This window comes from Akebia trifoliata, chromosome 12 (genome assembly GCF_017979445.1).
Source record: "Akebia trifoliata isolate Shusen 1 chromosome 12, ASM1797944v1, whole genome shotgun sequence".
Classification (NCBI taxonomy): Eukaryota; Viridiplantae; Streptophyta; class Magnoliopsida; order Ranunculales; family Lardizabalaceae; genus Akebia; species Akebia trifoliata.
The window spans coordinates 34782523-34844399 of NC_141386.1; the positions used below are offsets into that span (position 1 = coordinate 34782523).

A 61877-nucleotide genomic window follows, 5' to 3' on the forward strand; every position below is an offset into this window, starting at 1 on the left:
TCAAAGACGAAACCCCGTGGATTTCTTCCGGGTTCTGTTCTTGCAGGATTTGCTTTTATATGTTTGGTGATACTTGTTACCCTACTGGTGTTAAAATTCAGGAAGAACAAATCCAAACCGAGACCTTCGGAAAGTGTAGCTTGGTCACCCTCGGCTGTACATGGAAGTAGCTCAAATAGTAGAGTATCTGAAGGAACCATCACTAATGTAAACCTTGGCTTGAAGATTCCCTTTGTCGAAATTCAGCATGCAACCAACAACTTCGACAAGAATTTTATTATTGGTTCGGGTGGATTTGGTGTGGTCTACAAAGGGGTGCTTAGAGACAATACTAAAGTTGCCGTGAAACGAGGTGTACCTGGATCTCGACAGGGCCTCCCAGAATTTCAGACAGAGATCACAGTCTTATCCAAGATTCGCCATTGCCATCTTGTTTCCCTCGTTGGATATTGTGAGGAGCAATCAGAGATGATACTTGTGTACGAGTTTGTGGAGAAAGGGCCATTGAAGAAACATTTATACGGTTCGGGGTTGCCACCTTTGTCTTGGAAACAAAGGCTTGAGATATGCATTGGTTCCGCAAGGGGACTTCATTACCTTCACACTGGTTCAGCACAAGGAATCATCCATCGTGATGTTAAATCGACCAACATTTTGGTTGATGAGAACTATGTGGCTAAGGTTTCTGATTTTGGTCTTTCTAGGTCGGGTCCTTGTCTTGATGAGACCCATGTGAGTACTGGTGTAAAAGGAAGTTTTGGGTATCTCGATCCTGAGTATTTCAAACGGCAACAGCTGACTGATAAGTCGGATGTGTACTCATTTGGGGTCGTGCTTCTTGAAGTACTCTGTGCAAGACCCGCTGTTGATCCTTCACTTTCGAGGGAGCAAGTGAACTTAGCTGAATGGGCAATGCAATGGCTAAAGAAGGGATTGCTAAAGGAGATCATCGATCCTCAACTCATGGGTAAGATCAAGCCTAGTTCTTTGAGAAAATTTGGAGACACAGCGGAGAAATGTTTGGCTGAATATGGTGTCGATAGACCTACAATGGGTGATGTGCTTTGGAACTTGGAGTATGCATTACAGCTCCAGGAGACCGGGACTTCTAAAGAACCACACGAGGACAGCACCACCCGTGCATTGGAGATCCATGAGCCTAGTGTTGTTCCTCGTGTTCCATCTACTAACACAAGAGTCATTGGAGGGAGTTCGGACATATCGGCAAGCCAAGTCTTTTCCCAATTGATGACTAATGAAGGCAGATAGTTTCTAAAGCTACAACTTCTACAGATAATCAAATTTTAACTATTGGAGTTTAACCCTCTTTACAAAATCCCCATCAAAGCTGTTTCTTCTTTGTTGTAATTGTTTTTTTCTAAATTTTATGGTGTTATTTACTGTGAACCTGCAAGTATGTTGTAGCTTCTACTTCGTTCAATTCTTGTAGCAATTGTGGTACAATACTCTTTCAAGCTTCGCAAAGGACATCTAACACGACTGAAAGAATGGCACCCTTTTCATAATGTATGAAGCCTTCTTACCCTCTATGGAGTGAAGCACTTGAGATCTACAACCAACAACTAAAATCATGGACCATGCCTATCATCCGATACTAGGAACATGGGCGATTGGCTTCCCCTCTAAAAGGAAAAATAATTCCTATATCTTTGGTGTTAGAAACAACAACATCCAACTTCATTGGAACTTAGAAGAACCCAATTCTTTGTAGGCGGATTTTCTTGTGGGTCTCAGTGTATAGAGGAGGCTAACAAACTTTCAGTTACACACACATCAAAGCTTGGCTTTGATTTTGTATTTATTCCTTCTAGTTATATATATGGTGTATTGCTCATATTCAAGAATAAGGTGTCTGGAGAGTTGATTTAGTTTCGGAACTCGTTGATCCCACCTTCATGCTTACCACTAACCTATGCTTGTCTAGCCAAAAAAAATAAAGTTATTTACATATAATCAGTTTTCAATGATGATGGGAAGAAAGGCTTTTTGGCTAAAGGTTGAAGACTAGGGCATTTCTGTGATCTTATAAGAGGGTGATATGCAGTGCTTATACTATAAGTTTGGGGTACGGTCATAGTACCCCAAACTTGGATAAACTTTTCATCGTCTTCTTCTTGATCTTCATCTCAATTTTTTGTTGATGACATTGCCTCTTGACCGGGCCTTCTCATATACTAATTGGAAATGACCTAAATATCATTTTCTTCAACTTCTAACCCAAAACCTCTGAATTTCTCCCTAAAACCATTCATCTTCAAGTTCTTCAACTATACAACTAGTCATTGTTTGCCCCCACTACAAGAAAATCCTGGCTCTGCCCCTGACCACCACTAACCTGCAGCAACACTACCACCACAGTAAATGCTACCTAGCTATTACAAGAAGTTGGGAATTAGGCTTTTATCTAAAACCCAATAGGTGGGACGTTAATTAGGTGACATTGTAAGGGAGATAGACAACTTGGTTTCAACATCCCATATCCTTCTAATTGATAAATTTTTGTTAGAGGTTCAGATATACCTCTGACATGAAAATTTTCAACACTGAAGTCTGCTTTTTAGGAGGGTTTCGTTAAGATTGAATTCTTAACAAACTTTTTTCTAATTAAATCTGATTAGCCCTGACCCTGAGTCTCGTATTGCCCATTGCTTGAGCACTGTCTCAACAGAATTTTACAGTGTCTACTTGGCGGCTCTTGGATGTTTGGTTTAGGTGCTCCTGAGGCCCTAGCATGCCATGGTACGTGTGCGTTTATGTGCGTGTTTCCTCCAACTAGCACATTGAACTAGAACATTGATCGGATCGAGAAGGCTAAACTATCAACCAAATCAGTCATTAGAACTCCAAAATCTTGGTATTGACCTTCCATGCATCAATAGCCCTTGGAACTTCATCCCAAGTATCCTCTCCCATGGCGCAAAGTCATTGGTGTCGGCTACAATTAACTTGACTAGTGGTCGGTAGCAAGTAACAATCAAAATGTTTATGAATCAAGGATTTGAACAATTGGTACCAACTGTCAAATGCAGTAAAATAAAGTTTGTTGGTATGGTCCCCATATTATGTTCTATACTTTAATCAACCAAGTAGGGGACCTTTTCTTGATGGTCCTGAAAATAGACTTTTATAACCCAGACAGGTTCTAGCCCAAGAGGTACGTTCAAGTAGTAAATCTTTTCAACACATCAAGGTTTTAAATTACCTACAATAAAGTGGGACATATGAAAATTTCCATAAATAATCAATAAAGATCTTTATTGTACCTTTTCTAAGTAGTAAAACACCATAACCTCAAGTGAAAGTAGAGAAGTTTACACGTGTTCAACATTTAAATGTAGTCACTTTTTTATGGAGGGATATATAGAGATTCGAAGGTGTGACCTGATTTGCATATTAACTTGATCGTCGAAAGATTTTGTATCAGAAGAACCACCTCAATAAATAGATTACAAAGTGGAGATCGGACAAAAGAGAAAAAGGACCCACAATCACAAAGTTCTAGAAAAAAGTTATTAACAAAAGTGCCATTAAGTAATGGCGACAAAACCCAATATTTTTTTAATTAGAAGACAAAACACTTTTGAAAGAACGTTGATAAAGAAACATGGCTGTTAAGTTAGAGTTGTAACTACATTTGGAGTGATTTGCGTTTTATAATGTTCATCATATAGGATGGTAATTTGGACTTGCGGGGGGAAAATACAAATGAGGAGTATAACTATGGAGAAAGTACAAACTATAAACTAACCACATTATTTATATATATAATTACCATGGAAGAAAATCAGGCCCAACATCGAGTTGAGTCCAATGGGCTCGGGTTTGGGCTTTGAATTGCATTCCTGGACACACTTGAAACGATTTGCTTATTTCACTCAATTATATGGATCCAATAATGAGCTTGTCGTTTAGTGCCCAGCCTGTAAAGCAAAGACTTCGATATTTCACCAAATTATGCACCGACTGTCCCTTCGGTGCTTTACAGCAGACAAATTTAACTAATCGAATAAGAGCGAAAGATGGATAATTTAAGAGAGCTTCTACTGGCATCCCAAATTTTACTTATTACACCCCAATTAAAATAAAAAAAACATGTAAAAGGTTGAGAATAGGTAAACGTTGGGGTGTCAATAGATGCACTCTCTCTCTCTTTTCTTCTTCTCCTTTTTCTACTGGATTTCTATTTTTTTGGGTTTGTGATTTTATATGAGCCTAATCGCAATTGCAAATAACTATTGAAATTATTTGAACGAATGTTATAATATTTTGTAACGTTGAGATTATAATTTGAACCAAACTTTTATAATGTTTGACGAATATATTTTAATCTTTAATTGGGGTGTGACAAATAATTTAAGACATTAGGGGATATCAATAGCAATTGTATAATTTAAAGGAGGTAAAAAAAGGAGGGGGGTGTAAGCAAAACTAACACTTCCCTTAGGACAACAATCCTAGGGCATTATCATCCTCTAATCTTGACAACTTTGACATGTTTTTCACCTTATGAACATCAAACCTTAAACTTAGGCATCTCCATTTTTGTTTGTGTTTGTTTTGTCTTAGAACATCATTGGCTTACGAATACCACCTACACTATGTTCATGTAGTGTACAATTGAGCTCTCTTCTAGTGCCTTCTTTTGTATACGATTCATGTCATCATGACAATAGTGATAGTTGCCATGTCCCCATGTTAACAATATGCACCCTTACTGATCCCTTTTAATGTGTGATTGAAAATATCTATCAACAACGTATATTTGGGCTTCTGAATTATAATCTTTTGTGAAAAGAAATTGAAATGATAAAGACAATACAATCACAAACATACAAGGATTTACATGATTCGAGGTGTGCCTATAATCAACAAACAAAACAAGAATAATTAATATTTTTTCATTAATTCTACAGTTCTAGAGATTTTTATTTATATAATTGAATTATCAAAACATGAAAAAATTTCAAAATAAAAATTCTAAAGTTAATATAAAAAAATATAACATGTCATATCCCCTTTATAAAATTTGAACCGGGACGTGTCCACTGCATCGCACGACTCTATATAGTGCAATAGAGTCCAAGACATTTACACAACACCAGCAACAGTGAACGATTGAGATTAACGAGGGATTGGGGCAAAACTTTTAAACATGGTTTGCTGGCTTCGTCCACGTTGGAAAAATCACTCAGATTCATTAAATATAAAAAACCTTATATTAATGAATTTTGGTGGTTGAAGAAAGTAGATTTCGAGGTGGTAACGAAGCTAACTTAAGGGACACGTGTGGCATTCAGGAAGGACCTTTTCCCATTTTTTTGTTTTTTTGTGCATAATTTGACCTTCATCATGAGTCGCACTACAGCAGTATAGCTACCCAGAACCGACAAGGAAAGAAAATTCTGACACAAATCAGATAGACCTTTCTTACTGTCAAACTTCATCATATCAAATCGACTCGCATTGCTAAATTTTCAATAAATAAACCATAACAAAATTATCGTCAAATATTCTTTGTGTTTAGGTATTCTTGCATTTTTTTTTTTTTTTTTATATTTTTATATTTTCTCGCTATTTTTCTTATTATATTTTTCTCTCAATGAGACATATTTGTGGTGTAAATTGCAATACACACACACACACACAAATTAAGAATTATTAATTCCTTCCAAGAAATGGTTGCTAGATACTATTTAAAATGGGAGTCTTGTAACTAGCCCCTAAGCAACTAATTTGGGATACCCTCACTAATCCTATAAGAAGTTATGAAATCAAAATGTTGGTTTTAATGTCCCAACAAACCAATTGTTAATGATGTTTTACGACGACACATACTTTAATTATTTGATGACGTACTAAGACATGCATTAAACTATCTTGATATGGTCAAATCTCAATAACTTAAAGATCTTTAATCATTAAATGAAATATGCCAAGATTTCTATGTTGGACCTTATTACATTGACTTAATCATCAGAACATAATCAATATATTAAGATAATAAATTTAAAAAGTTTTCGATAAATTTTATGATTTTGCTACACTTGCAAGATAGAAGAAAACTTACACCCATACCACCTATTTGAAAAGAGTCGTGCTATACTGACAACCTACAGATTACAACATTGTTTGTGTTGAGAACTATCTTTGGTTTGAACCCCCCCCCCCCCCTCTCCTCGTTGTCCCCGTCCCCGTCCCCCTCCAAATGATGGTTACATGAGGGCCAAGTAATGAAAGTTCGATGATGTGAACTAGTAACATATGTTAGAGAAAATCGATATTGAAGAGACCACTGTTGACTTTTGTCGATATAGTTATTTATTTACTTATTTTTTGACTAGCCTAACAAGGGATTTATGGTTAACATGAAAGTGAGTTCAAAGGGACGCAAACTCAAGTCATGGGATTAACTCTCCTAATACCTTAACAACTTATCTATATTGACACCTTGTGTGTGATGGGTCCCGTTCAGCAACAAACATTTTGTCAAAACATTTTTCAAAACATGGGTTAGAGGTTTTGGAATGGGCTGATTTTTGGTGAGGATGATCTCTACGGTGAGGAGATCATCATCACCAAAAATCAGCCCATTCTAAAATTTCTAGCGCCATGTTTACAAGTTGAAAAATTGTGGACCGTCCATTTTTTGTAAATCATTTTTGATGGGGTTAGAAGTTTTGGAATGGGCTGATTTTTGGTGAGGATGATCTTCTCACCGTAGAGATCATCCTCACCAAAAATCAGCCCATTCCAAAACCTCTAACCCATGTTTTGAAAAATATTTTGCCAAAATGTTTGTTGCTGAACATTTCCCGTGTGTGATATGCAGTCTAGACACTCTTGTTATCAAAATAAGGGGAAAAAAAAAAAAACACTTCTTAGACAAACATTTATAATTTTCTCGTTAAAATAATTTATTAATCTGCGAAAATTACATTTGAGCACTACACTTGAAAACAACAAACAAGTAGGATCAAACAATCGAGGAACCGAATTTGCATTCAATTGGATTACTATGGTGTGTTAGATATTTTAGCTGTGAATAGACTCACAACACTATAACATAAGTCAACAAAATTCATGAGCGTAACATGACATGAACAAAAAGACATTGGCCATGGTCAATTTTGAGGGCCTACATATTTGTATGGTATATGAATGTTTTTCACATACAAAAGACCATTATATAAAATTAAAAAATTTAAATCAATGAGAGCGGAAAGTTAGGAACAAATCATGAGAGGGACCCGTTTACTATTACCAAATTTGTTTTAATTCTTTTTTTTTTATAATGGTCAAGGACTCCAAATAGCATTTCAATTGTGGAGAAGACAACAAATACTTTTTCTCAAAATAAAAATATTATATTGAGTCGTTCTATGGAACCCATCATATATGCTTTCGGCACCCACTTAAGTTTAAAAAGGAAAACAAAAAATTATATTTTTACTCTTCTCCCTACACTCACTATCTTCTCCATCTATCGATCAAAAAATCTGAACTATCTTCTCTATCTATTCTCTCCTTCTTCTCCATCATCTACCTCTCTCTCTCTCTCAATCTTCTTTTTTATATTTATCTCTTTTTGAATTTTGTGAGAGGTTGAATCAATAGAGAGATTTTAGAGTTTTTTTTTTCTTGAAGTTATCTTATTTCTTTAAAAAAAATTTTATTTTTATTTTTGCATTTAATCATCAAGAAAATTTTAAAAAAAAAAAAAAAAAAAATCACTATTAAAACCTCAAAACAACGATTTTGAATCCAAGAACTCAAAGAATTTTTTATAATTTTGATTGATAGGTTTAAATCAAACTTGTTTTAGTAAATTCGGTAGGTACCTACTGAATATTACAAAATCGATTCGGTGAGTGTCTACCATACAAAACTTTCTAATGTTCGATAGAAAATTACGCCCAATAGAATACTTACTAAATCTTTTAAAACAAGTTCAATTTGACCTTATTAAATAATATCAACAACAACAAAAATCTACGAGTGTTTTGATAAATTCCCAATAAATCAATTTTATAACATTCGATAGGAAGTTATGTTTGATAAGATACTTATAGAATCGACTAAAACAAATTTGGTATAATCCTACTGAATAAAATTTGTCAAAAACATTTGAGTTCTTTAATTCGAAATCATCATTTTGAAGATTTTAATAATGATTTTTCTATATTCTTTAATTAATTAAAATCAAAAAAGTAAAATTCTTAAAATAAAAAAAATTCCTAAAACCTAATCTCCTTTGATTGAATTTCTCACAAAATTCAAAAGGAGATGAATATAAAAAAGATTGAGAATGGTAGTTAATGAAAAAAAAAAAAAAAAAGAATGGATAAAAAATATGGTGAGATTGTTGAAACTTTCATTCAATAGATAGATAGATGGTGGGTGTGTAGAGTAAGTCGATGAGAGTATTAATGTAATTTTATTTATTTTTATTTTTTTTAAAACTTAAGTTGGCCAAGAGAGCATATATGCATGACTCATATTAATATAAGATAGGAATATTGATGATTCTCTAAACCAACAGAGTATTACTCTGATTGTTATTGTGAGTCCTATAGCAAGGCCCGTTTTTTTAATCCGTCATGACCAAAGTCAATGAACGATAACACCCACTTAAGTTGTACCTCACTTGAATCATACAAAACGTATACTTCTGAAAAAAATAATTACAAATAAGAGTCAAATTAAATATACACCAACCTAATTGTTTATTAATAAAGTCTTCAACATCATCATAAACATATGCTTTAATTTAATAAATATAATGTTCTTTCAAATCCACAGAATGCGCCAAAAACAAGTGGGGACGTATCAATTGTGGATGACAAATTGCAAGTTTAGATAATCTGCAACAAAAAAGCTTGGAGAATCGAATCTAACTTGAATCCATAGTATATCTTACAAATTATTTTCTAGTAATCTAATCTAACCTAAGAAGACGAAGAAGAAGGTGAGGAAGAATATATATAATAAATAACAAAAGAACAACAACAACAACAAAACTTTTTTTGTAATTTTTTTTTCTTATATTGCACTGGTCTCACCTTCCCTGCACACACCTACATCGATCAACATTATACCTCTCTTCTTTGAAGGCAACACCCTGCAACAATTTCTCCTTGGGGACTGCCCCAAAGTGTTAATTAATTAGCTAACGTTTGAGGAAATTTTTTTTTTTTTTTAATTGAGATTTTACTGGCGCAGAAACTATAAGACTTTTACTTATAACTCACTAATATTTTTCAAATAGACCGTTGCCCATATAGAGTTGAGAGATTTACCGAGCAGACCTTGTTGCATTTTTATTACAGAAGGAAAATGCTGGAATGACACAAACGGAGACACAAAGGTGACAAAAATGATGTGGTGGCACACACATAACTGTAGATGTTTTTTTAACTCGTATCTCGCAGAAAAGCATCTACGGTAATGTGCACGACACCACATCATTTTGTCTCCGTTTGTGTCACCCCAGCACTACTCATTACAAAAACTCCCTCACTTCTATCAAGTTTTTTACTCAACAAACCTTACCTAATTAACCATGCTAGCTTGACAAAGTGAGATTTCAAATCTTACTAAGGTAATTGGTCCCACATGGAATATCACATTGACAATTCAACATCAGTCTTTTAGATTTCATCGAAAAAACTGTGACTCAAAAATAAATAAATAAATAGAATATTTTTTGAGATTGATCCAAGGTGTTGAAAATGGACGGACTATCGAACTCTAAATTTAAAATTCAACCCTGAAAAAAAGAAGTTTGAAAGTGATATGAATACCACAAATTGATGTGGTCAGGAGAGTCCTTTTCTTATTTAACAAACCTTGGCCACATCATTGTAAATAAATGAATATCTATAATACCTTTAAATCTTTTGATAAAATATCCATTATATCCTCTTTATGTTTTCGGAGAGTAGATTTCGAGAGGAGATAGTATAAAAGACATTAATTTAAAGAATTGAAGGTATTACAGGTGTTTAATATTTTTAAAAGATAATAGGTCCAACTCCAAGGTTTGTTGAGTAACATACTTGATAACACAAGGGAATTTTTATAAGAAAAATTGCAACAGAAAGGTCCGCTCCCGATGAATCTCTCTATAAAGTTCAATGTGTTATAAGTAAAAGTTGGTGTGTCAATAGAAGTTCTCTAAAACAAAGTGATATTGATAGAATAGATGGCATACCTTGTCCCAGAGATGCGGGTCAGGTCTCTTGTAAACTATAACGCTCTCAACCAATGCAGGATCAGCCATCTTCCACCTACAACTCGGATGTGGTACACGTTGTTTATCATACTCACTAACGGTCCAATTACTTGAAGAATTATATCTTGCATTTGACATGTAAAACACGAATGGCTTCTGGCAATGGTTTCGACTAACAGGTCGAGTGTTGAAGGCATAAGCTGTGTAATCTGCCTTCCTGTACCAATTCAAGAAGGTTCGAGAAGGCATCTCTATCTCACGAGGAGAGAAAATGCCCCTAAATATCTGAACAGCGAATCCCCAAGACACCGAAACGGTCCAGGATTTTGTCTTGTCATGGCAGATGGATTGCTGCATGAGTCCTGCTGAGTCGAGCTTCATTGGCAACATCAGGCGTTGCAAGGCTTGAACCCTGGTCACGTTTGGGAAGATTGGCTCGACCACGTCTAAGTGGTGCAGTGTCACTAAGGGTGTCACTGGGTGCGCTGCGAGCAACCCAAACAGGTTTCCATACACATCGTACTGTAAAATGAGACGAGGACGGTTATCAAAATTGTTAAAATTTAATAGAGCTGCAATTGGCACCCCAGCTTTTACTTATTACACTCCAATTCAAGAAATTATTTATAAAAAATTAAAACACACACTTCAAACATTACCAAGGTTTGCTTCGAATTATAATCTCAACATCACAAAACATTATAACAAACAATATCAGGAGTTGGCTACAATTATGATTAGGCACGTGTAAGTAAAAATTGAGGTGCCAATAGCAGCTCTCAAATTTATAATAAAAAGAGAGCTTCTATTGCCGCACCAACTTTTGCTAACACCACCAGCTAATTCTTTGGTGATTTATACATGAATTGAGGTGGCATTAGCAACAGTTGGTGTCGCAACAGTACCACTCAAAAAAAGTTGACATTTATTTAACTAGGACAATTGCGTGGGGCCACCAGCATGCACCGTCGTCTCACCAAATTTTATTGATTGGAGTACTTGACACAGACCACCTCCGCAAGATGGGGTAGTTTCTAGTGGAGCAGCTATAACCTACCCCACAACTACCTGCAGCACTGAGAGTAACACGTGGCGTAGATATATATATAGATAATGGAGCCCATTCGGAGAGGAATCCCAAATAATAAAGAGAGAGATGGTCCGAACAGTTCAGTTTTCATGGACCATAAAATGGATCTCCAGATCTAACGGACTAACTTATTACCCTACCAGCCGACACGCTAAAAAAGTGGGCCCCACACGGTGTCTATTCTTACTTTTTATAGACGTTAGTTACAATCTAAGACACTACACACGTCTTTATAATCTATAACACAAACTTACGCAAATTGCAAAGATTGAAATAAATCTAGCATAACTATTTAAGGAAATCACTTGCCTCAAATGTTGTTTAATATTCACTGTCAAACGAACAGTTGACATAACAGAATACACTGCGAATCCCAAGAAATAAATTGATTGTCGGTAGGAATCCAAGATATAATCTCTAGAAAATCTGTGTTTCTCGTCTTATCTTATCTTTATGTTTCTTGGGGAAACTCCAACCATAGTAATAAATCGTGCTGAAACATTTTCCTTTCCTTAGTAAAAATAATAAGATTTTTAGCCTTACTATTGATTTACCACATCAGAAATCAAATTACACCACTATTGATTTTTACCCAAGGACCCTTAGTAAGGTAAAATCCTTACTAACTTAGTAAGGCTAAGCTGACTACAACTAGTGACAATATGCCAACAGCCAACCCAGCCCAAATGTTACGTGGAAGATTTATACGATGGACGGTTCAGATAGGAGGAAAAGTACCAAGATTTTCGAGTGAGAATCACTAGAAGTAACCTACCATCTTAACCGTTTACTTTCCCACTGACCCAACAAATCATTGACCAAACCATCGGTGAAACAATCTGATTGGTGGATTCATAACTAACAAAGACCCATCAAAACGTGGGCCATATGTTTTGGGGCTGGGCCAGGCCCAGTGAGCCGAAAGTGTGACATGGTGGTAATTACAGGACTTTATTTTTGCACCCACTGACTTGTTCACGTTTTACGAAAGAGACATCATTGATCACAGTCCACAACATACTAGTTTCCAAATATTAAGTTAAAAAATAACCCGATATAATACAGCCATATATCGGGTTTAAATCCGTAACTGTTACGAACAAGACTGGGTCTTCCCCTTAAGCAAGAAAACTCAGAAAAAAAAGGGAAAGTAGAGAGAGAGAGAGAGGAAACCTGGTGGAAGCCAAGCTCTTTAGTGAGAGGTACACCAAGTTCAGCCATGCAAGCTTGCATTCGATCATCAGAGCCGTACAATCCTGGATATCTCTGGATACATCGATCCTGCATTTTCTCAAGAGCTTTCGCTAATGGGTAACTAATGGCGAACCCACCACCACCATACGCCATACCATAAGAGAAGTAAATGTTCTGTAAATGACTCTCTGATAAACTCCCAATATAATAAAACTGATTATGATCGTATTTCGACAAAACCCTAACCAAATTTTCCGCAACAAACACCGTATCGTCGTCACCCATCACGAACCACCTCACATCCTTCAAACCCAATCTAAACGTTTCCGATATGATTCTCGAGATCCGAATCGCGGATCTGTGACCCTGTTTGTTCTTATAAGCGAACCGGGTTGTGCTGCTTGAGATCTTCAATGGTGGAAGACCTTCGTCTCCATGGGTCTTCACGGGTTTGTCTAACCAAACGATTCCCCTCATTTTGGCGGGTTTCCACCATAGTTTGATGTAATTCTTCCTTTGTTCCCAAAGATTTGCTGAAGCTGCAATTCCAAAGACAATGTGCTGAAGCCCTGTTTTTTCAGGGGAAATTAGAACCGTTCGATTCCGAATCATGGATGAAGAAATGGTGGAGATGTTGGATGTGAAGGAAGATGTGAAGATGTGGTTTAGATTGTTGATAGATTCTTCGTTGTTACAGGGGTGAGAAGAGGAGACGAGCTTTAATGTGTAGATAATATAGGTTACAGAGACGATGAGGATGAACCAGACCAAAAGCTTGGGGAGAGCTCGAGCTGGAGTAGTGGAGACGACAATGGAGGTAGCTGAGGGGCCTCGGGCGTTGGCCACCACCCGATCCCAAAGCAGCTTCTCTGAATCCTTCTGGTTCCCTTTCATGGTGTGGGGTTTCTGGGTTCCGATTACACAGAAAAATCAGAAACCCAGAAAAACAAATTAAAACTTGGGCTTAAAACGCATTAACTTTGATGAATCAGCTTCTTCACTCTCTCTCTCTCTCTGATTTTTCAAATTCCCAGATAGATCTTTGTAAATCAACAGATTTGAAACAAACAAATCCAGTAAAAACAAGTTTTATGAGAGCTATAGAGTCGAAGATCAAGTGGAGAAGAAACCCAAGAAATGTTGAGGAGGAAATCGAAGATCAGATGGGTTTGATCTGGGGTTTACAGAGGCCAAGAGCGACATGCATTGTGGCCAGGTTTCCCTCTCTTGGGTTCTTCCCTTATGAAGGACCTACGGCAGTAAAAAAAAAAAAATTTAATAAATAAATAGGACAAATTTGTTTTAGATTTATTTTTCCTTTTTTTTATGGTAAGGAAATAAGAAAAAATTCTCGCTCGACAGGTCTCTAACCTTATAAAGCTGTGTTCGACTACGACACAGATACATCAACATGTCCTCCGTGTCGGAAATATCTAAGATTGCCACGCGGCCCACTTTTTATGGGCCTATGTTCATGAACTTATGGCCCGGCCCATTGTTAATGAGGTTGTATATGAAGTGTGAACCTTGAAGGTCCTCCGCATGATGGGTACAAGTTCATATATGCTTTTCTTACAAGATAATTATAACTTTTGAGAAGAAGAAATAATTATTCTACTTAAAAAAATAATGAATTAATACATAGATTTATAGCAAAACAGTAGTACCAGTTTTGGAATTAATTTTGTTATAAAAAAGGAACAACTAATTACAGTAAAAAAATGAGATAGCTGCTTAACTAAGATTTAAAATTTGAAATATTAATTTCAAAAAATAAACATCCTAATTACTTCATAAAATTTCTACAACCCCCCCCCCCCCCCTCAAGTTGGTGCGTAAATAGCAATCATGCCCAATTTGCTAATAAGAAGTTTAAAGTTAGGTATGAACAATCATTTGGCAAGGATATCGACTATTTGTTGCATTGTTGGAACAAACGATATATAAATAGCTCCACTGTCAATCTTCTCTTTTATAAAATGCCTATCAATCTCCACATACTTTGTATGATCATGTTGCACTAGATTCTGTACAATATTGATGGCGGCCTTGTTATCGCAATACAGTTTCATTGGCATGTTCACTGGCAACTTCATCTCTTCTAGTACCCTCTTTAGTCATAACATCTTACAAACCCCATGAGCCATAGTACGAAATTCAGCTTCAGCACTACTTCTTGTAATCACGTTTTATTTTTTACTCATCCACGTGACTAAATTACCCCATACATATGTGCAATACCCTAACGTAGATCTCTTGTCAGTAATTGAACCTACTCAATCTGCATTAGTGTAGGCGTCAATGCTTTGTTGTGTAGTCTTTTGAAAGAATAAGCCTTTACCTAGTGTACCTTTCAAATATCTTAATATTCGATAAGTTGCTTCAAGATGCTTCTCATAGGGTGAGTGCATAAACTGACTTACTAGACTCATGGATAATGCAATATATTGTCGTGTATGTGATAAGTAAATCAGTTTCCCTACTAATTTCTGAAACCAAGATGTATCTACAAGATCACCTTCTTTATTATCTCAAAGTTTTTATTGGGATCAATTGGGGTGTTTGCTGATCTACAACCACTCATTCTGGTCTCATTAAGTAGGTCAAGAACATACTTCTGTTGTGAAACAACAATTCCCTTCCTCGACCGAGCTATTTCCATCTCGAGAAAGTATCTTATAGACCCCAAATCCTTGATCTTAAACTCTAATGCAAGAGACTTCTTTAATCGGTTCATCTCAAGCAAATCATCCCCAGTGAAGATTATGTCATCTACATAAACGATTAACACAACTATATTTCCATCCCGCGAGTGTCTTACAAACATGGTGTGATCAGCTTATCCTTGAGTGTACCCTTGGCTTTTAACAATTGAGAAAACATCTCAAACTAGGCCCTTGGTGACTGTTTCAACCCATACAAGGATTTCTTCCGTCTGCACACCTTCGAACCAAATTTCCCATCGAAGCCCAAGGTGCATCCATATATATCTCTTCCTCTAAGTCTCCATTAAGGAAAGCATTTTTCACATCTAATTATTGTAGGGGCCATTCAAGATTTGCTGCAAGTGATAGGAGAACTCTCATAGTATTTAACTTTGCTATAAGTGCAAAAGTTTTTAAGTAGTTAATACTATAGGTCTGAGTAAATTCCTTAGCAACCAACCTAGCCTTATACCTTTCAAGTGATCCATCTGACCTGTATTTAACTGTGAACACTCATTTACACCCCACAATTGTCTTTCCTCTAGGCAAGTCCACCATCTTCCATGTTTAATTTTTCTCAAGAGCCTTCATTTCCTAAAAAACAGTCTCCTTTCACTCGGGAACCTTTATAGCATTCTGCACATTTTTAGGAATCTCCATACAAGACACTTGTGAGGTAAAATCATGAAAATTGAGTGAGAAATTTTCATATGACACATAGTTGGACAATGGGTGTTTGGTACATGACCTTACATCTTTTCTGACAGCAATAGGAATATTAGAATCAATGGACTCACTAGACTCAAACCTAAGATTAGTACCTAAAGTAGATGATACTGATTGTGCAGGTTCAAAGAAAGCATTACCTGGAGGATTTATGGACTCATGGCAGTATGGGAAATCCACCGACTCCTCTCCTTGAGTTGTATTCTTTCGCGAGTAAACAATATCAAAGGGTATTATCCATGTGTTCTTGGTGCTTGTTTTTTCCATGTTTAATTCATTAGATTCATGACTTTCATATGATGGCATTAAGGATGGGCCTGTATTTTCATTATTTAAAGAACCTAATTCACAAAAATCTGGTACAATAATGTTTGGGTTCTCAACTTCGGCTAAGGATGCAGGAGACTGGTCAACTTCGACTATGAGTACAAGGGAATGATCAATCGACACATCTTCGAGTTGGAAATATACATCCAAATTTTCATTTTTTTCTCCCCCCCCCCTCCCCCCTGAATATTAAAAAATGAATTTTGTTAAAAAAAAGTTACATCCATAGTGATAAACAATTTTTTAGTAACCGGTTCAAAACATTTTTATCCATTTTGATTATAGACATATCCAACAAAAACACATTTTCGAGTTCGGGGTTCAAGTTTTCCTCGGTTATGATCATGAATGTGAACAAAAATAGTGCACCCAAATATCTTTAGAGTCAAATTTGATGAGAACTTATTATTAGGATAAAACTTATGGAAAAAATCCAACGGAATTTCAAAGTTTAAAAACTTACTAGGCATTCTGTTTATAAGATAGATTGCAGTGAGAATGCCTTACCCCAAAGATATTTAGGTACTTTAGTTGTGAAAAGCAATGCCCGAGTTACTTCTAATAGGTGTTTCTTTTTTCCTTTCAGCAACTCCGTTTTGTTGAGGAGTATCATTACAATAGCTTTGATGAATAATCCCTATTTCTAAGAAAAAATTCCCCAAAACTTTGTTAAAGTACTCTTTGTCATTATTACTCCTAAATATTTGAATTGTTTCACGAAATTGATTTTGCACCATGGTGTAAAAAAATTTTAAAATCGCTTCTACATCAGATTTTTTTCCTCATTAAATAAACTCAAGTTAACTGTGTATGATCATCAATAAATGTGACAAACCATCTTTTTCTAGAATTTGTAGACACCTGACAACGTCCCCAAACATCACTATGGATAATTGTAAATGGCATAGACACTTTGTAAGATTAGGAAAAAAAAGAATTTCGATAGTGTTTAGAACGCTAACAAATCTCTCATTAGAAAAAAGATGGACTTTTATTTCTGAAAAGAGTCGGAAACAAATACTTTAAATTTTGAAAACTTGGATGGCCTAATCTATAATGCCATAACATTATTTCCTTATCTCTGGAGTCAGAAACAGAATTAAAACAAGTACTAATGTTTAGTCTACTCGAGTTGGGTCCATCTTCAAAAAATTAAAGTCCAACACACTCCGTAGCACTGCCAATTGTCCTTACCGAACTCAAATCCTGAAACTCACAAAATGATGGAAAAAAATTAACGCAACATTTGTAATCAAGGGTGATTTTACTAATAGACAATAAATTATAAGAAAGGTTTGGAACATGAAAAACATTATGAAGAATTAAGGAAGAAGAGAGTTGAACATACCCGGTTCCAGCTATGGCAGAAAGGGAACCATCTATAATTTTGACCTTTTTATTGCCTGCACAAGGACTATAAGAGGAAAAAAAAATTGAGCAACCAGTCATGTGATCAGTCGCTTTAGAATCGATGATCCAAGGATTTACAGAATTTGAGAAGACACTAAAGAATACTGAAATAAAAGAGTTACCTTTCTGAGCTAAAGAGTAAGAAGGAGTTACAAATGATTTTGGAAATTGAAATAGTTTGTATCGGTGCTCTAATTGCTCCTTTGTGAACGGGACCATTTTCGAATTAACTTGATGCACTTAAGAATACTCAATTGTAGCCTGGAATGTACGTCCTTCTCCACTATTCTTCTTTTTCTTCTACTTTAGTGGCTTATCGTGAAGTTCCCAGCAGGTATCTTTCGTGTGCCATGGCTTTTCGCAACATGGCTTCTTTCTTTTGTCACCTTTGGAATCCAATCCTCTAGACACAAGAGTCGAATCTTCTAGTTCATTGTTTGGACTCAACTCTGGATTTCGCAACATTATCCTTCGTCGGGACTCTTCATGACGAACTTTAGAAAATACCCCATGGATTGAGGGCAAAGGTTTTCGGCCAAGAATTCTCCCTCTAACCTCATCCAAACCACGATTTAGACCAGCAAGTAATATATACACATGGTCATTTTCTTCCCTCTTTTTGTAACGAACACAATCATTAGGATTTTTCCAATCATCATCGTAACACTAATCAAATTCCTGCCAAAAAGTGACCATTTCGTTATAATAAATGGTAACTTCACGATCACTTTGCTTTGACTACCAGAGTCGTGTCTTCAAATCGAAAATCTGTAATGAATTCTCCAAATCAGAATAACAATCGCGCACGACTTCCCAAACTTCTTTGGCTGTCGGTAAGAACAAGTAGGGCTTCCCAATTGTTGGCTCCATCGAATTGATAAGCCATGCAATGACAAGAGAATTTTCAGATTGCCATTTTTTTAGGTATGGGTCAGTCGTTGCAGGTAGTGTTACTTTGCCTGTCAGATGTCCCAATTTACTCCTTCTATTGATCACCAATTTCACAAATTGTGCCCATTTGAGATGATTTTTCCTATCGAGTTTGTGAATTGTGAGTTGCAGGTTAGAAATCTGAGAGAGAAATTCGCCAGATGATGTTGATGTCGTCGATTGGGTTATCTCGAAGGAATCTGCCAAGGTAGTAGGGTTTTTCGTTGCGCCGCCATGGAAAATGAGATCTAGAGCACAAAGCTCTGATACCATGTAACTTTTAAGAAGAAGAAATAATTATTCTACTTAAAAAAATAATGAACTAATACAAAGATTTATAACAAAACAATAGTACCAATTCTGGAACTAATTTTGCTATAAAAAAGGAACAACTAATTATAATAAAAAAGAAGAAAACTACCTAACTAAGATTTAAAATTTGAAATACTAATTTCAAAAAATAAACATCCTAACTACGTCCTAAAATTTCGTCAATAACTAACTAGTATTTTATATAAGATTAAAAATGGTTTAAATTTATTTTATAAATTTCAAATAAATAATCTAATTTTATAGTCATTTAATAAAACGTAAGGACATTTTTATAATTTTAACAAGGATAATGTACAAAGCTTTGAGGGACACACATTGTGGAGGGTTTTTTCCTGAGACGCATGTCCTGTCCTTCATTAATCTCCAGTTGATTCTTTTATTGCGGGGTCTAAAAATACTTCGACGTTCAAGTTAGTTCAATTTTTGACAAGGTAATGTTATGGGTCACAAACTGTTGTGTACCTTTTCCTTTGCCTGAACCCGTATTTATTAAAATTTCATTTGAGAATCTTAACCAATTCTGACTTCTTTATCTGATTTCATCCCTATTTAGAAGTTTCTTGGTAGGAAAAAAAGTTTCATTATCGGTGGGAGATTGGTCTAAATTCATCCCTAACTAGAAGTTTCTTGGTAGGAAAAAAAGTTTCATTATCGTGGGAGATTGGTCTGAATTCATCCCTAATTAGAAGTTTCTTGGTAGGAAAAAAAGTTTCATTATCGGTGGGAGATTGGTCTAAATTCATCCCTAACTAGAAGTTTCTTGGTAGGAAAAAAAGTTTCATTATCGTGGGAGATTGGTCTGAATTCATCCCTAATTAGAAGTTTCTTGGTAGGAAAAAAAGTTTCATTATCGTGGGAGATTGGGAGTTATCTCTACGTTACGTCGATAAGCACCAATTTAACACGCTTTTAGGTGTCATTGATTCTTCCCTTGATTTTTGAGGGCATATACATGTTCACCTAAATAAAGAGTTATTATCAGGATCATAGCTTGATAAACAAGACCTTACATTCGCGCACACCTGATTTTCAATTGTCTCCCATTCCTAGACCATTTGGTAATGGGACATATCTACACAGTCTGATAACGTGTGGAATCCCCTTACTCATACCTTACATGATTTTATATCTAAAGTTTGGTATACCCATCTTAATAACCTATTTTCGCGGTTTTTGTTGCCGGATGGGGTTTGCAATCCGGCTGAACAACATAACTTTCTTTGTTTCAAATTTGAGAAAAACCTGTTGCCTGATGGGGTGTGCAATCCGTGCTGAACAACATAACTTTCTTTGTTTCTAATTCGAGAAAAACCCAACCGTTCGTTGTTTTATCACCTACACTGAAAATGTGATTGGTGGACCTGTTGACAAGGTTTTTTTTTCTTCAAAGAAGCCTTCCTCCATTGCTCAAGCTATGAAGGGCAACCATATGGTACTGTCTTTAGAGCATCTATTAGAGCCCGAAACTCCACATTATTGTTTGAAGTTTTGCAAAATAAAGTAAAAAATGGAACTGATTATCAACCGTAGTCTCTAATGAGACTTCTTTCCCCAGCTTTGGGTTACTTCTGCATGAACCATCCACATGACCACATTTGGTCCAATCTCTATGGTTCTATGCACATGCCACGTCAGGAGAGTCGAACGGAAGTCATAAAATCACAACTCTTCTAAAAATTGTACAAAAAGAAATTATCGATCCATAGGTTGCAACACCAAATGCTGGGACTTTCAAATGCTTGAGCTCATTCACACTTAAAAAAGGTAAATTCCATTTCTGACAATAAAAGTAAACTTTTGAGGATGAGAAAACTAATCCACTCTACACCAGTAGTGATGAATACAACATAGATCTACCTCATGGAGTTCTGCAAATCACACCATAAACAGAAAGCAAACATCTTGTAACGAACAATTACAGCATAGATTCAAGAACAAGACAGCAACAACACCTGATACAAAGGAAGGCAGGATGGGTTTTCGACAAACAACAAAGTGTGGGTACACAATGATATAAGTATATACAAGCCTTTATTATATCAAACCTCCTTACAGAGATTGGACCTCCTAGTTACTAAATCTTCTTAACTTACCCTTTTACCTTTCTATTGATGACGATTGTGTCCGCATGCACATCTTCCGCAATTTGAAGAGAAGAAACAGCCTGTGCTGCAATAAGCCCCGCTGAAATTTCTGTTGTCCTTCGACCTCTTTCCTCAAAATATGGTGCATGGAGATCTCTTGGTAAAACATCAGGTGATAGTGACCAGCCACCGATTCCCCAATCATTCCACTTACATCCTGATCCATGTGTGTCAGACGACACCCAACCCATTCCTTCGAGGGAATACTTTGGAACGCCCTGATTAGGAAATCCCGCTCTCAATCCGCCCATGAAGAGGCCTATATTGCCCGAGCGATTACAAGGGAGGAACCTTTCATCCTTTTTCAGCACAAACTTACAAGATTCATCAGAGTCTTCGCCTAGGAGGACATGCATAGCAACTGCCTCCGCTATTGCAGCGCCCTCCTCGTCGAGCCGCTGTTGCTCTTCTTTCTTTTTCTGTTTCTTCTTTTCTAGCTCAGATCGGATGGCAGCAGAAGTAGCAAGTGCTTTCTCTAGGCGCCTCTTTTTCTTCTCAGCTTGTTTGACACGGTCCACCTCATCCTTTGCCTGCTTCTTCTTCACTTTTCTAACAACGGGTTGCGCTTGAACACATCCCATATTATCCATAACCACTACTGATCTCTCTAAACAATCAAATCCCTTTTACTCAACTTCTTCAAAAGATCTCTAAAATGTGTGCATTATCTCTATAATTATATTCCTTGGTATTAAAAAAAACTTCTTTCTAATTTTCTAAAATTGGGAAACACTGACGAAACTAATATAAAATCTTCCAGTCCAAACCTACACCCATTCAGGTCTGAAAGAATATCGCATCTTCCTAACAATACAATCCCAAACAGAAACCACAGGAGATAGCATAAGCGCAAAGTGGTAGGCATTGACAGATGTGTCCCTCTGCACCATTCTTCCCAATTTCCCACAGCCTTTGCATTTGCCCATCTTGATATGGAAAAGGAAGCAATAAGCCGATTAAAATTGAATACAGATGATCATGCTCTAGATCAAAAAGCTCACATGGCCTCCCCTACTGCAATAGAAGTGAGAAACACAATGTTTACATATTTTTTATGAATGAAAAAAAAATTTATTAGAACAGGAATGGTTGTATCGACCATTCCAAGATAGGATTACAAAACAAGAAAAGAAAAAAGCTTAAGATTTTCCCAAACTGTTACAAACCCAATCCCATCTACCCACAAAGTCCTCAAAGAAACCTCTCTAGCTTCGATAAACACCGAGCTCCAATGAAATAGGAGACCAGATACATCAAAGATGATATCACGAACTCCTCTCTCTTTAGTCTTGAAAACCCTTGCATTCCTCCCCTCCCCCCAACAAACGGAACCAAGCTCCACAACTTCCTCTTAAAAGCTAAGAAGCCTGTACCCAATTGAGACCAACTTTCAAAAACAGACCACACTGTCACCGCACAATGAAGGAGAACGTGGCTCACAATGTTTACATGTTGCAAAACGTAGAATCTACCAATATTGGACTCTAACCCTAACCCTAATCACACCAAACCTAAATCATATTAGCAGGAACCATGTGGAATAACAATGACTGGAAGTCGAATGAATCTCAATCAGAAAGTTATAACACCAAATCAGATGAAGAAACAGAAAGAGACGATAAAAACCCTACTAATCTTTCCGATAGTTCAGAGATGAAAACCCCGTGACCCTCAATTGGTAACTCAGTCAAAATGTTTCAAGCCCAGTAAAACATCGGAAGGACAAAATTGAATAGGCGCAGACCTTTGTTTCTTTATTTTTTGATCAGTGAGCGGGGCAAAATTATACTGAGGAGTAGAACACCTGAAACACTATTTTGATCCCCAAACCCCCAAGATATTTCAAAATCTACCGAACTAGTAATATTTGACACACAAAAATTAGCCACATAGAATGCTTGAAACCCTATTAACCGAAACCCCTAAATTATCTGAAACCCTGATTTCTTCGATGGATCTCAAACTCCACCCAAAATTTAAAATATCTCCCCAAGTTTCCTAAATCTCATTCATCCGATCCTCTAAAGAACCAATAAAACATGTCCGAGTTCGATCCAATCGTTAAAAATTCTAATCGACCAACAACTCTGATAATTTTACTACAATTGGTAGATCGAATTACCCCACAAAACCAACCTAAATATACAAAATTCCCCCCCAAAAAATTAAAATCAGATTTGTTTCAACAAATAATAAGTAAATAATAGATCACAAAAAAACATAGATTCGAATATAAAAAGGCGAGGGAGATGCTTACCTGATAAAAACGGTCGATAAATAGAGGGTTTCGAACTTTCTCTATCTTCATACTGAGTAGATCAAAGAGAGATACAGAGATATTAGGGTTTATGCGCGAGATCTGCTCTGGATCTAATTTGCTCGCAGAGAGAGAGAGAGGACGTGAAGGATAAAAAACTGCCACATGAAATGGGCGTGAGCGATGACGGGGGAAGTAGGCACGAAAAGGGTATTTCAGTCTTTTTAAATAAATTTAAGAAGGACACGTGTCAGTTACTGATTTCAATAGCTGTGAATCTAGAGTTTGTCCGACTGTTTTCACACAGATAATAAGTTACAAATGGAGAAGTCCAAAGTCCACCCAAGCATGCGGCAACGCTTTTCATTGTGACACGTTGCACCATGTTAACGATCTTTGTCTCAAATGGGTCCCACTCATCTCAGCCGTCCATCATCCAACGGTTCATAAAAGATCTTAAAATGGTGTTTGTTTGCGGGGTTTAAGATACCTGGGTTAGTCTAAGGGGGGAATACATTTTAAGGGCATTTGATTATATGAAATAATCAAGATCATCTCATTAGATCATTTTTGTGGATAAAGAATAGAGAATAACATAAAAATAATGTATCTTAAAATCAAAGGATTGATAAATATTTTTACAAATAAAAGAACACTTCTAAACCCTAATTAGCAAAACTAAATTAATTTAACCATGTTGGCCACCAACAAGGATTTATCTTATTATTATTTTTCTTTTAGATAACCAAGTGTCCCTGTAAGTAGCAGACAAAGCCCATATTTGGACTTTTCTCTATCCATAGACCATGGTCTTGTTCAAGGACTAGTCCTAGGGCGTGTGCATTGCTCGCAGTTCACACGCACCAGGTAAGTGAGGGTGAGCGAATAGTCCCTGAGGAATTAATGCTCATACTGGGTATCAAACTTGGATTACCTGTTTTGTGGGATATTACATGTATTTGAGGGGATTTAGTTGAAGTATGGTGCTCTAAGAGGCCAATTGCCTCATCCCTGATCGTTGTCAACGAAAAACAAAAAATTAAATTTCACAATTAACAACATTGAATTAGAAGTAAATCTCATTCTCCCAATATAAGCAGTATTTCCTTAGGGCCACCTGTGAGGGTGCACCCTCACTTACCCGGTGTGTGCGATGTGCGGGCGTTGCACGTGCCCAAGGGAGGGACCCATATGCCTTGGCTCTGGCCCTGGCTCTTCCAGTCCCCCTAGTCGATTGCAAGTTCAGATTGTCATAAAAAATAAAAAAAAATAAATCCCATTCTACCAGGTGATAATTTAAGTAATGTCAATCTATTAGTATGTCTGGATATGACTCAGAAGACCAGTCTAGAAATTGATTTTCTTGATTTATTCCACATTTAGCCGATCTAGATCCAGTATCGCGTGTCTCAAATAAATGTCCAACCTAGATTAAGTGCATGTCTTGGCGTTGTCGATATTGTTATGTGTTTTAGAGATTTAATTAGGTATTAAAAAAAAAAAAAAGGTTGGAAACATCTTGATATGATTCTTTAATTTCTTGTGAAGGCAAGCATAACTTCACTTTATTATTTGGCTCTATTCTTTCACTCTTGACTGTTACCATTGTTGTGTAAAAGAACAAAGGAACAAGAAATGATACACGAAGGTCACAAACAAACCCCAAAAGCTTTATGTGATAGAGGAAAAGAGAAATAAAAAATATATATAAATCAAGTCCTCTGTTCCAATCTCTATAGTATTATTCACTTTATATTTCATTGTCATATTAATCCTACAAGAGAGATATTTTAGTATTCAAGACTGACTTAAGGCATTATCTTAAGGAACCAATTTATGAATTATTTGTATATTTCCTCAACTATAAACATTATTTTTACTCAAATTAAATGGAATAAAGTAAGTGATAAATAAGTTAAAAAATTTTGCCCCCCTAAATTGTTAGTGAAACCCATTCCATGTATTAGTGTCCACTAATTCATTTCTAAGGAGTGAAATCGACGAAAGAGATTGGGTTTGTATTTAAAATAAGATTAGGCTTCTTACATTATTTATTATCATTCGTTGGAAAATGAGTTCTTGTTCATTTCAAAAATGATTTTTTTTTTTGGAAGATTAACTGGGTTAAGGCCAGACCCAAACCAGCTACAACCTTAGGAACCGCGAACCACTACGATCCTTATCAAGGATCGACAAAAGATCAATAGGAGAAGAGTTACAATTCAGCACATGGCAGCCAACAACGGGTTGCAGCGCCGCATGGAAGTCAGCAGCCCTATTAGTTTCTCTGAACACGTGGGAGAAAACAACTTCATGGAAAGGTGAAGTTAACCTTAAGATAGCCAAGTAAAGGTGATGAACATGCCAATGAGTTTCGTAGAAAATGCGAACTTAGCTCAAAAATGAGTTTCTAGTGACTGCTAACTTCACTTCAAACAATCTTATCCCTCATTCTCAATCATCATTTCAATTACACTTAAAACACCTTCAAATGGCACAACATATGGAGGCAAAAGCAAGATGAATTCCTAAGATTTTTTTTTTTGAGAGATTCTATTGCCACACCAACTTTTGCTAATGCCAAATCAATTAACACTTAAATCACCAAAGAAATATTCCGCACATCTAGGGGTGGCATTAGCAAAAGTTGGTGTGACAATAGAATCTCTCTAATCTTTTCATGCACAAATTGGTTAACTCTTGAAGAAGAGTTCACAGTGGTATTAATAGTTCAGAAACTCCGGCTAGTGCTGCATCATTAGTGATGTTTGGCACTAGAACAGTGCCCACAGCAGACCTATGTTATACTACAATCACTTCTAATGATTTACAATCTATTTCAAGCCTTTTCTCCATCCAATTTGTGTGTGCTACACCAACATCTGGAATTGCCAACCCAAATATTTGGGACGAAGCGCAGAAAAAAAATAAAAATTGACCACTGGAATCCATGGCTTGACAACTTCACAACATAATCTCTAATATTTTTCAGAGTATTTTAAGGATCTCTTTTTCAAAATAAGAAACATTACTAAGGATTCTTTTGTGCCATCTACATATATATTACACTAGGAAAGGAGACGGGCTCCTCTCACCTGTCAATCATCAGTTCTGTCATGACTCGAACCCATTTCCAGCAACGAGAGGATGACAAAGGGACCAAGAACAGGTGGAAGAGGCGGCTTGTTGAAGGCAACAATAGGCTCAGCCTTGTTATTGGTAATGGGTTCTTCTCCTTCCCCAATAAAGTCACCTCCTTTGCCTGGAACCGAAGTCAGAAAAAAAATGGCATAAAAATGAATAAAAAGGAGGCTTTCAAGGACTAGAGCTCGCATTACCCCACACTCGTCTCCTAGGATGGATTTGTTTGAGAATATTTTTTGCAGGCAGTAGTCCAGCGTTTCCACGCATGTGGATAGCAATATCTTTAAAGTCTTGGGAGTGAGAAACCAGTAATCCTGAAAAAAACATAGTAAAGAAGTATGTTATTATAGGGAAGCATATATAATGAAATCGCTGAAAAAAAAAAAAAAAAGCCTTACCAATCCAAAAATAAATAAAAAAATTACAGCTTATATCCAGTTTACAAAAACAAACTATAAAAATTAGCTTGAGGAGCATAACCCGGCCAAAAGACGTACACCTCACACCAAGGCATGTGCCTTGGGATGCTTCTTGATTTGAGATGTAAGCTATGTTTATATTTCTTCCTCGCGCCTCAGGGCATATTTCATGGGACTTGCCCGGAGGTGCATGTCGAGATGTAAGCCTCACTTGCCTTAAAAATCTTTATTAAATAACAAAATATGATTTCAATATCCTTCTAGAAATAGAAAACATAATTTTAGATGCAACTCACATGCTCATGATCTAAACATTACAAGTGTTGATGCGCTTCTCATTCACATTTTAGCTATAGATCAGAGTGATAGGGTTCTAGATTCCATTAAAACTCTTGGGAAATTAATACTATAGTTATTGTTGGATTGAGCTTTGCCTTAAGTCTTGGATTCATTCTGTGGTCTTTCTCCATGATTACCTCAAGTGTTTGTCTTCACCATAACATAGACCATTCTGATTTCACACCGAAGATCAGAGCTTGCTTGACATAAGAATCAAAGACATCTCCCTATCTCACTAACCATGGATGGTGTAATATCACAGCTTCGCTTGATCCCAAATGTTGGGGTTGAAGATTAGTCTTATTTTTTGCCATTTGATTCTAGCTCGAGCCATATCTTCGTTCAAGAGATATGTTATAATATGTTCTATTTATATCCACATAGAAGACATATGTCGGGCTTAGACCCATAGCTCAGTTGGTTTGACACAATGCAAAGCAACTTTGAGGTCGTGGGTTCAAGTTCAGCTAACCCATCCAAAAAAAAAAGAATGTCTTTATACGTTCTATTAATGCTCACACAGACTAAGAAATTTCCTTGTTCAAAAGTTTTCTGATCTATGTCAACCATATGCTTCCAAATCAGGTTTCGATACTTTTCAGATAATGTTGTATTCACACTATGAATCCCATGTCCCTTCTGTATCAGAGGAACATTGTTGTTATTTATGGGATGGATAGTAACTTTATTTCTTAGAGAATTAATCTTAGTCTAACTTATGGAATGTAAACACTTCATGAATATGGATATGGTGAAGCCTATGAAAAAGGTGGGAGGGAATCCAAGCATCTCTGTACTCAGGTTGAATAAGCCAACTCTAAGAATCTCAACATGATCACATGTCCATTAGAAACCATCTTATGAATCTATCTTAAAGAGTTACCCAAATTGGGGGTTCCTGATATAACCATGGTTTAACTTTAATCCGAGTTTCCTTTCAAATAACTAGAATTTTGAACAATGTCTAACTCTTTCATGAAGCAAAATGTTCAACACTCCTATAAAGAACACCTCCTTTGATTTCTTTGGGTTGTCTCTTAAGAGACACACATGCACATTCCTTTTCCTAAGAGACACCTTGTCTCTTAATTTTCTATAAATAGGTCATCTCGACCTCATTTTTATTCATTCAAAAATTTTCCCTTCTTCTTCTTTGCTGTTTAAACGTGCAAGTATTCTGTTTTCCATTTGCATTCTTTGAGAGTATAAACAGTAGCGTTCGGTTCGCTAGACGTGTAGATTGTAGTGCTGCCTCTACACGTGTGATCGTTGTATCCTGGGAGACAATTATTCATTGATCCGTGTGCACCAAGTTGCGGGAACAAAATTGTCTTAAGGACATTGTGTTCAACACAAGCCTTGGTCAAATTTCGATTTGTTCATTCTCGGGTATCTACCGAATTTTTACACTTATTTGGAGCCACTAAAATGTTTTTTATAAACCACTTACAAGCCTTTTTCATTCACTATTAATGGGTGGCTTCCTCCAGGCATCAGGGAGGGGGGGGGGGGGAATTGATGCCCAATACATGGATGTTACACTCAAGTGGAATTCAACGCGAATTAAGTGGGGTTTTGGCACATGGATTATGTTACACTCAAGTGGAATTCAACGCAAATTAAGAGGGGTTTGATACATGGATTTCGTTACACTCAAGTGGAATTAAGTGGGGTTTGGCTTGAACCCAATACGATGTCAACCCCGCCTGCACACAATCACCTTAAATGAAATTAACCAATTATTACAAAAAAGGGGACAAGTCTAAACTCTTTACAGACACTCGTGCTAAAATTTATATTTGAGTGCTCAACACAAGCACCCAATAACGAAATGTGACTGAAAATTTCAATTAACAGAACCAAAGATACCACTAAGAAAACAAGACTAACAAGTCACTAAGAACATATCAAATGATAATAAATAACAAGGTTTAAATCCAACAAAAAAAAAAAAATTATTTCAAGGTTTACGTTTCTGAATTCTAATTCTACAAAGAATTTTACATTGAATGAAATATATAAAAATAAATAAAAAAAAATAAAAAAAAATAAAAAAAGGGCACAAGAAAGTCTCATACCTCTCTTTTAGCTCTGAAGCAAACAAATTGAAAAGAACAAGTATGCAAGTTTTAGTCTAAATGTTGAGGGAAGAGATTCTGGTTCTTGAAGGTTCAAGAGCTTTCAAGGCAACTCATTAAACAAGAATTATGATATTGTATTTCAGGGAGTTGAACAAGTATCCAACTCCAGATTTCTTTTGCATCACTTGTGGGTGGTAACCAAAATGCAAATCTCTCATGAAATTGTTTGAATCTCCTTAAGATCACCAATCAGGATATAATTATTATAAGTGTGGGTCCCAAAGGATAATCTAAACATCCATATGTGTACAAGGTAAGTCATGGTGATTGGAGGTTATGGTGCATCAAATTTTGCTGCTCAACTGTTGTAGAATACCTATTGCCTTTATCTAACGAGCGATTCAGAACTCAGAAGATGAGTTGGGACTGGGAGGCCTTGAAGAAGTCGACTCTTTTTCTGCTCTGTGACTGAGAGAGGAAATGGTCTTCACCTCTTAAACCCAACAAACCCTTCTTTTTGAATCTCAACTACAACCATGATTTCTCTGCAACAACTACCCACAATAAACCCTAACCCATCTTCTCTCCATACCTCCTTTCCATCCATTTTCACTTCTCCAAAACCCTTCAACAGAAATCACCTAAAAAATCCCAAATACAAAATCAGACCCTACTCCATTGTTTCAGTCCTCCAATGGAATCGGAAACCCCAATTAGCAGGAGACACCCCTCGTGTTGTCGTCATTACTTCTGGCAAAGGTGGTGTTGGCAAAACCACCACAACCGCCAATATGGGTCTCTCCCTCGCCCGCCTCGGCTTTTCGGTTGTCGCCATTGATGCCGATGTTGGTCTTCGAAACCTCGACCTCCTCCTTGGCCTTGAAAACCGAGTTAATTACACAGCTGTTGAGGTCCTTAATGGCGATTGTCGCCTCGACCAAGCATTAGTTCGTGACAAGCGTTGGTCCAATTTCGAACTCCTCTGTATTTCAAAACCAAGGTCGAAGCTTCCATTGGGTTTTGGAGGAAAAGCCCTAATTTGGCTTGTTGATGCCCTAAAATCTCGTCAAGAAGGTTGCCCAGATTTCGTTCTCATTGATTGTCCAGCTGGTATTGATGCTGGGTTCATCACTGCGATTTCTCCAGCAAATGAGGCGGTCCTCGTTACTACACCTGACATTACTAGCCTTCGGGATGCTGATCGTGTAACAGGTTTGCTCGAATGCGATGGAATTAAGGATATTAAGATGATGGTGAATCGGGTTCGGACGGATTTGATTAGAGGAGAGGATATGATGTCGGTGCTCGATGTTCAGGAAATGCTAGGGTTGGCATTGCTTGGGGTGATTCCTGAGGATTCAGAAGTGATTCGGAGTACAAATCGAGGGTACCCACTTGTGTTAAATAAGCCGCCCACATTGGCTGGGCTTGCATTTGAGCAGGCGGCGTGGAGGCTTGTTGAGCAGGACAGTATGAAGGCTGTGATGGTTGAGGAGGAGCCGAAGAAGCGTGGGTTTTTCTCATTCTTCGGAGGTTAGGAATGGAACTTTTAGAATGTTGAGATTACAGTGATTTTGGGAGATGGGGTCTTGTTGGAATTCAAGCATTTTTGGGGGATTTTAGAATCCCATTTGTTCCAAAATGGGCAATGTGAGAAGCTGTGTACAGCGAGTGATTAAGTAAGTATGGTCGTTTCTTCATTTGATGATTCTGGATTTCTTTATCCGATAACTAGGAGTGTAGTTTTTGTGTTTAATGGTTTATGCCAATTGCTTTAGAATTCCTCTATTTTGTGTGTATGTGCTTTGGTAGAGAGTTGGGTTGGTGTGACATGTATATTACAACAGTCATCGTAATTCTACTCACATTCTACAAATACCGAATACATACTGGAGAAAAGTTTGGATGCTGATGGTTTTCTTTTGTGTTTGGGTAATATTTCTCATTTAGAATTGAAATTATGTGTTTCAAAAGGAGTTCGATAGTATGCAACACAGCTGACACTATTGAAAAAAGCTTTAAGAAGATATTTTAAGACTTCTTTTAATGTAAGAGGTTAATGCACAAAATGCAAAGGCAAGTTTGAAATGGAGGTTGAGAAGGCCTACTGAAGATTGGGTTTCTCGTTCAATAGGAATGTCTCTATAAGTAGCTGCTCCATATTCTCGATAGGGCTCATTTTTTATTGCCGTGCATAATCTTTTTCATTCATCGATCTCAGTATCCTCACCGTGCAACACATACTTTGCAAATGCTAAGAAAGATGGTTTTATTGAGTTAGATGCATTAATAAGAAACCTAAGCTCCTTTATATAGATGTCCAACTAAAAATAGAAGTTACTTGTAGACATTCTGGGACTAAACACCAGCATAGTAAAACTACCATACGGAAAATAAATTAATGATTAAATATAATTATCGTCAAACTTCCCTCAAGTTGGAGCGGAAATTGCAATGATGCTTCATGTAATCTTACTGCAAACACGTTTAGTCAATGATCACAACTAATTATCTCTCCACAAACTAGAAGAAGATGGCTAACAAATGCTGCTCACGATAATGATCAAATGATCTTGGTACACATCAACAGAATACAAATTAACCAAACACTTGGGCGCGTAAATGCGTTGCACTTGGGAATATATTTCACATGATAACAATCCATAACACATACTTCAATTCAAAGATGACCATATGATAATTTGTGAATAGTACTCGTGATGAACAATGCCCATAATGAATAGTAACCATGATGAAAAGATTGAATCGATAGAGAAAAAATAGGTTTAAGCTCGACAGATGATGATGATGTAGTTCATAGGAAATTGACATAGAAGTTGTTGAACTTGATCAGATGACCAAGTGTTTGTCTACAATGTTTGGAAAAATAGGTTAACAATTACAAAGAAACCTAAGCTCCTTTATGGAAAGGGGCAACTAAGTGCAAAAAGTAACTTGTAGGTTGTGTGGGATTAAACTACCCCACTCAAAATAAACTAATAACTGAAAATAATTATCTCCAACAGTGAAGGTATAGCTTCTTGATTCCCAACACCCAACCTATCTACTCCATTCAGCGTAGCTGGTCATAATGTAATCTTGTAAAAAAATTCCTTTATTTGAAATTATGTTTTTGGTCTCACAACACTATATCTGCCTAGCTCACTTTTATGAGCAGCATCCTCTCCAATCTTTCCTTTGCTATAGATTGTTGGGCCTAAAAATTCTCACTATAATAAGAAGATCCTTTCAATTGGCTTGATCCATTGTTTGAATGAAAATAAATCTGAAACATCTAGTCCTATCAAAACTGGATAAAAAGTTAAAACATTCTGGACCATCCATTTCACCCATAACTTTTAGTCAACATTTGGTTGGGTGAGAATTTTCTGAATGGCTTACAGTTACATTTTTTTTTGGTGTCTTGTAGATTCACTTCTCCAACTGAGATAATTGCAGGTATATATATAGAGAGAGAGAGAGAGTCGTGATAATCTAACTACAGACATGGCATACTCAAGCAACTACCTAACGTGACAAGTTCAGGAACCGTGGATCTGCGCTCCTCGGGATTCACAGTTCCCTCAAGATACACTTTTTATGGGGAAGTGCAGCTGTGTATCCCGAGGAGTGCAGATCTACAGTTCTTGAACTTGTCACGTCATGCTAGTCGATTGAGTTTGCCACGTGGGGTAGTCAGATTATCGTGATATATATATGGGGATACACAAGTTTGACTTTTTTCAAATGCAGTCTAACTTTGCCCAACGTCAAGCAAACTTTTTTTTTTTGAAAGGTATAATATATTGATAAAGAAAGCAAAAAAAGGTACAAGGAGGCCGAGAAGGCCTTCCAGACAACAACACAGAAAAGAAAAGAAATTAGAACGTCAATGATCACAAAGGGAGTGCCATCGAAATACAAAGTCATCAAAAGTAGTCCCCGCGAATTCTATATCCTGCTTAGACCACATGTATAAACACCCCAGGATCTCCAAGTAACCTGCATGGACACTACTAATCTTATTGTTGAACACTCTGTTATTTCTCTCTTTCCAGACCCCCCAAGCAATAGCCGAAGGAAGCATAGTCCACAGTACCCGTTTTTTTGGATTGGAAAGCATTACTGGTCCATTCAACCAACAACGAGGAAAACTTACGAGGAAGAACCTAGTTAAAATGGAATAGATCAAGGAAAGTAGACCATATATTATACGAGAATGGGCAATGGATTAAGATATGATCAACGGATTCCCCATCTCTCAAGCAAAGGGGACAGCAATTAGGAGTGATCCAACCCCGCACAATCAAATTATCCAACGTAAGGATCCTACCAAGAGAGGCTAGCCAAACAAAAAAAAGAAACTTTCGAGGGGACTAACCTGGACCAAATAATGGACCCCAAAAGAGACCGCTCTGTAGAGGGAGTGAGCCACTCAAAAAAAGACTTAACTGAGAATCTCAAATCCTTAACCCTAGTCCATTCCCATTTGTCTTGTTCGCTGCCGTTGAGGTGAAACGTATACAATAGATCCAGGAAAGATGCCACCTCAGTTAGCTCCCAATCATTAAAGTTTCTCCTGAACCCCAAATCCCAAGTAGGTCCGGACTCATTACCAATCAAACACTGCTGGATAGTGCAGTTCTTCTTCAAGCAAACTTATTCGATACTCTAATACATAAGATACCAAAACTGGCAGAAGGCAAATATGGTGGTATTATTGATTAGTCACAGGACAATATCCAAGTCTTTGAATGACAAAATAGACCGTGTCGTCTTATATTCCACATATTCTTCTATTTTCTGATCATTGATCTGCTTTAGAAAGAATGAGTTTCTACTTACATTGGTCTATCTACTTGATTCTTGCTTGACTTACTGTTATTTGCAAAGAAGAGTGGGATGACCTTGGTATTTTCATGTGGTTGTAAGTGCATCTTTGATGCATGTAAGTTTTACTTTACTTTCGAGATTGTTAGCCTCCCAATTCATCATTTTTTTACATCCCTATTGAAAAATGAAAATGAAACTTGTGTTTCTTATGATCCTTTATGGGAAGTGGATGGATTCCCAGATCTAATCCGTTACTCAATGTGGACGTCCAAAGGAGTCTCCCCAAAGGCTGGTCTAGAGCCCCACCTCCTCATGTAATCTTTCTTGGCTGATCGTTTTCCACCACAATTTGGCCTTCTAAACAATTACCGGGTGATATTTACTTCACGTTACACCAATCGGGGAGCCGAAGTAGTAAATGTTGTTCCACCAAAAGGCTTATGATTTTTCTGGGCAGAATTTGCATTCGTGCTGCCAGTGCAATAAAATGGGATATAAAGACATAAGATGCTGATGTTTTGTAAATCCACTTTTTGTAGAGTTGTTCTCTTGTTAAGTTTGGTTATTTGAGAATCAAGAAATACTTCTCCATTGCACAATGATAGATTATAAGTTTTCAAAATTATTTATTTTCTTGAGAATCCTATAGTAGAAATTGGTGCAACTTGTACCTTATTGCGCAGTTGCTTTCCCCACTCTGATATTTGTTTATTACTTGCCAATAAGGTGTTTATTTCATGTATATCCATTAACAATATTCTCCCTGATAATGAGTTCATTATTTTTTTTTATGTTTGTTTCCTTAACTTTAAATTAAAAGGCATTGACTTTATTTATGAATTCTTATTGCTCAGTTACTTTCCTCGATCTCATATTCGTGTCGACAAATGTTCCGACAAGACCCCCGAATGATCTCAAGAGTAGTGGACAGGGTGTTGTTAGAGTGCCAACAGTTAGCAAGAGAAGTTCTCTTTTCTATGGAACTATAGTGGTTTTCTTTTTGAGTCACTATTTGGTAAGGTGTCCTCCTGTTCCTATAGATAGGAATGGTGTCTGCGTGGCACAATTTCATTGTAGATTGAAACACATCAGGGTGTTAATCAAACTGCCACGTAGACATCGTTCCCATTCAATTTCTATAGGAACGGAACACCTTCCGGATCTCAAATTCTGTCTTATTTTAGTAAAATTTGAAAGAATAGGCTATCTGATGGATTCTGATTGGTTATGGGATGTGAGCCCCGTATCTAATATTTCTGTCTCGAAGAAGGAACTTTTGTGATTAATTCCCCCATAGAAGCTTGCATTATTGTGGTGAATTATGCAAATTGGTTCTTTAGTGCTTATAGCTTGCTATAGCTTCATTTTCTCCGGAGTTTTCCTGTTTGACAACATAATACTCATAGCTTATCAAAATTAAATTACTTGGTATTTTACATGTTTGCTTTCTGGTGTTTGCGTGACTGGGCATTAGAGTTCAAAGCTGTGTGTCCAAGATGGGTCGGATTTTATCCGTGATGGTCTAATAAGAATCATTGGATCTTTATATTAGTTAAAGTTTGTAAAGGAGTTTTGATCCAAGTTACCAATTGGGAATACGGCAAAAACCTAATACGGGGAAAATTTGAGTTCTATTCGATTTTGAGTTGCAATAAGTCCATCCAAGATTCCCTAAAAAATTTGATAAATGAAAGATATGTTACATATGATTTATACGTGTATTATACATCTTTTTTTTTTTAAAATTAAAATTTTAATAATATGATAGTGATATTAATAGCAAGGGTGATGATGATATAAATAGGAGATTGTTAACAAGGGTTTGGATTTTTGATCCCAGGAACTAGGTTTAATCATTTCATTATGGAACAGGATTGCTGTAACTGATCCGAAAAGTTAGCAAGTTAGGTTCGGTATTCGATTGTGTCCTCAGTAGAACCCAAATCCTGCTCTAGATCCAAATTTATCAGATCGAGATGGCTTGGGTTTTGGGTGTGACCAAATTCGAATCCATTGACGTGTCATCAGCTAGCACAAATGATACTTGTGATTAACATATCCTACGGCTCAGGTTTAAAGTGCGCGAGTATATGGTGGTAGACGTGTAACAGGAGATCAAGACGAATCATTAAGTCAAGGGTACAATCAATCCCATCTATTTGGACTTAAATTCACCTAATCTTAAAGAAGAAAGTCCATAGATCGTACGGTTGTGGACTGTCATCATCGATTAAGAATACAGTTCAGAAGAAGAATATCTATGTAGTGGGACCCACCTATTCGTTGTCATGCATGTCTGAGTCACGTGACCTTGTAGTGTGCTTACTTAATACTTCTATATACTTTGACAGTGCCTGTGATTCGGTACTCCTTCGTGTCGGTCTGGAGTTCCTTTCTATTTTTTATTTTTTATGGGTAAGTGTAGAAAACTAAAGATTATTATGTGATTTAGATATACCACTATGTTTGAAAATAATAACATGCATCTTGACCTCAGTCGTTTAAATAGATTAAGAGGAAAAAGACTTAAACGCCCTCATCTGTATTCTTTAGTCAAAATCCCAGATTTTTCTTTTTTTAAAATCAGTATCTTTAATTTCTTTGGATAAAAAAATTAACATTCATCATGTATCTACTTCAAATCTTTAACATTCAAATCTCAAGGTAAAATATAATTTTTGAGAAAATATAAAATGATATAATTTTAGATAGAAAAATCTAAGATATTTTTAAAAAAAAGAAGGCAAAATAAAAAATGACAGATGAAAATAAGATCAAATAGATTAAAATTTTCTTGGAGGTTGAAGAACATAAAAAAGATTTGATTTTGGAGAAGAAAAATATGGGCTTTTAACTATAAATTAAAGTTGAGGGTATTTGAGTCTTTTCCCTTAGTCTATTTAGAAGATCGAGATCAAGGGATGCATGTCATCAATTTCAAAACATAGGGGGGATATCTCTAATATTCGGCAAAACATAGACAGTATGTCTAAATCACCTTAAATTATTTAAAAAAATTTGTAACTTTATGTGTGGGTGTTCCACATGCCCTGGTACTAGTCCTTGGACAAGATCATGGTATATGGATTGGACAAAACCCACATCATAACCCGATCCATTGTTTATAGGGATACCCAATTTTTTGAAAAAAAAAAACTTTGAAGATTGGAAGTTTTATACTTTTCAATGAGAGATTTATTGACTTAGAAATTTTGAAGAACCCCATCACTTATTTTCCCTATTCTATTCTTGGAGAGTGTATGTTGGAAAGACTCATTAGAAACTAATACTTTTGGATAATACAAATTTACAAAATTCATTTTGCCAATTTTTCTAGAAAATGATTTTCTCACACCGTAAGAAAATTTAAGATCAATTACTAGCATTGGCTATTGCTAAAAGGAAAATGCTTTACTCTTGGACATTAGGTCCGACATTGAGTTGACCTGACAGTATGTAAAGAGTCGTTGATATTCTAATTTATATCTCGAGAAAATAAATTTATAATTATCTGTACATTACCAAATCAACTCAGTGTTGGATCTAGTGTCGAACGCAGGCAGTGCAGCACGACTGTTGCTAATATTCATCCATTTTCAACTGATTTATCACCGTGAACGTGGCTTTACACATTAATTTCGTACATGTTTCAATTGATTTTCTTTCAAATCAAGCCATGTGATGGTCTCGCAGTATGTCTGACTAATATTTTCTTTTTCTTTTTTCATATCGTATGAATGAGGCACTTGATCAGGAGAGGAGCGGGAGACACACAAACATGGGGGGCCAATATAAAACAGTCATTGTTGGGTCAAGATTATAGTAGAGGTTGCTTTGGACGGTAGTGGAAGATTAGGTGACACAATCCCTAATGTAAGTTGGACACGTAACGCAACTTGTTGGTCTCTGTTCTACTCCAAGTGTTCCATTCTCGCTTTCTTTAACTTTTTGGTTTGTTTGTTAATAATGATTTTGTTTCCCAACTTATTTAACAACAGCGTGAAGATTTCTTAGTTAGCTCCTCACTTCTATATATATCTATAAATATAGAGATAAATAATGTTTCTTTTACAATTGTTGTTGGAGTGACTTAAGTGTGGGGGATACACAGAGACATCTTGACCTGGTGGCGCACACATGCCTACAAATACATTTCTTCAAGATATGAGTAAAATGTATTTATGAAAATACGTGAGCCACCACATCAAGATGTCCCTTGCTAAGGAGATTCTAACACCACTCTTCTTTTACAAATAAAATAAGAAAAATATTGGACTGATTTCATTTGACAATGTGTTCGATACCTTGCTGATGTGGCAGTGCATAGAAAATTTAACTTATATCTTAAGAAAAGAAGTCTATAATTATTTGTGCACTACCACATCACCACAGTGTTTTATGCAGTGTAATACTACTCATAAAATACAGTTTTTATTAATTAAGTAGAGTGGCGTCACTACTTGTCTTACTTGGTGGGATTGGAAAACGAGTTTACAAGTGAGAACACAACCTAAAGTGGTTGATTCTATTGCACTAAACACTACTTAGTGGATTATTTATGTTAATCAATGAAATGCCACTCTATGTGATCGTTTTCTTACATATCGATAAGATCATTCCCCTTAAATTATTTTATTTTATTTAATAAGAGTCATGATTTTTTGTACCCCCACTCTGATATACTCCACCTCAACTCTTCCGGCATGCCATGTGGCAAGATCATAGATTTTCTTTCCTTAGGATGCACAACTACACATCCCCATAAACATGTGTGATTGTGTATCTTGAGAAAGAAATTCTATGATTTTGTCACATGTCACATTGGGAGAGTATGTCAGAGGGGGAGTTAGAAAATCATTATTCATTTAATAATTATTAATCTTTATTATTATAATGAGAGAAGGCAGAATAGAAGTGGTTTGACATTAAAATTTGGATTTCAAAAATGTCCCCACCTTAACACTTAAATTTTATATAATCAAGTTCATTTTGATTAACACTTGATTAGAAAATAATTATTAATTTAATAATTATTATTATTTATTATTATAATGAGAGAAGGCGGAATAGAAGCGATTGACACTAAAATTTGGATTCCAAAAATGTCCCCACCTTAACACTTAAATTTTATATAATCAAGCTCATTTTGATTAAAATCCAAAAATGGCAATCGTAAATCTTGAGAATCACGCTAATTTTCAAAATTACAAAAATATCATTTTTTACTATGTAATCTTCAAACCTACCTTTAATTAATTAGATATACGTTGCCCACATTTTGGACATGTTAGGGAGTCTATCTTTAAATATAACAAATTTCCCTTCATTTTGACCAAGTCTTCTTATTTGAGACGTATGTAAAGGACTCAAATGCCTTTTATAGAGTAGTGAACCACAAACCCGATTTCAAACCGATTCAATCAAGGAACAAGTTAGCATAAATTTAGACAAACCCTTCACATTTACGATGAATATTTGAGATGAATAATGATTTTTCAACTATTCCCCTCTGACATACTCTCTCAGGATAAACAACTATTGCACATATTTATAGGGATGTGTAGTTTTGTATCCCGAGAAAAATAATTTATGATTCTAGCACATGCCACGTCCAGAAAGTGTAGGGGAGTTAGAAAATCATGACTCAATTGGGATACCTCTCATGTTTTCAATATGATGACATTCTCCTTGACCCCAGTCTTCTCCTTAACAATCATATCTTGTTCACGAGGCTTAAAGGTTAAACCAGATAAAATCTTAATTATAAAATTAATTTTGAAAAAGATAAATAAAATATTTTTAGTTAAAAATTGAAGATAATTAAGGTACTTAAGTCATTTTTCATTAGTCTATTAGAGAAGTAGAAGACCAAGGTAAAAAAACATCAGGAAATCTTTAGTATAAGACATTTGTTCCATATTTATTATCCGTTATCGTAGAATCTACTAAAAAGACGAGCCAAACTGAAGAAAGCTGAGTGTCCTTGCTCTTTTTCCTTCATTTAATATCACATTCGAATACAAGATATATACTGTTTAAATTTTTTTTTTTTTCTAATACAGTGGTAATATGTTACAAGCAACTTCCCTATGTTTCCTTATCCAACAGATATGGACTCCATCAACTACTTCATCATCAACTATTTGATAGCTTTATTCTCCTATTTATCTCCTTCTCCAACTCTTCCATGCCTCCTACCTCTTCTAATTCCTGCAACAACATTAGTTTAAAGATGAATTACTATTTTGTGAGCTAAAAATGAGTTATTTACGATTCCATCTAACCGTAAAACATGAATAATCTCATTTTCGTTTTCACCCGAATTGTAAATTCGTCAAAAGTTGATCACTTTTTCGTAAAATATCTCTTAGTTTAATATCTAATTATCATCTCCACAATAATATCTCGTGCAAATTCCTGAAAATAAAAGAGAAACAAACTGGGCCCACCTTGGGTCCTAAGAACAATCCGTATGGTACTCCTCTAAATTTGTCTGAGTGATGAATCTGAAAAATAAAGAAATAAAGTCAAAAAAAAGATTAATAAAATTATTAATTTTCAAAGAAATGTTTACGTATACGGTTTGTATATTACTTGGTGGGCCGCAGCAACTTTCCTGAAATAGGGAACATTTGCAATGGGCCCCACTGGGAATCTTCGATGGACAAGGCCATCGTGGACAAACATGTATGCCATACCAAATACTGTAATTCCAAGACCCTGTAAATTTCACAAATAAATAAATAAATAATACAATTAAATATTAGTTTCTTTGATTTATAAAGTAAAATATTACGTGGCAAATCACTTTGGATAGTGACCGGTGTGTCATTTTGTGTCTCTAGAGGGGTATTTTTGTCATGAGAAATTAATGCGAATAATTAGGAGCTAAGGTTATTACAACCGTAAAAAACGGTCAAATCAACTGAACTGAGTCGATTCGGAGAGAGACTCACAGCACCAAAACAGAGTCCAGGAATGAGGCCTCTGTTGAAGAATCCGTAAGAAAGAAGAGAAATGGCAGGAAAAGCATTGATGATGGCGAAGACATCATTGAGTTCGAATGGACCTTCTCTGGGTTGATGGTGAGACTGCAATCCAAATCGCATGAACCCTTAAAATAATATTTCGCCTAATTTAACTAACTAATAAAGATTAAAACTTTAAATAACAAAGAACACAGTTCACACACACCAACCTCGTGCATGTGCCACAAGGAAGCGTGCCAGAGTGCTCTGTGAGCCCATCTCGCCCAAAACTCCATCCCCACCTGTAAATCAACAACACCCAATACTCATAAACACCCATGTTTCTGAACTTGATTTTTCTTCAATTTGGGGAAAACTTACAGCAGCGCCAACAGATAGAGCGAAAGTTCCGAACATTTCTGAAACAGGAATTTCTCCACCCTGAAATAAGAAAACCCAGAATTTAAAAAAAAAAAAAACCAAAATAGAAAAAGAAAGAGAAGATAAAGAGAGCAGCAGAGAGAAGAAAAAGGACCTCCATTTGCCATGAAAATCTGTAATAAACAGAAGCTATAGCCATAGAAGTGATTCCCAGACTAGACATGACTGCTGCGATGAGGTAAGTGAACCTTTCAGAATTCTTCCTCGCTAATCTCTCTTTCACACGTACTGAGATCTGATTCTTCGTATCATCAGGGGTATCTTCGGTATTTTCCTCTTCGATACTGATACTCCCCTGTTTCTTCTTCTCCTCTGCAACAAAGCAAACAGTCAACGCCATCTCTCTCCTCCCCTGAAAAATTCTGTCCGGCAGACGAATGGCCGGCCATACCAGGGAGTTGGGTTGTGAGTCCAGCAAAGGATTCCGGAAGAAAAGGAATGATCTGGTGCTCGTTGCGACGGATAGTCGGACCGCCATTAACGCTGTGATGGGAGTTTAACGAGCTTAAGAATCTTGGTCTCTCAGATTAGACCTCTGAAAGAGCCAATAAAAGCAGAGAGAGGAGAAGAAGAGGAGATGGTCAACTTTCGACACAATCTTTTTCTTAGAAAAGCGTGGACTCATGGGAATTGGGAAGGTTACTTAAATGCATGGTGTCATAATTCTCCTGTAAAAATGCCACTCTACTTATAGGAAATAACGATAACGCCCCCACAGCCTACTACAAGGTTTTCCTCTTAAGTAATTGCCCCCTCTCGCACCTTACGAAATTTTTTGAGGTATCTAATGGCCGTGTGGATAAGAATTAGAAGTATTTAAAATAGGGAAATGTTCAGCAACAAATATTTTGGCAAAATATTTTTCAAAACATAGGTTAGAGGTTTTAGAATGGGCTGATTTTTGGTGAGGATGATCTCTACGGTGAGGAGATCATCATCATCAAAAATCAGCCCATTCCAAAATTTCTAACCCCATCAAAAATGGTTTATAAAAAAAGGACGGTCCATGATTTTTCAACTTGTAACTGGTGTTAGAAGTTTTGGAATGGACTGATTTTTGGTGAGGATGATCTCCTCACCGTAGAGATCATCCTCACCAAAAATTAGCCCATTCCAAAACCTCTAACCCATGTTTTAAAAAACGTTTTGCCAAAATGTTTGTTGCTGAACAGGACCCTTTAGAATATAAATACTTTCGAAAGTATTGTCTAAAATAGTTAGATAAGTATTGTGTGCTTAAATGTCAAAAGTGATTCTGACATAGTTTTATATTTGGAAATTATTTTAAATTATGTTAAAATGACCAGAATGCCTTTATAAGTATCAATTACTATTTTTAATATTATAACTCAATAAATTATGCCCCTAAAAATAACAGTTTCTGTTTTTATCCATAAAAATATTATACTATCATTTTAAACTCAAAATATACTTATTTATTTTACAAAAATTCAACAAAATCTCTCTTAAAAATTAGACACATATAAAACAAAACATATATAAACTGAATCGATTGAGTGATAGCAACAGCGTAACTCTTCTAATCACCTTCACTTTTTTCTAGTATCGACCATCGATTAGCAACGATGCCGTCAACTGTTAAGCTGTCAAAGATATTAGGTTCAATAACAACTTGAGAACTAAAGCAACAAAGATAAATACTAGTTGAAGGAAATAGATGGTGATGAAATCCAATTGGGATTTGAAATTCAGAAGAAAATCTAGAAATCTTTAGTAAGTATTTGAAAGAAAAACCAATCATGGAATCTGAATTTGAGTGTTAGACATGGGAAAGTATGTTTTGAGATCTAGAAAAAGAAAGAGAAGAGGAGGGAAACAAGGTGAGTTATAGTTATAGAATTTTGAGAAAGAAATAAGTGCCCAAGGAATGATTTTTTAGAGAAGCAGAGATATGACGATCGATGTCATTCCACCGAGAAGAAGGAATTGGGGTTTGTTACCTTTGAATGAAATTGATGAATAATGGTACAAAGGGTGTAAATATTATAATTGTTAAAAGGTGTCCAAAAATCGTTATTTTGACAGATAAATATTGCTTCGCTCAAAAACACACGGAGAAGTACCAATTTTGATACTTCATCAAAGAGCATCACGAGTGCTTAAATAAAAAGTTACACTTTTTTGGATCACACCATCCAAACACGTGTGAAAGTGCTTTTGACTCCCCGATAGAGCCAAAAGCACTTGGAGAAGTCAATCCAAACAGGCCCTAAGATATCGTTTCTCATATTTTTTTTAAGTAACGGTGTGCCCTCACACTCCCCTGAGGAATTAATGCTCATATTGAGTATCGAACTCACGACCTATAGGCATCAACCGCTCATCGGTCCGAAATTGCCATTGAGCCAACCTCTCAAGGTTATTTCTCACGTGCATTATCTTACCTAAGTTTTCCAACTATCATTTTGAACATTTGAAAATTTTGTGACAATAAACAAAGAATAACATACATTTCAAAGATCAAGTATAATCTTGAATTGGGCATTCATTTTACTAATTGTTATACATACATTTTGTATATTTTATAAAGATTTATCTAATAACCCTGATTAAGATTGATTAGATTGGAAATCAACGAGATCACTAATAGATAGATTTTCATGGAATATGCAAAATGTACAAATAATAATAATGAAATAGACACTTAAATAAAAAGTTACACCTTGATTAAGATTGGATGTCATCACTTTTTAATAATAATAAAAAATAAAAAATACGAATGATTAATTGACTCGAAAAAAGCAACCCGAAATTCACTCATTGACATGGATCCGTACAAAACCATAGATCTTTTTCCTTGTGTATACCGAAGAAAAAGATCGATAGTTATGTGCACATACCATGTCAACAAGTGAATTTCTTCTAGACAGTTGACTCTGATTCTTTTTTTTTTTTTTTTTAATGAATTTGTCGCTTTTGGAAAGCAACTAAGTAACTGTTCTATTCAATGTTAAATGACCATTCATAGTATAACTTTTAATTCAAGCATCAATTTCATTATTTCTATTTATGCATTTTTATTACCTTGCAAAGATCAATGTAGCGAAGAATTGTTAACTTTCAAAAGTGATGAACTCAATGTTTTTAGAAATTGACAAATTCGCTACTTTTAAATAAATAAAACAATGAATTCTTGACTTTTGAAAATAAAAGAATTTTTCATTTGATAAATCTTTATGAAATACCTTAAATCCATATATGATAATAGTGAAGAGAACTTTCACATAAAAAATTATGATTAAATCTTCAAAATGAGGAGGAGATCATTCTTTGTTCATCATCTTTAGGTATTTAAAAAAAAAAAAAAGGTGAGAAAGGGTATTTTGATACTTTAAATCTTTTATTAAAATTAGGGGCCTTTTCGAAAAAAAAAAAAAAAAAATTTAAATGTTCCAACGAATTTTTGTTCTATTTTTAATGCGAAGAGCTCTCATCAATGCCCAAACTCATTTTCATGCACCCAAAAATGGTTGAACCATGTACGGAGAGTTTGTTAATGTTCCAATTGATTGGAATCAACCATTAATGGATTAGTGACCCACATGAATATGCCACGTGGTGTGCATACGATATAGGGAATCTGAGGCACATACTGGATTTTGCTCACGTGGGGGCAACGAAGAGTAGAATTTTTCTTTCTAGGGACAACTAAAGGTGAAAAAAATCTATAGGGACAATAATGGTGGATTTTTTTTACTCATTGCTATTGTCTATTGCAATAGCTCTAGATCCTTATAAAATTTGGAAATTTTTGTGAGGGCAAATGCCCCCCTAATAAATCCTCCTTTACAGGGAATTGACTACCTACCTAACTAATAGAGTACATGATCCCAGTTTACATGTCTAACATGAAGTTCTCATGTAATTATTAAGGTGTCACTTGAAACTTTACGAAACTAGTTTTAAGGAAAAAAAGTTATTATAGGTGGAAAAAAAAATCTATGGGGACAATAATGGTGGATTTTTTTATCCGTCGCTATTGTCTATTGCAATAGCTATAGATCCTCATTAACTTTGGAAATTTAGCTGGGGGGCACCCTATAGTAAATCCACCCTTGCAAGGAATTGACCACCTACCTAACTAATAGAGTACATGATCCCAGTTTATATGTCTAATGTGAAGTTCTCATGTAGCTGATATTAAGGTGTCACTCACAACTTTACGAAACTAGTTTTAAGGGAAAAAAGAAGCTATTATAGGTGATTTAGATGCCCCCCCACCTACGTTTTACTGAATCCTAGAGTTACTCCTTATGTTTTGAAATTGATGACATGTATCCCTTGACCTCATCCATCTACATAGACTAAGAGAAAAAGACTCAAATGCCTTCATATTCAACATCTTCCCAAAAATCCAGATTTTTCTTTTCAAAACTTGTCTATTTCAAGCTCTCCAAGGTATATCAGCTCAACTTTATTCAACTTTATTTTCAATTCATTGTTTTCAACTTAGAGCTAACTTTTTATATAAAATCCTAGACTTCTCTACCCAAACCCCCATCATTTTTAATTTTCTCAAAAACATCTTATTTATTTTTTCTTTTCAAAATCAGTCATCTTCAAGCTCTTTAACCTCTAGAGTAATTTTAATCTATTCAACCTTATTTTCATCTATCATTTTTTTTTACCTTGCATCCTTTGTAGAAAACTTTAGATTTTTCTTTCCAAAATTTCATCATTTTATATTTTTTCAAAAATTGTATCTTATCTTAAGATTTAAAGATTGAAGACTTGAAGTAAATAAAATCTTAAGATAGATGGTGAAGACTAAAATTTTTATATTAAAAGATTGAAGATAGTTGATTCTGAGAAAAAAAAAAATCAAAATTTTGACTAAAGGTTGAAGATGAGGGCATTTGAGTATTTTCCCGTTAGTTTAAATAGAAGAATGGCGTCAAAGATGTAATCAATTTCAAAACGTATAAGAGTACCTCTAATATTTAGCAAAAGGTAGGGGAAACATATCTAAATACCCAATTATTAATCAGCGACGCGAGGGTATTTTCGTAATTCTGGGTAAGAGTGAAGGGCGATAGAGTAGAAGTGGGTTTGAAGTGTTGTTGACGGCAGAAAGACACGTGTCAATCAGGGTGGAGGGTCTCCAAGGAAAACGCGGTAGAGATAATGCCCTATATGGGATTCCCCTCTTAACTGACACGTGTTATCATCTCTTTTATTAGGCGACTCCACTTTACCAAAATAATGTAGCTGACGTGTGATTTAATCTGACCTAACTCGCAAATAAATAAACTAATGTGATTTTAATGGGCGTCTATGACTCATCCTATTAGCTAACGTGTCAATTAAAAGAGCAAATGACGTGTGAAACATTATCCTGATTCTTGAAGACCAAACCAGACCCATTGGTCCAATAGGTGAAATAATCCCAAAAATCGACTCGGTTGAGAATTTGATTTGACCTATCGGTTGAACCGGGTTGACCAAGCACAATTTTAGGGACTTTAAAAACCTAAAGTGATTCTACTTTATTTGATTGAGAAAAGTGAGATGGTCAGGTGCAAAGCATTTGTGGAAACTAAGAAAATTCTTGGGAGAGTAAGCACGTAAAAGATCTCATGAAGAAGACCTAACAAATAATATTTCCAGACTTTTGGATGGTAGATTACCACCCAAGAATGGTAGAATATTATTGGTTGAGATGTTGAATTTGCAAAGAAAAATTGCATTACAAAGTAATAATAACTAGGATTGACCTCTGGTTTATAAGCAAATGTTTGTTGTCGACTGAACAAATCATATTCCTTCATTTAATATTATTAGAGTCACGGAGGGATTGTTAATATGTCGGTTGTGTCTCGTGCATCAAAATCCTTGACCTTGGTCTGTCTAGTGTCGGTCGGGCCAACTCAAATTGCATTTATGTCCAATCCCAGGATGGCCCACACAAATTAGGGCCTATTTGAGCCATGTGGACTTCCATCTTGGTCCAAATGACACCTCATCCCACTTGATCTGTGGTCTAGATTAGGTTTGGAAAAAAAAAATACATTTTTTGAGCCATATCTTGAATTTGAAAATGAACGTCCACTGAACTCCTAGATTTAAAATTTAAATCCAATGATGAAAAAATCTTTTTTTCGGAAGTTCATAAAATTCCATGCTCTACATACACGTGGCACCTAATGGTGGTTTAGGGTGCCACGTTGGCATGTGTTCCATAAAGATAGATGGTCCTTCGGTTTATAAAACCGCATCTCTATATTATATATACAGTCACATAAGCATATTTTACGAAATAATTTATTGGGATGGACTGTCCACGAGCCTCTCTATGGAGCACAAGCTGGGCCCTTATATGAATCGAGTCTAACCCAGACTGATAACTTAATGGGCCTAGTAACACTATGGATACCCGATCCACACTCGGCAGCCCATTGACAATCCTATGACCTACCCACCACATCTTCTGTTATTGAAAATGAGATCATACCCATAAGGAGAAGATGGATTAAAAGAACAAAATAATCAGTCTAAGAAGTCAAATAGAAATTTATGATATAAGGTTTTGCGGTGCTTTCCAACTCAAGTGACAAGATCTTCCACCAACGTGGAAGAAAAATGAATTTAAAACCTTTTGCTTCTACATTATGACCTTTTTGTAGTTCTGCTTCTTATGCAACTGTGATTTCCTCAACCCTAATACAGCCTGTGAAAACTCAAGTATCAATAGGCCTTCTCACTCTCACTTTCATTTGGAATTTTTTTTTGCTTTATAGCCCAATTTGGTGATATCTAGCTGTTGGAATTAAGCACTTTTTGCCATGGGTTTCTGCCCTCCCATGGGCTTGGTCATTATGCCCATGAAGAGAAAACAAAAAATATTTGCGTTAAAAACTAAAATTGTTGTGGTTTGTGGAGCCTGATATTGATCAACAAGGAGGTACTGTATCATGCCAGTCAAGCTCACTAGGGAGTGTGAGATTTTGAAATTCACTAAGATTATGTAAAACCCTAGTTAGGTTTTCTGGGGTATTTATATTTCTCGTTTTTCGTGAAAAATTGTTATTTGTAACTGTGAGTTTTCTCTTCATAGGAAAATTAGTGTGATTCATGGACATACCTCAATCTTGAGGGACCATGTAAAAATTTGTGTTTCAGTGTATGATTGTGTTTTGTTTCGATTTGGTTATTGGTTCAATTGTTCTTGTTTTCTCAACAATGATAATTCGAATCATCACCCAACCTAAGCTTTTATAGTTGGGTGAATAAATCCTGACTAACAAGATTATCAATGAATAATGTGGGATGAAACCACAAACAAAATGGTTTGTCATGCCTTGTGTTCTCAAACAAAACATGTTGTGTCATTGATGGTAAATGCAAACAAAACATGTTCTGTCATTGATGGTGAATTCAATAGTCTTGACTCTTGACCCCAATAACTTAGGTATCCAGCTAACCTGTCCAACTTCACTGATTGTCGACAGCTTATTTAGGGGAACAGGTTTAAGTGAATCCTGCCATTCGTGTGCTGGTACGCATAAGTAGTTACTTCGATCTAATTTGCAGGTAAGTGGGCCTCAATTCTCATACTCATTTGAATTGCATTTGGAAATGATGGCGATGGATGACCCACTTTTACAATCAGTTGGTGGTAATAGAGTTCCCTTAATAAAAATGCCATATAGATCAAAACTTAGGCAACTAATCTAAAAAGACCAAGAGTAAATACATATAAACTGGTTGACTTGCAAAATAAGTGGGGAGAAGTACTGAATATTATTCCACCAATCATTTCAAACACCACTGAAGAGTTGTAAAATTATGATGAGTTTCTTATATAATACAAATGCATCAAAGGACAAATCCAAAACTATAATGAATAAGCATATAATGAAGGCAATAAACATTTCCTTGAAATCGGAAGTATAACATAAAAAGAAGAATGAAATGTAAATTTTACTTTAAAAGCCGAGCTGATTATGAATCGTTGATCACCTTATTACTTTTTGAGCATTCTCCACTTAGTTTGCTGGGGGAGGGATTGCCATTTTTCTCTCTTTTCCTCCTCGATCGACTTCTTGCTACCCAACCCAATCTTTCAACTATCTGATTCTCTCGTGAATAATCTCAACGAGGGTGGGAAGTCTCTTGTACAATCCGACGTTCCTGCATTATAGGATAATTATATATTAATAGGGATGAAGTGGAAATAATCGAAGGACTTGTGACGTATTTTTTTAATGATTGTTGCTTTCTGATGAGACATTTGATTGGAACTTACAGCACGAATTAGCGAATCTTCAGCTTCAAGCATGTTGATCACTTGTCCCATTTTTGGCCTTTTTTGTGCTTCTGGGTCGATGCATCGGAGAGCAACCAATAGAACTCGTTTGAGTGACTTTGAAGAAGGCATTTCAGGCAACTTAGGATCCACTACTTGCTCAGATTGTCGGTTTCCAACCATAGTCTTCAACCAATCAACCAAATTCACCTACAAATATGTCATTTATTTAGAACCCAATTAGTTCTCCAAAAAAATGTAAAAAATAAAACCCAGTAAGAGTGAATAAAAGAGGAAGTTTTCTAAATGTTTCAACATTTAACCTCTCCAGGGGATTGACTGTAATCAACAGGGTTCCTTCCAGAAATTATTTCCATGATTAGTATCCCAAAGCTGTAAATATCGTTCCTCTCGTTCAACATACCAGTGCTAGCATATTCAGGTGCTACATAGCTACAAAATCCACGTAGTTTGTAAGAGTCATGAATTCTGTATCAATTATCATAATTCATAATAGTTTAGACAAGAACATAAACCCAATTGTTATCAGGAAAGAGACTAACCCGTACGTTCCCATCACACGAGTTGTCACGTGAGTCCTTTCGGAACATAAGAGCTTAGCAAGCCCAAAATCAGAGACCTTTGGATTCCATTGACGGTCTAGTAGAATATTGCTAGATTTTACATCCCGATGGACAACCTTTGGTTCGAGACCCTCATGAAGGTAGGCCAAGCTGCATTACATGTTCTAATTTGAGCTTTATATTTGCATAAAACTTACATGGAGGGATTTCCATAAAACAAGACTTTTAGGACAAATTTGTCTTACCCTTTCGCTGTTCCAAGGATAATGTTCATCCGAATATCCCATGTTAGAGGGCTGGCTTGTCCTACATCCCCATGAAGCCACTGGTCGAGGTTACCGTTGTCTACGTACTCATAAACGAGCATCCTAATCAACAAACCATATATTCAATTTCCATTGGATTTGAAACAGAAAGAAATTAACAAAATCGGAAAATTCTCCTATTGAAAATAAATAAAGAAAGAAAAACTCATAAAATGGGATAAAGTATGGGTACCTGTAAGCTCCCTCCACACAGTACCCAAGCAACCTGACTAGATTCTTGTGTCTAACACGCCCAATTGCTTCCACCTCTACTTTGAACTCCTTGTCTGCTTGATCCCTGATAATTCATCAATCTCATAAATAAATTGGATATTCTCAAGCATCATAAAATAGAATAATAAAAAACCGAGCTGGTATTAGAACGTTGTACAGAAATTCGAACTGAGTCCTGTTATTGAGAACGGCACAATAAAAGCACAATGTATGGGGAATAAAAGAAGAACAAAATTCAAACAGTTGAAAAAGAATTTTAATGTCAAAAGTTATTGAGCTTCGTAACCATTACTCGATGCCAAAGATATTGAATTAAGAATCAACGGATAAAAAGGAGTAGAAAATGCAAAATTATCTAGTATTTCACCTTACTGAAGAAGGAAATGTTTTCTAATGACTACTGCATTATATGTTGGAACAAACAGGGAATTATACCCAAATAACTTGAATCGATCAACCAGTCAATTATCCCACCTAAAAGTAAAATCATCCAAATAACAAAAATAGCATAACCTATCGATTATCACATTTTTATCAAGAAATGGTGACTTGGGTTCTGAAATCCCCTTAAAGGCTAAGCTTTCTTTGCTGGAAATTACTTATTTGGCTTCTTTACTTGACAACAAGGTCGAAAAGAGCCCAAATTCACAACCCCAACTAAAATCTGAGCTTTTTTTTTTCAATTAGATATCTTTAGCCTATCATGTCTATGTTACCAATTGATCTAACATTTATTCTCCTAAACACAAACTTTCCACAAAAAGATTCATTTTTTATTGAAACACAAATGATTTGGGGAATTGGGTACCTGTTATTCAACAAATTCTTCACCGCTACCAGCGTTTTATCAGGCAAGACCCCACGATAAACAATTCCATAACCACCCTCACCGATCATATTCTCCTCCGCAAAACTATTCGTCGCCGATTCAAGTTCCCTCAAAGTATACCAATGTCCCCACCCCAGATGCGAAACCTCAGGCCGTCCCCCACCCATTGATGCTGAATCCGTTGCAGTCGTCGATTGATTTTCTCCACCTGCTCGAGATACCACCCGATGATCAGCCTTACCGATATCGATCTGGATCTCTGGGACGGAAGGCCGATCGGTCTCAGTGACATGGAAGATCTCTTTGGAGACTACAGGGGAAGGGTCTCTTGCAGAGAGCTTAGTCATAACGAAACCAGATTTCGGGGATTTTCGACGTAGAGATGTGATGAGGAAGAAGATAAGGAAGAGAATCAGAACAATGAGAGCTCCAATACAGATTCCAACCACGACCCATAATGGAAGTCCGAAGATTGAGGTCGATTTCGAGAGTTCTTTGTTAAGAAACCCTGTATCGCTCGACATGATGAAGAACCAGAGTGTTTAAGAGAGATGAATTAGAAGAATTTTTTGGGAATTATGAGAAGTTTCCTGCATTGTTTTCGGTGGAAAAAGTAGAAAATGATGATTTTGAAATTGTAGAGTGAGCGGAGTGAGATTGAAGTCAAATTGAATGAAAGAATGAAGAGTGAAGGTCTCCTTTTAATTCGGTTGAAATTACATAAACGCCCATTTTTGAATCATAGTTTTGTTGTAGCTTTCAAAAATTAGTAACGGTCATATATAGTTGAGAACTCTTGATCTAACGTTTATAAGGTTTAAGTAGAATCCCAACAAAATATAGAGCCGTTCAAATTGATTGATTTGTTGAATTTGAGGTACATAAAGCACAATCATTTATAAATATTAGATCGAATCATTGTGGGTGGGATTAAATCAGGGTTGATTTGAACCAACTTAATTACTTATTAGACCAAATCATAGTGGGATTGATTAAAATTGGGATCGCGTAAAATATTGGGATTTGAAATTATGATTTGGAAACGACTTGGTTTCTTACTTTTCGTCAAAATACAGAAATCAAAGATGAATAAAAGAAGAAAAAACAATATCCAAAAAAAAAAAATTTTGATTCAATATTTATGAGAATCTAACAGAACTTTAATCTACAATTTTCCAAACAATGCTTTTGTTTATTATTATTATTATTATTATTTATAATTATAATAAAATTAATGTTGAAGTGACCTCGAGATTGTACTTCATATTGCACTTTCTCATGCGAAAGTGTGTAAGAGAACCATAGATGTTTTTCATCAAGATACGAGTCAAAAAAACATCTATGATTCCTACACACTTTTACGTTAGGATGTGCAATATGAGGTACAATCTTGAAGTCACTCCAGCTCCACTCATTAAAATATCATTCAAAATGTTTATAAGATATAAAATTAATGATCCAGAGACCAAAATGCTTAATATAATTACCAAAATATCTAGGGAAGTAGTTTTCAAAAAGCTCCTCCCAAGAAATTGTTTTTGTAACCAAGACTACACAAGATACCATTCCCACTATCCGCAAATATGATGAAAGATTTAAGAAATTCGAATTTATTTGGATGTTGTGCAAGTCTATTATGAAGCACTTTCATAAATAAAACTTGAGATCGTTTCTCGAGTATGTCCTTTTTTAGTACATATTGCAAATTTCTGACTACCACATTTTCTTTCGGAGTATTAAATACCGAAGACAACGAAACAAAAAAAAAAAATTTGAATAACTGATTCCAAGAAGCCACAGAGTCTGCTTCAGCATTTGATGCTAATGCTGACCGATCAGATATAAGTCGCTATGGAGCATCAAAAGAATGGAATTCTCCTATGATAGTTGATTGGTTGACCATTGTTGCATTCCATGTCAAGATCTTCATAGTCAAAGCCACTAGATTATGGCTCCGTATGATGGAATTCGGGTCTTCGAAGGCAAAGCTTCTCTATGGATCCATGAAATGGAACCTTTACGGGATGGAGCTTAATTTTGTAAAGCTTCGGCCATTGTTTTCCTGTCACTGTAAATGATATAAAGGTAAAATGTCAAATAGGAATGATAGAAATGTTGAGAAAGCTGGGAAATAGGATACAAAGTCCCCATCCAACCTATAAACATTTTATTATTTTCTTCTAATCAAACCATTTTAAAGAATATCGGTTACATCTGATGCACATGCCGCGTGTGCAATATAAGGACAGTAGACCATCCCCTTTGGGCATCTTATGAAACCTCTAAATTCATGTTCACTTTATACAGTTTTTGAAGAGGATTTATTTACAGAAAGCATCACTTAAGCGTGCGTGTGGAGATTAAATTACACACATCTGAAGGATTCAGGAATAAATCCGTGTTACTTACGAGTACTAATATTTTTAGTCTTAAAGATTCTTTTGCAAGTATTTCTTTAACCAAAGATAATAAAGATCACCGTTCACAAATTTTCTCCTAAATTTCTGAAAAGTTACAGTCATTTGTTCGTCAGTTCCTGAGCACAGCATGTGTTGCTGAGAAACTAACTACATAGTTGCAAGGGTTTTAAAATTAAAAAAAAAAAAAAGAAAAAAAAAAGTAAATTTACATGAAATGTCGGAGCTTACCAAAGAGGCGATTCCTCTCACTATCCCATGCAATTCCATTTAAAACATCAATTCCCTGAAAGGTATGAAATTATCAGTGTAAATATAACTAAATAAAATTAATATTATTTTCAGCAGAACTTTTGCACCAGAAAGACGATTATTGTTGCAACATGACGAAAATATGCCAGCTTTTAAAACAATGTGGCACTTACTCTATGCCCATCCTTTAACAAGCGTTCCCTGTAAAAAAAGTACATAAATAATTATCACTAAACTTCCAAACAAATTAATGAAGAAATTATTTCAATTCTCAAAAGTACGGATCTTGGCAATCTTCAAGAAAATTAGAACTTAAAAATGAAAAAGCAAACCTTAGCTCAGGAAGGAGAATCCATCCAAGTACAATCCCATCCTTACTTGAAATTCTAGCTATGCAATCAGTCTGCACCATACAACTAAATTATTTAATAAGGTATTTGATTCATGACTTGGGCTATCCTCCACATTAATGAATAGATAACCAATATAAAATCTGAATTTGTTTATAAATATATATGAGGAAAAACTGGGACGTACCATCCAGACATTTGCCCAAACTTCACCATTTACATACTCCAATTCATTGAGGTTATGAACTTCATGACCTTTGTATTTGACCATATCTTTCTGTATGACTGCATTAACAAAGCTATTAAGAAGCAATAAATTGCAGAATGAAAGTATAAGATACACAAAAAAATGAAAAAGGGGGAAATGAAGATTCTAAAAGTTGTTGAATGCTTGAGAGACCTTTTAATGTTTGAGGGTCAAGTTGATATAGTGTTGAAGATCCGTCACTCCCAAATAAGACTTTTCCATCGGTCGCCAATCCCCAACCATCCCGCATGTGATGAGTAAACTTCTCAAACTGTCCCAAGTATACAAGAATCAACAGAAAATTATCATAAATTGGCAGAGAAAACTAAAAATCTAGATATGATATAGGTTTTACTCTCATTTTTTAACAAGAGAACCAAATTCTCTATTTTAAATTGGGAAGAGCAAGGCGGGCTAGGATTTGGATTGTACCAAGGGCTAGTATTAATCCAAAAGGAATAGGGTTTTGGCATGACATACAAGCATATCCCAACCAGGGTTTTACATTTCTATTTGGTTTATATCTGAGTCAGCTTAGAAATGAAATATTTCTGTCAATGTGGAAATTTTGCAGAATTTTAGAAATTACAAAAAGATAATGGAATTCATAGAAAACATAGGAAACATGCTTTAAAAGTTTATGATGAGATAAAATAAGCCTAAAATCACACTCTTAATATTATGAACAATCATTTGGAGTAAAAAAACGAGATCAATAGCATTTGCCACATGCTGACACAAATATTTGAGACTTGGATTCTTATAGTCGTACTTGCACATTGATATTCGTAATATGTAATTTAAGTAAGATAAAATCAAAATCATTTTCCTTTAGACCTAAGGAAGTTGTAGCCACATGGATTTACAAACTACAGTATCTTATTTTTTCTAATTTTATTAATTATTTTTGAACTATGAAAATCAGATCATGCATATAACGAAACCATTTGAGTTCATATCATTTGTACTAATTATTAAAATTTAAAATTATATGTAATATGTTCCCCATTACATGTTTCAGTTGTTATTCACTATAAATAATATAAATTTTACGAAAATTTAGAAAAATGGAGGAAAGGAAAAATATGCCAGTAACATTTCCTCTTGGTCCCTGTGGAAATGGAAATATTACAGTACAAATGGAAATATTACAGTACATTTCATGGAAACACCACGAAATTAATACCATGATTCCAAATGCTTACTGTTACAAGCTTATCTCTTAGAAAATAAAGATTTGTACGCAGAGTAGAGCGCCTCTCATGTAATGAGAATAAAATAAAGCCAGATATTTAATAATTAAAAAGGCAGAAATCAATAAAACAGTCAGATTGCCTGTCATAATAGCATAAGTTATGTTGATTTCTGCAACAATGTCATCGACGGTAAGTTTTGTTGTTGTTATTAATATAATAAGTACTATTATGACAAACAATCTGACTATTTGATGTTTGCTTAATATTAGTTATATCATCTCATATTAAGTCTCAGTCCAAACTTGCTTCTAAATGTGTTTCATGCTTAATCATAAAAGAAGTTACTCCACAGCAAGGATATAGATAACAAAGTTCACAAGGAGAAAATAGGTGAAGTACAAACTTTGCTAAGATTGTATCGATCATATATAAAACCAGTTTTCGTCAACCAAGTCACTTGGTATAACCTACAAAATCAAACAAGAACTAGGATCAGAACTTGCAGCAGATTCCATAAATGGTAGCAAGATCACACGGTTAAAGAAACAAAATAAACTACATCATCTTTGTTTTTCAAGTATTAGGCAAGAGAACTAAATTGCAGCCAAAGACTCTCTTCATGATATATGTAAAAAAAAAAGAAGATTCTCTTTACAAACCTTTCACCCAGAAGAGTAAGACCCTCCCCAAAATAAGATCCATCCAATTTTTGAATAGCTTCAACCTGATAATATAGGAACCAATAAGACTTATGAATGAACAACCGAAATATCAATCATTACTTCTTCCACTATGTCCACCTTTTATACCAAAGGAAACAATAAACTATGATTTTAAATTCACATCAAGAAAGCCATATTAATTTTGCATTACGAAGTTATGTACCTCCCCAGTTTGGATAGCAACCTTCCGGACTGATGACTGAAATTAAACAAGTGAAAGGTCATGTGGTGAATTACAAACAATTCAAAGGGCACGTACAAGTATCATAAAAAATGTATCTATGGTTAGTAACAGCATAAACACTGTTGCAACACATGCAACTGATATTAAGATTTGCAGCAGTAATAAAATTGGCTGGAGATGTCAATATTCTAAAGATCAAAGACAAAGGTAACCATTCATGAAAAGGAAGCAAATATTAGAGAAGAATGGAAAGAGAAAAAAAAATAATAGTGCATTGGTGCCTACTAAGTTTTTATTTACTTATATTTTATTATTACTTTTATGGAAAAAAAACCCTTCATATAATTAGGAGTATGGATACAAGGAAAGCTAAGTCTTACTAAAACAAGAAAAGAAATCCCAGTCTTTCAAGTAATAAAACCTTGGATTTGGAGAGCAATCTATCATGGAACATCTACATAAAGTGATACTTGGGAGTATGGGCAATGTGCCCTATAATTGAAGAATCCAGATAAATGTCCACCTACAACTATTTTTTTATCCCCTAAAATTTTCCTTCTTCCTCCCTAGACTGCTTAAGTGATGATTCCAGATTTTGAATTTTTTGCAGGAGATAGTTCAAAAGTTGGAGACCTTTTGCTATGCAATTGGATAACCACTTTAGTGAAAAATCAATCATGTGATGTGATTAGTGCCACTAGGATTTGAGCTAACAACAACAACAATGGACTGGAACTGTGAAGAAATAATTCAGGATACGGAATGAGAGAGGACAAGAATGCCTACAGTCTAGGCTTCATCTGAGAAAAATTATAGATTTTCATGTAATATATACACATAAGTCATAACCATGCCATAATGAATATCGCTCAAGATATAATGGAAAGGCCAAACAGGATTCACGTTGCTATTCCAAACAGCTGGGACTTGGGATAATGTGTTTTAAAGATTATGTCCACATCCATTTAGGACCTTTAGATCATGCAATACAGCATAGTAATAAGACTAAATCTACATATATTTACAACAAAAGGGGAAAACTATCAAATGAATCCTAATAGCAGAAGAGGACTTTGAGGGAGTTTATTTTTAGGATTTTGCTTTTAGATGGGATTCTCTTTGTAACATTTAGCTTTTTGAGTGTTTTGTTTGTTTCCCCTCTTTTGTATCTTTTGGGGGCTATCTCAGCCTCCTTTTCGCTTTTTCATCAATAAAATTTTGTACGCTAATCAAAAAAAAAAAAAAATGCAGAAAAGGAATACAAACCAAACCTAACGGTAAATATAACTATTTTGAATCCGAAAAACTATATCTGGCATTGTAAAGGAAAAAAGAAAATAAAAATCTGACTTACTTGATCGTAAAGACCAGTTGACTCAAACAGGGTATTGTTTCCTCCATATAGAAGGCCCTGAAAGCAAAAAAAAGAACATTCATATTCAATTTTGAGAAGTAGGGGGCTATAAATACCAAGCTTCATAATGTACTCTTCCCAAATACAAATTTTTTTATGGAAACGAAACAGAATATAAATAGTAAATTATTCTTTTATGATTACAAAACTCTTTAGCTTTTGGTTCTTGCATCGAAAGGTTTTTCCGTGCTAGACACACCACGTTGAGAAAGACCAACCTCCTATGTATCGTATCAATTTGGTACCTCAAAAGGGAGGTACTCCTTATGATGGGATTGTGTGTGTCGGGCTCTTCAGGTGGCCAAGTTCCTTGTACCGTAGACCCCAATTTATAAAATCAATTCAAGCCTTTTCCACTTGAAATCTAAGAACAGATAAATTTCCGTTTCAACAAACTAGATCAGACTTCACTTCACATGGAATTGACTCATTATCATAGTAAAATTGAGTCTTATTAATATTGTGCGATTTCCAAGCCATGGCATCAATTAGACAATTGAGAAGAAATTTCGATTTGTTCAATCCAAATGGCCCGGAAAACCCCAGATCAAACTATTCTTAATCCTATACTAGAAAGCAATTAACTTCAAAATTCAAATATACTTCACTAGTTACCTCCCCCAATCGATCTTTTTGCCCGCATAATCTAAACACCAACCAGAAATTTAAAAAAATAAAAGAAAAATAAAAATCCCTAAACTAATAATCTACTATAATTTGCAAACTAGGCCAGAAATAGAACCTAATTTCCCAGTACTCTCATCTAAGTACCATCTCCACACATTTCCACTTTCTCACGCGTGATAAGTTCTTCCATCAAGCGTGCTATACGCAAAAATTTCAAATAGCTTCTACATTTCATCATGAATTTCAAAACTTTTTATAAATTAAGAAAACAAACAAACACAATCTTACCTCTATATCAATTATATAAGTCCAGATAAATAAGGGAACAATGACTCTCAATTTTTTTAGATTTTGAATAGATTCAAGATCGTTAACGAAATGGGTACCTGCGTGAAGGCTTTTGAATCATGAGGAAACTCGTTGACCACTTCAATCGACCAAATATCTACTGATGGAACGTCAAAATTCGATCCTTTCGAAGTCGTCCATGTGATACAGAGAAGAACGAAAATGGAAATAACGAGCAAAACCCATAGAAAGGGGAGGTTTTTAGGGAAATTGAAGAGAGAAGAGGGAGACGACATGGATGAGGAATGTTGAAAGTTCGATCGCTTAGCTTTCTTCTTCGATGATCCGCTTGCCATAGTCGATGAACTTCATGTGTTAGTGAAGGAAGATTCAGTTTCTTTGAAGGATTCGACTTTGGTTGCCACAGGTGTCGAGGTTGAGCAAAGGGTGCGCGTTCACCTCCGACATTCCAGTCAAGGTTGCTGATAATGTGCGCCGCCCCTTCTTTATTTGGTTGTATGCTAACGTATGCGTTTTGGGGGCATTCCTAGAACTGCTGATTTGGTCCGATTTGGCCAGATTTTGGTTCACAATGTCAATGAATTATTTGGTTAAATGTTTCTTTTCCGTAAAAATCCAGGGAAAATGTTTCTTTTTTACAGAAAAATATTTTTCGAGAAATTAATTTCTTTACAAAATTTGATTTGGATTAGATATCATCCACGTGTTACTTCAAGATTAGTGTCAGCTCTACCATCAACTACTTAATACCTCTACCAAAGCTTGCCAAGGGAAGTACCTCACCTCGAACGGGTGAGGCACCACTCTAGGCAAGAATCGAAATAAGTTTCAATTCGATTCTTGATTAGGAAAATTGAGAATTGACCTTTTATAAAATAAATAAGTATATAAAATATGATTATAGATTAGAGCATGAAGTTAAGTGGTGGATTTTTTTATTTTTAAAATAATTTTCTAGGTTAAAGGCAGACTCAAACCAGCAAGCAAACACTTACAACTTCAAGTAAGGCAAAACCCTACTATCCTAATCAAGGATAGACAACATATCAAAAGAAAATGAATTACAATCCAGCTCTAGCTCACATTAACAAGAAAAGAAGCAATGAAATCAGAAGCTCTATTAGCTTCTCTAAAACTGTGAGAGAAAGAAACTTTATGGCAGCTTCTAAGAAGACTTCTAATCGAGGAAACAAGGTGAAAGACACATCAAATCCAAATGATGGAAAAATTATAATTATACAATTCATTTTACTTTTAATTAAGTTCTAATCTAATACAAAAAATTAGTATCTAACTATATTTATTACAAATACATTTAGGGCTGCAACTTGGGCAGGCCAAATCCGAATCCGATGGGTTCAATCCGACCTTTGGTCGGGTATGGGCATAATTAGGTAGGGGGCAAAAAAATTTTGACTGAATGAAATCGGGTTGGGTTCTAACATAGACATTGGCTTGCCCGAACCCAAACTTAACGTGTTTATATTTTAAAATATCTTCGTTTCTTTCTCATTCATAATTCACATTTTAAACTTTAGTTGATCATCATCTCTTCTTTAGGACAAATAATTGTAAGTTTTATATTTTTTTTTACGTACCACTTATTATTACAAAATTATATAGTATCAATGAGAAATTAGCCAATCCGACTTGGGTTCAGCATTTTATGTCCAAGGTTGGGTTGGTGTTTGTGAAGTGTGGGTTGGGCACGAGTTGATCTCCAACCCAATCCACCCGAGTTGCAGCCCTAACTATACATCTATAAGATAAAATATCAAGTTGGGCCAGTTGGGTATTATTGAGCTCTAGCCTAATCCAAATTGAAAGCCTGAAAAGTTTTAAGCCCGGCCTTAACCTTTTCGGGTCAGGGCCTTAACCCTTAATTTTTAAGCAATCCGGACCGGGCGGGGCCATGCTAAAGGGCCAGTAAAAGGGCTTAATTGACACCCCAACATGGACCCTCCAAGTCAGTCTCGCTACACAGCGAAGTAAAACCCTACAAGAACCTTCTGGAACTCGTAAGTAACTGAACAAGAATTTAAAAAAAAAAATAGGAAAATGAAGGAAACACGTAGAAGTCTCCAGAAAACAAGAGGAATCGTCGTTTCTTCTCCAAAATCCAAGAACAGAACACTCCAGAACTGCCCCTCTCTTCTATAAATATTCTCTCTTCTTCTCCCATCTTCAACGAAATCGCGAACCAGAAGAAGCACACAAAAAAACCTAAAATTTTCTCGCTCTGCAAAATTCTGTATTAGTGTTTAAAGCGTCGTCGTCTTCAGATATCAACAATGGCGGATGTTCACATGGGAGATGCAGAAACTTTCGCTTTTCAAGCTGAGATCAAC

The 61877-nt window shown here is 35.7% G+C and overlaps 8 protein-coding genes and 1 long non-coding RNA gene across 18 annotated transcripts in view; 3 read left to right on the forward strand and 6 right to left on the reverse strand.

Annotated features, from left to right (window-relative positions):
• LOC147389840 (Protein kinase superfamily protein) overlaps positions 1 to 1441 on the forward strand; it is a 2857-nt gene extending 1416 nt beyond the window's left edge. Inside the window, exon 1 of the mRNA XM_086418854.1 lies at positions 1 to 1441. This exon is cut by the window's left edge and continues 1416 nt beyond it. Coding sequence (XP_086274980.1) covers positions 1 to 1269 — 1269 coding nt within the window. The 3' untranslated portion in view covers positions 1270 to 1441.
• Positions 1442 to 8765: 7324 nt separating this feature from the next.
• LOC147389841 (uncharacterized) lies at positions 8766 to 13806 on the reverse strand. The gene is made up of 3 exons (XM_086418352.1): positions 12516 to 13806; positions 10232 to 10774; positions 8766 to 9162 (listed from the first exon to the last, which is right to left on the reverse strand). The coding sequence occupies exons 1-3, from the start codon at positions 13428 to 13430 to the stop codon at positions 9061 to 9063; spliced, it is 1560 nt and encodes a 519-aa protein (XP_086274478.1). The 5' UTR covers positions 13431 to 13806; the 3' UTR covers positions 8766 to 9060.
• Positions 13807 to 20850: 7044 nt separating this feature from the next.
• LOC147389842 (uncharacterized) lies at positions 20851 to 23544 on the reverse strand. Its single transcript, XM_086417564.1, has 2 exons — positions 23369 to 23544; positions 20851 to 22125 (listed from the first exon to the last, which is right to left on the reverse strand). Exon 2 carries the CDS (start codon positions 21699 to 21701, stop codon positions 21057 to 21059), a length of 645 nt encoding a protein of 214 aa, XP_086273690.1. The 5' UTR covers positions 21702 to 22125; positions 23369 to 23544; the 3' UTR covers positions 20851 to 21056.
• A 2758-nt stretch (positions 23545 to 26302) lies between these two features.
• LOC147389843 (uncharacterized) lies at positions 26303 to 29607 on the reverse strand. Its single transcript, XR_015170405.1, has 2 exons — positions 29349 to 29607; positions 26303 to 26826 (listed from the first exon to the last, which is right to left on the reverse strand). It is a non-coding gene; the product is annotated as an uncharacterized LOC147389843 (long non-coding RNA).
• Positions 29608 to 29748: 141 nt separating this feature from the next.
• Positions 29749 to 35178, forward strand: MIND (septum site-determining protein (MIND)). Of its 4 annotated transcripts, none has more exons than XM_086417560.1 (2): positions 29749 to 31030; positions 35039 to 35178. In XM_086417560.1, the coding sequence occupies exon 1, from the start codon at positions 29888 to 29890 to the stop codon at positions 30887 to 30889; it is 1002 nt and encodes a 333-aa protein (XP_086273686.1). In that variant the 5' UTR covers positions 29749 to 29887; the 3' UTR covers positions 30890 to 31030; positions 35039 to 35178. The 4 variants fall into 4 exon arrangements, with proteins under 4 accessions (XP_086273686.1, XP_086273687.1, XP_086273688.1 ...); XM_086417561.1 differs by lacking the exon at positions 35039 to 35178 and adding an exon at positions 34411 to 34806; XM_086417562.1 differs by lacking the exon at positions 35039 to 35178 and adding an exon at positions 34426 to 34806.
• A 5012-nt stretch (positions 35179 to 40190) lies between these two features.
• LOC147389845 (beta-carotene 3-hydroxylase, chloroplastic-like) lies at positions 40191 to 42240 on the reverse strand. 7 transcript variants are annotated; one of them, XM_086419239.1, is made up of 7 exons: positions 41688 to 42240; positions 41534 to 41593; positions 41383 to 41454; positions 41141 to 41298; positions 40801 to 40904; positions 40634 to 40690; positions 40191 to 40394 (listed from the first exon to the last, which is right to left on the reverse strand). In XM_086419239.1, the coding sequence occupies exons 1-6, from the start codon at positions 42069 to 42071 to the stop codon at positions 40668 to 40670; spliced, it is 801 nt and encodes a 266-aa protein (XP_086275365.1). In that variant the 5' UTR covers positions 42072 to 42240; the 3' UTR covers positions 40191 to 40394; positions 40634 to 40667. The 7 variants fall into 7 exon arrangements, with proteins under 7 accessions (XP_086275365.1, XP_086275359.1, XP_086275362.1 ...); XM_086419233.1 differs by having other exon boundaries at positions 41089 to 41275; positions 41688 to 42238; XM_086419236.1 differs by having other exon boundaries at positions 40779 to 40904; positions 41089 to 41275; positions 41688 to 42232.
• Positions 42241 to 49308: 7068 nt separating this feature from the next.
• LOC147389846 (putative serine/threonine-protein kinase At1g01540) lies at positions 49309 to 52555 on the reverse strand. The gene is made up of 7 exons (XM_086418971.1): positions 51791 to 52555; positions 50942 to 51046; positions 50689 to 50811; positions 50423 to 50593; positions 50183 to 50312; positions 49860 to 50069; positions 49309 to 49744 (listed from the first exon to the last, which is right to left on the reverse strand). Exons 1-7 carry the CDS (start codon positions 52333 to 52335, stop codon positions 49706 to 49708), a joined length of 1323 nt encoding a protein of 440 aa, XP_086275097.1. The 5' UTR covers positions 52336 to 52555; the 3' UTR covers positions 49309 to 49705.
• Positions 52556 to 53395: 840 nt separating this feature from the next.
• Positions 53396 to 60107, reverse strand: QC (glutaminyl cyclase). The gene is made up of 11 exons (XM_086418972.1): positions 59607 to 60107; positions 58534 to 58590; positions 57159 to 57194; positions 56933 to 56997; positions 56677 to 56740; positions 55231 to 55348; positions 55018 to 55115; positions 54813 to 54883; positions 54654 to 54681; positions 54460 to 54514; positions 53396 to 53879 (listed from the first exon to the last, which is right to left on the reverse strand). The coding sequence occupies exons 1-11, from the start codon at positions 59862 to 59864 to the stop codon at positions 53758 to 53760; spliced, it is 972 nt and encodes a 323-aa protein (XP_086275098.1). The 5' UTR covers positions 59865 to 60107; the 3' UTR covers positions 53396 to 53757.
• Positions 60108 to 61659: 1552 nt separating this feature from the next.
• LOC147389848 (heat shock protein 83) overlaps positions 61660 to 61877 on the forward strand; it is a 3320-nt gene continuing 3102 nt past the window's right edge. Inside the window, exon 1 of the mRNA XM_086418969.1 lies at positions 61660 to 61877. This exon is cut by the window's right edge and continues 223 nt beyond it. Coding sequence (XP_086275095.1) covers positions 61821 to 61877 — 57 coding nt within the window. The 5' untranslated portion in view covers positions 61660 to 61820.

Coding starts and splice junctions, on each gene's coding strand:
- LOC147389841 (XM_086418352.1), bottom strand. CDS start 13,430: ATGAAAGGGAACCAGAAGGATTCAGAGAAGCTGCTTTGGGATCGGGTG. Junction 10,775..12,515: donor AAGAGCTTGGCTTCCACCAG/GTTTCCTCTCTC, acceptor CTCATTTTACAG/TACGATGTGTATGGAAACCT. Junction 9,163..10,231: donor ACCCGCATCTCTGGGACAAG/GTATGCCATCTA, acceptor ACTTTGGGGCAG/TCCCCAAGGAGAAATTGTTG.
- LOC147389842 (XM_086417564.1), bottom strand. CDS start 21,701: ATGGATAATATGGGATGTGTTCAAGCGCAACCCGTTGTTAGAAAAGTG.
- MIND (XM_086417560.1), top strand. CDS start 29,888: ATGATTTCTCTGCAACAACTACCCACAATAAACCCTAACCCATCTTCT.
- LOC147389845 (XM_086419233.1), bottom strand. CDS start 42,071: ATGGCGGTCCGACTATCCGTCGCAACGAGCACCAGATCATTCCTTTTC. Junction 41,594..41,687: donor GATTTTCATGGCAAATGGAG/GTCCTTTTTCTT, acceptor TTCTTATTTCAG/GGTGGAGAAATTCCTGTTTC. Junction 40,905..41,088: donor TGATTTGACCGTTTTTTACG/GTTGTAATAACC, acceptor TGAAATTTACAG/GGTCTTGGAATTACAGTATT.
- LOC147389846 (XM_086418971.1), bottom strand. CDS start 52,335: ATGTCGAGCGATACAGGGTTTCTTAACAAAGAACTCTCGAAATCGACC. Junction 50,313..50,422: donor CGTGTGATGGGAACGTACGG/GTTAGTCTCTTT, acceptor TGGATTTTGTAG/CTATGTAGCACCTGAATATG. Junction 50,070..50,182: donor ACAGTCAATCCCCTGGAGAG/GTTAAATGTTGA, acceptor ACATATTTGTAG/GTGAATTTGGTTGATTGGTT.
- QC (XM_086418972.1), bottom strand. CDS start 59,864: ATGGCAAGCGGATCATCGAAGAAGAAAGCTAAGCGATCGAACTTTCAA. Junction 56,998..57,158: donor TTGCTATCCAAACTGGGGAG/GTACATAACTTC, acceptor CTATATTATCAG/GTTGAAGCTATTCAAAAATT. Junction 54,884..55,017: donor TTTGGGCAAATGTCTGGATG/GTACGTCCCAGT, acceptor TGTATGGTGCAG/ACTGATTGCATAGCTAGAAT.